Source organism: Aegilops tauschii, chromosome 6 (genome assembly GCF_002575655.3).
Source record: "Aegilops tauschii subsp. strangulata cultivar AL8/78 chromosome 6, Aet v6.0, whole genome shotgun sequence".
NCBI lineage: Eukaryota > Viridiplantae > Streptophyta > Magnoliopsida > Poales > Poaceae > Aegilops > Aegilops tauschii.
In genome coordinates this window covers 226,075,156-226,147,244 of record NC_053040.3, presented here as the reverse complement: position 1 = coordinate 226,147,244, position 72,089 = coordinate 226,075,156, and positions in this window count along the sequence as shown.

Below are 72,089 nucleotides of genomic sequence, written 5' to 3'. Positions count from 1 at the left end.
TCCGATAAACCCATAGGCATGACTAACCACTCATACAAACCAAACTTACTTTTGAAAGCGGTTTTCCATTCATCACCCTCTTGTATGCGGATTTGATAGTAACCACTTTTGAGATCAATTTTGGAAAAGATAGTGGCACCGCTAAGCTCATCAAGCATATCATCAAGGCGTGGAATGGGGTACCTATAGCGAACGGTGATAGCATTGATGGGTCTACAATCGAAACACATGTGAAAGCTACCGTCTCTTTTTGGCACAAGAATGACTGGTACGCCACAAGAACTCAAACTTTCACGCACATGTCCATGATCTTTGAGATGCTTTACTTGCCTTTGTATTTCTTTGGTTTCTTCGGGGTTGACTCGGTAGGGAGCCTTGCTTGGAAGTGGCGCTCCGGGGATGAGGTCGATGCGGTGCTCGATGCCTCGTAGTGGAGGTAGACCCGGAGGTAGCTCGTCGGGGGAAACATCTTGGAATTCCTGTAATAGAGAAGATAACACTAAAGGTAGATCGTGAGAGGTGTTAGCTTTTGGTGCTTCGTGCTTGCACAAAAGGACATAGTGCATAACACTTGATGGGTTCTCACACACTTCTCTCATATCACGTTTGTTGGCAAATAGGACTAAGTTATTCTTGTCGCTCATCGTGGAGGCACTCAGTTTGGGCTTGTGGCGCTCACTCTCTTTTTGGTGGCTCGCTCTCTCACTATACTCTCCACGATGGGTGGCTTGCTTGTCGGCGATCACTTGGCTTGGAGACATAGGTCGTAGCACATACTCCTTTCCTTTCATCTTGAAGCTATAATGATTTGTACGCCCATTGTGGATGACACCTCGGTCAAATTTCCATGGCCGTCCAAGAAGGAGGTGGCAAACAGTCATTGGGATGACATCGCACTCCAAAGTGTCTTCATAAGCTCCAATCTTGAAAGAGACTTGTACTCTATGCTCGACTTGGATGGTACCGGTGTCGCTTAGCCATTGAACCTTGTATGGGTGCGGGTGGTTCATCTTGACCAATTGAAGCTTGGAGCATAGTTCTTCACTTGCTAAGTTATGGCAACTCCGTCCATCGATGATGACCTTGACGGACCTTCCATTGATGTCGGCCTTGGTGTGGAAGATGTGGCATCGTTGGTCTTCGTCTTATTGATGTTGAAGAGTCAAGACCTTGGAGACAACAAGAGCGGGGCTTGAATCTTCGTCACAAAAGACTTGATCATCTTCATCTTTGTTGTTTACTTGCCGGTGCATGGCCACTTGCTCAAGGGCTTCCATTTCTCCTTCACTCATTGAATCATAGGTTCCGTCATCGTTGAGGATCATGGTGCGCTTGTTTGTGCACTCAAAGGACTTGTGGCCACGGCCGCCGCATGTCAAGCATTTGAAGGAACTTGTCTTGATGGTCTCATCGGTTGGGGTAGATGATGATGAAGCTTTCGGCTTGAAGTTGCTTGAAGTAGGAGGACAACTTGAGCTTGTCGAAGTTTTCTTGTAACTTGACTTGTCGCCGTTGCTTGTAGAAGGCTTGGTTGAGGTAGAAGGTCTCGGAGTCGTTGACGCTTGAGAGTTGGAGAAGCCACATGACTTGGATGAGAACTTGGCATATTTGAGGTCATCTTGCACTTGCTGTTCCGCTTTGGTAGCTTGGTGCACTAGCTCGATGAGGTTCGAGTATGGTTGGAAGTCGGCTATCTTCTTGACAGGATGATTGAGTCCATTCAAGAAACATGCCATAGTTTTCTCATCATCTTCCGTGACATTGGCTCTTATCATGTCAATCTCCATTTCCTTGTAGTACTCTTCAACACTCTTGCTTCCTTGCTTGAGTAGTTGGAGTTTCTTGAAGAGGTCGCGGTTGTAGTAGTTTTGCACAAAACGTGCTCTCATGACATCCTTCATGTGCGCCCAAGTAGTGATGGGTGGTTCACCTCTTGCTTCTCATCGCTCAATGATTTGTTCCCACCAAATGAGGCCGTAGTCTTGGAATTCAAGGGATGCCATTGCTATCTTCTTCTCTTCTTCGTAGTTGTGCAATCGGAAGATTTTTTCAACCTTCAATGCCCATGATATGTACTCTTCGGGGTCATTGCTTCTGGTGAACTTGGGCATGGTGAACTTTAGCTTGCCGTATCGTTGCTCTTCATTGTGTTGGGGTCGGGGGTGATGACGCCCATGTCATTGAGGATTGACAATCTCATGTTGCTCTTGGCGAGGAGGGTTGTCGAATTCATGTTGCTCTTATCTTGGAGGATTTCCATTGTGATCCTGCTCTCGTTGAACGGGATGTTCTTGGCGAGCTTGTGGAGGAGCTTGTCGAGCTTGTTGAGGAGCTTGCAGATGCACGTGTGCTTGGAAAATCCTCTCTTGAGCTTCGTCGCGAAGTGCTTCTTGATGTAGACGAGCTTGTCGGCCTTGGTTGGCTACGGCTCGACTTGAATCTCGAAGGGCACGTTGCGCCTCAAGTGCTTGAGCTTCACGAAGTTGTTGTTCTTGACGTTGTGCCTTGGCGTCTTGTGCATCTTGATGTTGTCGCGCTCGTTCCTCTTGTTCTTGTTGTCGTTGGTGTTGCCGTTCTTGTGCTTGCGCGAATGTAGCTTGATTTTGACGGTGTCGATGTTCTTGCGCGCGAGCTTGCTCTTGAGAGTCGTCGTCGTGTAGAGGATTGCAGCTTGCTTGACGATCTTGACGCGCGGCACGACGAAGAGTGTTCGATGTCGGGGTACTTGAGCCGGAGATAGTGTCGTCGGAGTGTCGACTCGAGCGGCTCCGTCTTGAGTAGGCCGAAGTGGTAGAAGAGCGGTTGATCAACAAGGCACGAATCTCGTCCATTCTTGCGTCATTCTCATGCTTGTGTTCGTCGAGCTTGTTGTCGAAGTAGTCTCTTGTGTGTTGCTCAGAGAGTCGCAAGTCGGTGGCGAGGTTGTCGATGCGGTCACTCATTGCTAGTTGCTCTTCATGCAAAGCTTGTTGTGTACCAAAGAGGTGTAGTTTGGTGACATAGTTGTTCGGGTCGTCGTCTTGCTCAAGGAAGAGTGGGTTGGTAGAAGTACTTGTCCTATCCATCATTTGAAACAAGATATGTGAGTGGGAGAAAGAGAAGAACTTATACCAAATGTACCTTGACCGATGTTGAAAATGGATCAATGATCACTCCAATGTGGAACAAGGAAATAGCACAATTGGTACCAATTCTTGTCGGTTTCTCACACCTACACAAGTAAAAGCCTATGGTGGAGCTTGGTTAGGATGGTGGCACAAAATTTGATGCAATTGTAAGTGAGACTAAATAATGTTGGAAAAGATTCGCAAATTTGCAAAATGCAACTAGTAGACCAATAGCAAGATAGATACCGGAAACACACACGCAAATACATAAATGGGTTCGTGCAACCAAGGTGGTGAGCCAAAATGTGGAGTCCACGAAAATGCTCTTGTTGCACAACACTAGAGAGACGCTAGCACGATTGCACAATAGGCGGATACAAACTTGTGCATAACCTACTAAGCAAAAATGTAACGACTTCTATCCCAAGTATGATATATGTATGGTATACCGATGATATGATCCAAGATGATCGAGTGTGACAATCTTAATGTTGTATGATGCTATGGTTCTTGCTTATAAGCTCTTTGCTTATCTTTCCCTTTTTCTTAAAAGCTTGTTTGGCTCTTTGTATTTGAGCTCTTTTCTCAAGCAATGCTTCACGAACCAAGATAGCAATTGTGTACGCGATGACAACTTTGTGACATGAGAGATGATACCAAGATATGCAACACGATGATATGGTATGTATGCTATGTAAGTATGATCACTAATGTGCACAAGTCACGTTGCCGGCAATACTCAAAGGCTAGTCTCGATGGGTAAGTGACGCGAAAGTAAGGCTATGGGGTTATCAATGCAACTGCAAGAAAGTATGATGATATCACGATACCAAGATGAGGTTGATACCAAAATGTAGCAGTTCGTAGTAGTCCTTGGCGAAGATGAGCGGTGGTGATGTTGATGTTGAAACGTACCTAAATAGCCGAAACACAATAGGACACGGAAACCACAGTTCAAATTCTCAAAGCAAAACAGGTCAAAATTGACGGAGTTGGCAGCAGTAAAGCTATGGTGGTGCTATGTGGAAGTGGTGGTGGTATGCGGAAGTGTATGTGGGCACCGGAACAAAATTGGACGAAAGTTAGGCGGAATTGGAGTGGTGGACGGAAGTGTTGCTGTCAGGGGCCGGATGTCCGAGCTGGACGCTGGATGTCTGAGGCGCCGGTTGTCCGAGCTGTGGATCCATGGACGCACTCGATAAACAACGCGTGGAGAGGTCAAATCCGGGGCAAAAGTCGGAAGATTTTGTGGATGCAAATTGGGGAAAAGATGGGGGAAAAGCTAGATCTACCCGCAACACACGAATCCGCTGATCAAATCCAACAACACTTCATCACACCAACAAATCACAAAAAAATTGGGGGCTATTTTTTTGGTGGGGATTTCTGAAATTGGGGAAGAAATCAACAAAACTTGGCTAGAAAACAAAGAGGGGAGGCTCCAAATTCGTGATAAATCTAAGCTCTGATCCAAGATGATGTAAGGTGGAACCCTATATGGCCGATCTTTCACGAATGGAGCGGATCCCAACTAAGAATACGAAGAACACGAGGGGAAAACGAGGGAAAACACAAGAGGAACTCTCAAAACCAACAAGATATAGTCACACATATGCTAGATCCTCGAAACACAAGGGGGAATACAAGATCCGAAGTCAACAACGGACGATACAAAGGGTAACCGGTTCTTCTCCGTGAGGAGGTCTTGATGGGGCCACCCAAGAAGGGGGTCTTGAATCCAACGTGGATCGTCTCCATAGAGGGGCCGCTAAACCAATGCTAAACCTAGAAAGATGGAGGAGAAAGAGTATATATAGTGTAGAAGGCGAAGGGGTACATTGGCTTCGGCCCTTTACTGTACGTAGACAGACGGGCCGGATGTCCGGGCTAGGAGGCCGGATGTGCGGGCTGGTGGAGGTAGCTTCTGTAGGTTCCGGTGCGTGGCGCCGGATGTCTGGGCTTCTGGCCGGATTTCTGGGCTGGGGCCGGATGTCCGGGCTGGGGCCGGATGTTCGAGGCCTGTAGATATTGGGCGGCTGGGAGGCTGCTGAGGAGGATGCTCCAGGGGCCGGATGTCCGGGGCCTGGGAGGTGTTCTTGACTCTTTCCATTGGTTCTCTTCATCCATGGACTTGGCGACTTGTCTGTCTTCATGTACATCTTCGGGAGGGTCCTCTTGACACCTAATCATGCATAGCATATCGGACTTAGGTAGTAGCCATGTCTCGAGTGGATCATATGTGATATCACTAAGGAAAGAATTCACCTCGTTCTCGAGAGCTCTAGCTCGTGTTCGTGTCATAGGTTCTCTTGGCTCTTGATGAGACGATTGTAGGTCCATGGGGATGACTGCAGGATGCTCCACATCTCCCAAGCCGAGGGCTCAGGAGGAAGAGGCGAGGAGCGGCGCCGCCCACGCTGCGGCCGTGGTCGCCGTGCCATGGTGGTGCACGTCGTCGCCCCAGGGGCCCACGCCGTGGACTCCTCGCGCAAACTCGTGTTGTGGGTGGCGATGCCTCCGCGCTCCTGGATCCACTTCCCCCAGTTCTTCTGTGCAGAGATGCCGCCGAGGGGGCCCCTCGAGCTATGGCTGCAGCACGCCGACTGCGACGCCCCGGCGACCGGAGCGGAAGTGGAAGCCGTCTCCCCGGGCAAGATCTTCATGACCTGCGGCTGGGGCGAGGTCGCCTGGGTTTGCCGCTTAGAAGGCGCCCTTGTGATCGACTTCAGGTATGAAGGCGCCTCCACCATGTTCTTCAAGGTCTTCGACGCGGAAGGGCGTCGCCTGGAGTGCTGCCCCGGAGAGGGCCGCCTGAATAGTGCCACGGCAGTAGCTGGGCCTGCCACCCACCTCGCCAGCGACTCATCTAGCAGCAGTGGCGCCGCTTGGGAGTCCAGCGATTCTCCCAAGCCCTACAAGACTCTGGAAACGAGCGACGACAGCTACGTGCCCCCGAGCTCTCGTCGGTCTCGGAGCAAGGCCGCAGCATCCGGCCGCCGCCGTCGCTGATCTGGATGGGGTTGGCGCCGGCCTCCCGTGGCCCACTATTGATGATGGCATCGGCTTCCCTGGCGTGTGTAGATAGGGCTCCTTGAATTTCCTTTCTTTTGTTCCCTGCAAGGAATCGAAACGAACCCCGTGGGGGCGTGTAAAGAACCTGTAATGTATTTTGTTGGCATTAATCTTCTTATGAAATTGTGCGAGCACGTGTCCTGCTTTGGCTCAGTCTCCCCTTTCTATCCTCGCGACGGCTTGGTGCTCTACACTGACAGGTCCCGGTCCCCAGGCAGGCTGCAGCCATCGCTGGTATGCCAAGTCGCGATGCCGTGGTCAAGGCCAGGAGGTGAGCGACCCGAGGTCCAGTAAGAGCTCCTGAGACGCGATGCTCAGGAGGTCCGCTTTAGCGCGCAAGCAGCCACCGAGAGGTAAGAAAGGGAGGCGATGTTGCCGTGGCAGGGCTGCAGCAAGTGAGAATCCCGTGTCGTGGCGATTGGTTGGTCCGAGCGCGAAACTTATCTTGGCAGTATGGAGTCGTGTCCTTGTGTTGCGCCAGGCCCGTGCGTTGGCGGTCGTGGTGCAGCTAGGTTAGGACCGTGCGTGCTTCCCCTTCCTTCCCATGCTCTCCTTCGTGCTCTATGTCCTCAGGTCCCGGCCTCGAGCGAGCTCAGCCGCCGCTGGTATGCCAGGTCGCGATGCCGTGGTCAAGGCCAGGGGTGAGGGCTGGAGAACCAGTAGAAGCTCCTGAGTCGTGATGCTCCGGAGCCCCCCTTTTAACGCGCAAGCGAATCGCATGGGAGAAGAAGGAGCATGTGGTACTGCCCGCTGTTGTCCTCGGGAGGTTCCTGCAAGTCAGTGCGAGGAGGGGCACAAATTGCCATTATGATTGCCGGCCGGCCACTGGTCGCTCCGTAAAAGAATGAAGGCACTGTGGGCCTGGTGAGGTGACACGTGCGGTGCGTGCCCGGGGCCAGAGCTCGACCGCTCAGATGTATCGACGTTGCAGGGACGGACCCAAGCACAAGCGCTGTGCTAGTGTGAACAGTTCCCGTGGTAGGTGACAATCAAGCAGGTGATAACCATAGATAGATTATGCATGAGAAGCAAACTAGCTCAGGTAAATTCAAGAATGAAACACGCCACTGGGTCAGACCCGAGCGGTTTGGGGATGATGCAGCCCGAGGGGCGCCCACAGCAAGCTAAGCTAAAGACATAAAAAAGGGATACACGCCACAGGGACGGACCCACGCGGCCTGGGAATGATGCGGCCCGAGGGGCGCTCCCAGCTGAGTAAGCTAAAGATGTAAAGGGAAACATGCCACAGGGACGGACCCACGCGGCCTAGGAATGATGCAGCCCGAGGGGCGCTCCCAGCTAAATAAACTTAGAAGATGCCACCTGGTTCTGTTGGGAAGGGGTGTTGAGGCAGCTGAGCCGCCAGGATGCTCCGCAGGTTGCGATGGAAGGCGGACGCCACGCTCGGCAGGCCAAAAGGCATGCGAACGTAGCTGTGAGGCGGGCCCTCGCAGCGTCCCACACGCGAAGGCCAGAAAAGCTCCTGAGATGTGGCCATGTTGAGCCCTGGGATGTCGATGCAGACGCGCAGCCCGTCATCCTCGCCTGGATGGGGAGCCGCGCCAGGTGAGTGGCGGTCGCCGCGCATGGCTCTTGCATCCTACAGTTCCTGAGTTGTCTTGGCAATGAACTCCTGAGCGTCGGGCGCTCCTCGTCCGGTGTCCTCCTGAGGGAAACGTGCTGCGAAGCACGCCTCCATGTGGTGCCCGAGCGCCTCCCTCGTGATGTTGGCAAGGTCGGAGGCCCTCCAGAAGAGAGCCCCGAGCCCTGCCCGAGGAGGGCACCGGGCGCGCCATCCTATGTGAGGGAGGGAGGCGCCCCAGGCGCGGGCGCTGATCCTGACGTGGCTCCACTTGCGGCGCCGCTCTCCTGAGGCCCTGAGCGGAGTAGCTGCTTCTTCTTCTTGGGGACGACCTCAGGAGGGTACTGTGCTGCATTGCTGTCGGGGTCTTCGATTGATATTGCTTGGAAGGCGCGCTCAAGGGAGCAAACCGCATTTCTTTCTTCACAGGGGACTGTGATGATTCCGCCGCTCCCTGGCATCTTGAGGACGATGTAGCCGTGGTGTGTCACTGCCATGAACTTGGCCAGGGCTGGATACCCGAGCATGGCGTTGTATGGCAGACGGATGTGGGCGACGTCGAAGACAGTGAGCTCGGTACGGTAGTTGTCGCGCTGTCCGAAGGTGACAGGGAGGCGGACGTGCCCTATCAGCGTGGTGGGACCGTCGGTCACTCCTGAGAAGGGCTTGGTAGGCTGAAGCTGATCGTAGGGCACTTGAAGGCTATCGAACATCTCGACGGACAGGACGTTAAGCCCTGCGCCGCCGTCGATGAGGGTCTTGGTGACTTGTACGTTGCTGATGACGGGTGAGCAAAGCATCGGGAGAGCGCCAGCGGTGGCTGCACACTTGAGCTGATCTGCAGAACTGAAGGTGATGGCGCACTTGGACCACCTAAGCAGGCGTGTGGCCTCGAGCCTGGGGAGGACTGCGTTCACCTCGCGAGCAAACTGATTGAAGATTCGCTGAGAGGCTGGGGCTTGAGCTCCGCCCAGGATGCAGGCGATAGCCCGCGGCTCCTGGAAGCCCCCAGCCCCCTCGTCCTGATGGTGGTCGTCGTTCCTTCTTGGTGGTGGTGGCAGCGGAGGAAGAACAGCGTTGCCCTGGGGGCGATCCTCGCGAGGTTGATCCCTTCAGGCGCCTTCGCGAGGCTGATCTTACCAGCAGTCCTCACGAGGCCAGTCACACCACTGCTGGCGAGGGCCACAATCGTCCCAGCGTCCTCCGCCACGTCCTCCTCCTCGGCCGTAGCCCCGGTCATTGCGCTCGGGGCGTCGACCGAGGCGTCCATTTCGAATGGCCCTGAGCTCTTGACAGTCGTTTGTTGTGGATGTGAATGTTGTGGAAGGCGCAGAATGGTCGGCTGCTCTTGGATGACTCGGGCTGGTCGAGGCCACTCTTCGTGTCCGGCTCTGCCGCGAGTACGGCCACTCCCTTGCGCTTCACGTCCTTGGCCTTGGCTTTCTTCTCCTCCAGGTCGGCAGCTGGGAGCTCGAGGAGGGAAAGGCGCCCTTCCTCAGCCCTTGCGCACTTGGTCGCCAGGTTGAACAACTCCAAGGACGTGCACAACTCCTCGTGGATGGCAAGCTCCTCCTTCATCTTGACATCGCGGACGCCATCAGAAAACGTGGAGATGATGGCCTCGTCCGTCACCTTGGGGATCTTGAGGCAAACGTTGTTGAAGCACTGGATGTACTTCTGGAGGGTCTCCCCTAGCTGCTGCTTGACACGGCGCAGGTCACCCGCGGCCGGAGGGCGGTCGCGAGTGCCCTGGAAGTTGGCGACGAAGCGGTCGCGCATCTCGTTCCAGGAGGAGATGGAGCCTAGAGGCAGGTTAAGGAGCCATGAGCGAGCGCCATCCTTGAGAGCCATGGGGAACCAGTTCGCCATGACTTTTTCGTCGCCGTTGGCCGCCTCAATGCTCAGCTCGTAGAGTTGCAGGAAGTCCGCGGGGTCGGGGGTGCCGTCGTAGCATGGAGGCAGGTCTGGCTTGAACTTGCCTGGCCATGCGATGCTACGCAGCTCAGGAGTGAAGGCGCGGCTGCCCGCGGTGGCCACCGTGACCCTTTCCTGATGGGGAGCCTGCCCTTGATTGATGTCCGCGCACCGCCACTACAGGCGGCGCGTGGTCTTGTCGTAGTGGTGCCGGGAGCGCGGGAGCATTTTCTTGCGGACGAGGAACTTCTTGGGAGCTTCCTCCTTCGTGCACGGGCGCCCGACGCAGTGGGTCGCGCCGGGGGGCTGCACGCCTTGGCGCCAGGGCGCCGTCTTGGTGCGGAGGTGGTGGTGGTGGCGCTCCATGAGCCACGTCGCCCGCAGCTGGCGGAAGGCGAGGCAGCTAGATGGATGGCGCAAGGGAGCCCCCTGCGGCGCTGACGAGCTCAGCGATGCGGTCCAGCCAGTCCTCATAGAGGTCGTCGGCGGGGCGGTAGCGCAGGAGTTCGCGTGCCATGCACAACGCGGCCTGCGCGTCCGTGGGAGCGCGACGGGCGTGAGACGACGAGCCGGCCAGGGTCAGCGACGGAGTGGCGGTGCGGCCATCCTGCCGCACTAAGGGGTGCAGCGAGGACGCTTGCTTCTAGTTTCCCGCCGGGCCAGTGGCGGCGTTGGCAGCAGGCGACGGAGAATGACGGGGTGGCCCGCTGATAGGAGCCGTCTGAGCAACGCGGGCGGCCCGGTGCTCAGCACGAGCTCGGCGAGCATCCGCCATGGAGGCGACGAAGCGACAGGACGCGGATCAATGGAAGGAAAGCTTTGGCGCACCCCTACCTGGAGCGCCAAATGTCGGATTTCGGGTTCCCGCAAAACCCTTGAGGTTCAAACACTGGGGTGCGCACGAAGATTTCCCCGTACCTAATCACGCCCTCAGCCTCACCGCGATCTCAAAGCCTAGCTCGACGAACCCGTAACACAAGTGACACGAGATGTATACTAGTTCGGGCCACCATTGTGGTGTAATACCCTACTCCAGTGTGGTGTGGTGGATTGCTTCTTGGGCTGAGGATGAACAGTACAAGGGGAAGAACAGCCTCCTGAGGAGAGGTGTTCTTGTGCTTGCTGAACTTGTGTGTGTGAGGATGATCTGAATCTGTTTTCTCCTACTGTGGTGGCTAGTCCTGTTTATAGAGGCCCTGGTCCTCTCCCCAAATATTGAGCGGGAAGGGAGCCAACAACAGCCAATTTGAAGGGGGACATCTAGTACAAGCTATACTGACTAAAGGTGGTCTTCGCCTGCCAAAGGCTCTGGCGGTGACGCCGTCTTGGGCTCCACAGTGACCTTCGTCCTGTCGTCCTGCTGGTCTTGGTCTCGTTGCACTGATATGGAAACCTTTGTCTGATGCCTCGGTACTCCTCGCCTGCGCTTGCCTCCTTAGCACCAAAGAGGAAACAAGGACACTGTGCGCGCTGGCGCCCGCCTGGTCTTGGTCGTCATGGCTTACGTCACTGGAACCTCGCGAGGCTCACCTTGCCTTGATCTCTCCGCCCCTCGCGAGCCAACCTGGTGAGGCCACTCCCGAGGAGGTCTTGTGCCGTCCGCCTCGCGAGGGTCTTGGGCATTTGCTGGTGAAGACGGGCCATACTGGGCCGCGAGTGGAGCCACGCCGTGAGCCGCAGGTAGGCAAGTCTGGGGACCCCCGTTCCCAGATCACCGACTAAATTGAGCCTACCGCGCCGTGTTAGCGGACCTGCCAGCGGTCGTACTCCATGGCCGCGAGCTCGGCCGCGTGGAAGCTACTGAGCCACCTGCGGGTGTGGGTCTCCCGATCTGTAATCTCGGTGACCCACGTCCTCTACCACTGCTGCCGGACCCCGAGGTAGGACCTCGTCGGCTGCCGGGTTCGAGGGAGGACGGGCAAGTCCTCGAACCGGCATAGGGGTGCGGCGGTGGGCGGATCAGGGGACCGGCGATGGCGGATTGATAAAGTGCACACGGAGGACGACGGGGACACCTCGGCGGCCACCTCGCCGGCGTCGGGCGAAGAGGCCGCGATAAACCTCTTTTTTGCCATTGGCTCCTCGAGCTCCCCGACACACAAGCAGATGTTGAGGATGGAGGCGGCGGCGATGGCGGCGACCTATCAATGGTTTCGGGGGTGGTGTGTGTTTGTGTGAGCGGAGGTTTGGGGAGTGTGTGGTGTGTGTGGAGGGGGGGCAAGGTGGTATTTGAGGAAAGACCGCGGGAACTAAAAAATTTACTAGGCGGGAGTAACAAGGCGGGGCTACTGAAAATTTACATCAAGGGCGAGCAGACATTTTTGAGATTGCGAGGTATGCAGAGGCGGGAGTAAAATGCCGGGGCTACTTAAAATTTGAATCAAGGGACTGAAGAAGAGCGGGAGTAACAGACATCGCACACAGTCCACACATTCTAATCATGTGCTATCAAACATTAAAACCTTCCAAATGGTAGATATTTTCAAGATTATGAGGCAGTAGAAATTTTTGAGACAGGGGCGCAAGCCTCGTGGAACCCAATCTACTGTGCTGATGTGAGGGACCGCAGGGCACGGGCGTGGCACACGGGTAGTCTGACCGAACCGTGTCTGTTGCATACTCAATGGTAGACGGTTTCTACATCCAACTCATGTGTTGTTTATAAATCTGGCAAAAAGAATAACGCGGGAGAGGGTCAGAACACGAACACACTTGCATGTGGACCAAATATATGTATGAAAAGGTGGTCTGATGTTAGAATACCCAATGCACAACTTTGATGTGGCAGCTGTCGCACAAAAGCACAGTATTGCTAGTCAGCCACCCCCTACGAACCACACTTCGTGTCGGCGGTAAGGGAATCCTAGCTACCAATGCATGCCCCCAAATAGCTTGGTCTGAAATCTCGCCCTACCGTAACACAAAACCTATAGGAGTTCATCTATATATATATATATATGGTCAAACTTCCCCTTTCGCTTCTCGACAAAGGTGGACTGTGTGCCGACCCACAAGTGTGTGCTTGTGGCGCGAGATGGGTGAGACCACATACGAACCACATGCGGGTGGCCCTACTATATGTATGAAAAGGGTGTGGTGTGTGATATTTAACAACCATTCACATCTTTTGATGTGGCACGTGTGCCTCGCAAATTAACCGGACTTCCCTGACCCCATGGAGGTTGTAGGTAGCGTAAAGTAGCCCCCCCCCCACACACATGCGCATCGAGGGGAGGGCATCTCACCAGGACGTACTGTAACACGGACCAAGCAGAATCCAACCTTGTCGTACAACCTCTCCCCACGCATTGTTGGTCAAAGTGATGGACGTCCACACGGCCCAGCAAAATGGTCTAGCCTGTCGCCGATAACCTCGCGAGGGAGTATTGTATGAATACAAACCCACTCTGTGCATGTGGCCCAAGTATATATATGGACGTGGTGTGTGTGGTGGTTAAATAACCAATGTGCAAATCTGATGTGGCACCATGCTTTGGAATGGTAAAATCCCCACACTGAGTGAGGGTTCACGACGTGTAGCATGTGCTCAAACTTAATTAGGCTTGGAATGGGTCGACCTACTATACGGTAACTTGAAGCAAACAAGAAGAATATATCCACCCTGGTAACCTTTCTCGTCATTGGTCGAAATGATGGACGTCCACGCGGGCCCACAAATATATATAGGCTTGTCGCCCATAACCAAGCGAGTGAGAGTGTGTCCAAAGACAACCATTATTGCATGCGTGTGTCCCGAACATATTTATGGAGGTGTATGATGCATGCATATGTGTTGAATAACCGACCCAAGGCACAACACTGATGCGGTGCATGTGTTGAAAATCGCAGAGGTCCCCACACAGAGCAAGAGGTCGTTCACGACGTGTCATGTGCTCTCCCCCCCTTCGATCTAGCGGGATGGATTCATGTGTACAGATGCGCTATTATATTTATGTAATCTCACATCATGATCTATATCAAGAGAAAACAAAACAATAATCCCCTTGTAAGTCAAATTAGTTAACCTCTCTCGCGCTGTCGGTGAAAGTGATGGACCAAGCTGGTCACCCCCCTCGACACGTACTATATATACACCTAGTAACATGGCCCTAAAAGAATTAATCCTCCTTGTTCATCAAATGCGTACCTCTCTCTTGCTGGGTCAAAGTGATGGACGATGAACTCGCGGGCCCAACACAGAAGTGAAGTGTGCATCGCACGCGAGTGATCATCCTATATAGGACTACGTACCACCGTCTGCATGTGGCCCAAAGAGCTGTTTGTGTGATGTTTGAATACACAATGCACAACTTTGATGTGGCACCACGTATATAGGAAACCAAAGAGTCCCCACAGAGAGCGCAAGGTTCATGGCGCGTGGTATGTGCTATATGTACGCCCCCATTCGACGGGTGGTATATATGTACTTCTACTGTATAGCACAAACCAAAAAAGAATCATTCCTTGATGATCAAATTAACCTCTCGCTCATTCGGTCAAAGTGATGGAGGACAACCTCGCATGCCCACGGATGGAAGCGCCACACGTGAGTGAGTTCCTATATATAGGGCAACCACCGCCTGCATGGTATTGTGTGATGTTTGAATACCAATATAATGTACAACTTTGATGTGGAACCTGCCTCGGGAACCAAAAAGTTCCCACATGGAGTGAGGTTATGACATGCATATATATAGAGTATTCATGTTGCCCCCTCTTTGACATGTACATACTCCTATACCGTGCATATACGTAACACAAACCAAAAAAGAACCATACTTGTTGGTCAAATTAACCTCTCTCTCGTTGTACGTTCAGACGATGACCTCATGTGCCCACAGAGAGAGGCACACGCGGGTGTCATAGGACAAAACCACCATGTGCATGCACCCGTGTTTTATGTGATGTTTGAATACCCAATGCACTACTTTGACTTGGCACATGCCTCGCAAACCGGAAACGCACTACACCACGATGCGTGTAGCCCCCTCACTTCAAACCGGTGGGAGTGTGTACGCACATGCTCGAACTTTGTTATGGAATCCCACCGTGATCCACACCACATACATGCCAAGATGAATCCACCTTTTGGTCAAATGCCTCTCGTTGTCGGTGGAAACTGAAAACCTTTGCGGGCTAACGAATGGGCACGTCGCTGAAAACCGTACGAGGGAGAATGTCCAAGAGGACCACCAATGCATGCATGTGGCCCGAACATTATGTATGAAAGGGTTGTGTAATTCTTTAAATAACCAATTCACGACTTTGATGTGGCATATATGACTCACAAAATGATCACCCCACATGGAGGTTCACGACTCATAGTGTACTGCCGGACCCCTCCCCTCACCCCCCACACAAAGACACACACATCCCGCAGCACCATAGCCAGTCTGAGGCATGTCAAACTTTTTCTGCGGTGAACATGTGACGAAAGGCGGAGTGTCATGTTAATTTAAAAAAATAGACATCATTCGACCGGTTTTATACATTGATTGATTTCCTAGGGATTTAATGTGCAAAAATCAAATTTGAGCTACATGTGCACCAAAATGGGTTGCAAAATCATATGCGTCCCTGGGTGCATGTTTCCCTGTGCAAGAGATTTCAAAATATTGAGAATATATAGTTTTTAAATTCAGTATATCCAAAACTTAGTTGAAATTCATGAAACTTATCGTGGTGTCATATATGGACACCAGTAGACTGTCATACTGTATTTTTTCATCAATGAGACCCATTTTGATATGATCTTCTTACAAATGGGAGATTATTAAAAACTGGCAACCAATATCTCATACGGATTATTTATTTGGACCGTGTGCATTAGACCGTGCCATGCTTCAGCTAAGCAGTAAAGCGGCAGAATGAATAATCAATAAACCAAAAAATATACGTGCTGCCACACACCCCGTGTGCTGCGCGAGCAGGCGTGAGTTGACGGGACACATGCTAGCAGTCCACCGTGCAGGCATAACGGGAGGCGTGCAGGTGTGCGTATTGATGGGAGGCGTGCGAGTAGCTGTCTGAAATGATTGTAGGAATGGCAGAAGTCCGCCGTGTAGGCTCACCGAGAGGCGAGACAGCTTTTGACCGTAGCCTGCTTGCTCCCACTGGTTCGTATTAATTGCGCACCCGAGCCGCCGGCCATAATAGGAGGCCGCACCCCCGATCTAGGGTGGTCACCAACGTCTAGACTCTGGAGTGTATGAGGATGCCGCCGAAGCGCACCATCGGAGGGAGTGGCGACGCCGGGGCTGGTGAAGCACCCGCGCAACACGTGAAGCTGGGCACAGAGGTTGCCGTCGCCGCCGACGATGTCTCGCGTGGGCAGCAGCAGAACCTTGATTTCGTCGGCTTTGTCGTGCCCCCCTCCCCCAGCCAGAGGTCAACAGTAACTCCGGCAACGACCGCGACTCCGACGGAAAACCGGTTAGTCATCTATATACCCACTTGTGCGACACTCCCCCCCTCTATAATTTTTCTGGAATACAAATCCTATGGTTATGTTCTTTCAGTCCATGAAATCAGAGTAATCAAGATTCGTTAGATGCACGCAGTGTATTGATTGTCTGAATGTTATCCGTATAGAGTTAGTGATTAATTGTTTGTTCTATACAAATGATTTTTGCTAATAATCCGACTAGGGTAAGCTTGCGTGCTAATAATTCGTGGCCAGATCTTGAGAATTGATTTTGAATGTCCTACAGATATGTTTGTGCCTTTTTTCTTCCAGATCATGAGAATTGATTTTGAATGTCCTACATGTATGTTTATGCCAATTTTTTCTTTTAGATTGGTATGTACACAGATGAGGCTCCGGCCAGTGTCGCCACCAGATGTAGATCTTGAACCCGGATGTGCGGCCAGAAGCGCCCCCCTGGACCTAAGGAACCAGTAGAATCTCCGGCGGACCGCATCAGCGATCTCCCGGACGGCATCCTTGGGGAGACCATCTCCCTTCTCCCCACCATGGATGGCTGCCGCACACAAGTCCTCGCATCTCGGTGGCACACTCTATGGCGTGTCACGCCTCTTAATCTCGACTGTCGTCAGCTATCCGTCAATGATGAATCTGAACTCCCCGGAGCCTTCATCTCCTCCCACCAGGGCTTCGTTCAATGCATCTGCATCCCGTCATGCTACCTGCTGAACATACCCTGCATGGTGGCCGCCTGGCTGACATCCCGTCAATTCGATAAACTCCAGCAGCTTGAGTTCTACCATGACTATGTACGTAACATACCACGAACCGATGTATCTGTGCCCTCACCACCGATGTCCATCTCGTGGTTTTCCTCCTCTCTCCACACCGCCACCTTAGCCCGGTGCCATCTAGCACACAATCTGGTACAAATTCTTCGACTCCCACTGCTAAAAAAACTTGCGCTTATGGTGGTTGATCTGTTAGAGGTCGCACTGCACAGCATCATCCAATCCAGCTGCCCTGCCCTGGAGCGCTTGCTGCTTGTTTTTGGAATAGAAATTCATATCCATTGTCTCAAAATAAAGTCGCCCCACCCTGTAAGCATGGGGATTTGTTTTTTTGGACATGATCTCATCATCGAAGATGCCCCTTCACTTCAGAGGTTGCTCCTTGATTCTATTATAGTACCTTCGCAAATAACTGTAGTCTCTGCGCCTAAACTAGAGACCTTGGGTGCAATTCGTGATCCTTTTAGATGGTTCAATATGGTGTTTGGCTCCACACCTATTGAGGTAATGTATATTATTCACGTAAAATTTTGTAATCTCCTTTTTCATTTGTGCGCATAAGTATCATCTTGGAGTACACTTTTGGTTCTAATATTACGTTCTATGATCAATGAAGAGCTTGTCCATCCTATCAGTGGTGGTGGGTTCTGTCAAGATCTTACGTATCAGTATGTGGTGTTTTGATCTGAACATGATTATTGGCTTGCTGCAATGCTTTCCATGTATGGAGAATTTGTATATAAAGGTGATGATTTCACGCACATTGAAAGCCAATATATAATGTACTATAATTAATCGTTCAGCTATCACTCTTTCAACATAATCTTTTTTAGACATTAAGTGTTTTCAATCTTCATCTCTATTTTGGCACTAACACATGGAGAAAAAAGTATAACCAATCAATGGTTCAAGAAGCACCAGGATTTTCTCATATCTCATGACATTCGTTTGAAGACAGTAACGCTGGAAGGATATGCATCCAACAATGCAAACACTAGCTTTGTCACATTCTTCATGTTGAATGCGAGGGCACTATTGTCCGTGTGGATTAAGTTTTTCGACAAGAAATTTCTTACGGCTGCATGTGTTGAACAACATAAAAAGATGTTTCAGGTGGACCTAAGGGCTTCTGATCGTGCTCGGCTTCTATTTACAATAGATTGTCATCATGGGCCAGTAGAATTTCTGGCCCGGGATCTTGATTTTATGGATCAGACCAATCCATTTGATTGTGACTGCCGAAAACTTTGGTTGAGTTAGATGTCATTGTCATGTTCAATCTGGATTTTGTCTAAACCTGATGAGCAATTAATCCTCATGCTTTTGTACTGTTTGTACACTGGAGTTAGATATTGTTGCCCTTTTCAACTCGGCTTTGACCCATATTTTCTTTCATCCTGGGCCAATGGCTTGCCATTTCTTTAATTAAGACATAAATATTATAAGCATTCACAACATAGGGAAAGAACCTCACTCTCGCCGGATCCTTGAGATCTTCGTTCATTACAGAACCGCAAGTTCTTCGCGCCCACCAGCATCCACAAACTTATTTTCAGCTAGCACACCAAATGGGATGTAATTCTTAATAGGAAAAGTTGCATGGTAGTGACAGATTTGGATTTGTCATTCGGGACCCACGAGGAAAAAGCCTATCCAGGGAAGTGCAGACTTGACAGTAAACATTGAGAAACCTGGTTTTAAAATTATTGTAAATGCAAAACTCGCCTCAAAATCATGAAACTTGGCATGGTGTTATGACATAGCACCAACATGTTCTGGTAAAAAATTAGTCCAATTTGGGACAAGTTTTGGTACAAACTTCTTACAAACCGGAGCTTCTCTCAAAAAGGATCATGGTTCCGAGAGGGACCTTGTCACCTATGTGTGCGAAACGACATACACTGTCTTTTCCTGCCTTGATTTATTTTACAGAGGCAACATGCAACTATAGTATTATGAAATTATTCATGGTTCGTTTTGCCTTTTTCTGCATTATTTGAGTTTTCTAGGCATTTTGGAACATACTTTGGTATGTGCAAAGGTCATGTGTGTACTAGCCACATATGTAATTGGATGTTCAATCTGTTTATGGAATCAAGTCCTTATAAGTTATAAGTACACAGGTTGTTGTTCTGTGTGCAATGACATCGCACACGGACCATGCCGGGGAACCTGTCGGTGATGATTTCATCAATCACTGACAATTATATACCACCAAGCATTTGCCCCGAACACACACGGCTTATTAGCAGCAATCGTCTGTATTATTATCGGTCTTCGCACACATTTCTGATTACAGACCTGTTTGTCGCGTATCACACACATCCTGTTAAATTGAACTATTTCTGTTCTCTTGGCTCAGAGCAAACAGTTCATCCAAGTGAATCATATGTTGTGTATTGCACACACCTTGATCTGCCTCACCATTTCTTTTGTGTTGCCTCAATAGAAACAGTTCATCTGAGTGAACCGTATGCTGTATATCGCACACACCTTCATCTGGCTGCCCGTTTCTTTTGTTCCTCCTCATCACAAATAGTTAATTGAACTGAACCATATGCCATGCATCGCACACGCAACTAAAATCTGAACCATGTTTGATGCATCCGTCATCGCAAACGTTTTGCACCTTTTTGACGGTTTTTTACACCACCGTTTGTGATTAATGCATCGCGCACAGTTTCGTTGAAGGATCTCTGATCGTAGTGTTTCGTTAGCAGCATCCTGCAGTAGTGGTTGAGTTGATTGAAAATTTGGATAAAAAGATTCATAATCAGATTACTCAATATGGATCTAAGGAAGGAGTTACTTTAAAGAATCTTAGAGAAAAGGAACCAATAGTTAATGAAAAGATAGACAAAGGTTCTACTAGAATTGGCAAACTAGAAGATATTATTACCAACTTGGGTTCTGCCTTTTCCTCTGTTAAAACTACTCAAAATCTTCCTACTACTAAGACTACCAAGTTTATTTACGTTCCTAAGAATAAGGGTGAATATTCTAGTAAAGAAAATGAAGATCTCAAAACAATAAGTGTTCACCCCGATTGATATTATTAAGGAACCTATTGCCACAAGTGAATTTCTTGATTTCTTGCCTAGGAGTTTGATCATTGATAAAACCAAAGAATCTCCTAAGGATTATAAGTGTGCAATTGAAGAATTGCATACCAAAGATGACAATATCTAGATCTATTCGTGTTTTAATGCCTAGCTAAGGGCGTTAAACAATAGCCCTTGTTGGGAGGCAACCCAATTTTATTTTTGTTGTTTGCTTTTTGGTTCTGTTTTTCCATAAATAATTCAGCTAGCCTCTGGTTAGATTTTTTGTGTGTTTTACTTAGTGTTTGTGCCAAGTAAGACCGTTGGGATGGCTTACAGTCATAGTTGTTTTGATCTTGCTGAAAAACAGAAACTTTTGCGCCGAGGAAAGCAATTTTCATTTCTTACAGAAGCGTTATTTTGATCTTATTATTTTTTACAAGATTGCTACACAAATTGCCCAGGTTGTCCTAATTTTTCAGAATTTTTGGAGTTACAGAAGTATTCAAGAGTTATAGATTACTATAGACTGTTCTGTTTTTGACAGATTCTGTTTTCTATGTTGTTTGCTTATTTTGATGAATCTATGGGTAGTATCGGGGGGTATGAACCATGGAAAAGTTGGAATACAGTAGATATTATACCAATATAAATAAAGAATGAGTTCACAACAGTACCAAAAGTGGTGATTTATTTTCTTATACTAACGAAGCTTATGAGATTTTCTGTTGAGTTTTGTGTTGTGAAGTTTTCAAGTTTTGGGTAAGGATTTGATGGAATATGGAATAAGGAGTGGCAAGAGCCTAAGCTTGGGGATGCCCAAGGAACCCCAAGGTAATATTCTAGGACAACCAAGAGCCTAAGATTGGGGATGCCTCAGAAGGCATCCCCTCTTTCGTCTTCGTCTATCGGTAACTTTACTTGAGGCTATATTTTTTGACAGAATGGCAGTAGGGGAAAACCCCTACTATTTTTTCATATATCTATATAAACGGTAGGTTTACATAGACATATCAGCTACTTTACATCTTTGCAAGAACCACACACATGGTGTGGTTGTACAACCAATCCAAGAGTAGAGAGAAGGCTATATAATAGAGGTACAGAAAGTGATCAGAGCAGCTCTATGCACTGCCTTAACACTATGTTGGAGCAAAATCAGATCTTCTTTGAAGCATTTTAGACAAGAGGCCACACTAGGAGCCAGTCCTCTGAAGTGCTTGTTGTTTCTCTTCTTCCGTATGCCCCAAGCCGCGGTCAAGAATGTTTCCTAGAAGAAGGGGTTCGGCCAGGTGTCTTTTGTGGCTTGAAGGAGAGTGAGGCGGCATTGAAAGGATGGCCAGTCAATTTGTAGCCTAGCCCAACAGCTCTGACTGAAAGGACAGGTAAAGATCATGTGGTCCACTGTCTCCTCAATGTGCTGGCCGCAGAGGATGCAATTGAAGTTGTTTCCATTATTGTAGTGTCTCCGCTTCAGCATGTTGCGCGTGTTGAGCCTGTCATGAAACAAGAGCCAACTGAACACTTTGATTTTCATAGTGCACTTGGACTTCCAGAGTTGACTGAATGTAGGATGTGTCTCCCCGTCTCTAAAGTAGTTATTGTAATAGTCCTTTGGTTTGTAAAGAGTTGATCCCCAAGAATAGTGCCAGACATCATGTATTGATGTCGAGGGGGAAATGCACGTTGGTTGTGACTGAATATCATAGATCTCAGCAAGGGCCTGGGGTGAGACTGGTCGGTGAAAGGTTGCATGCAGGTCCGTGGTGGTCATTGCCTCTGCTACAGACAGATCCTCTTGCATGGCAAACGAGAAAGCACGGGGGTGCGAGATCCGCAAAACCTCCTCCCTCCAAACATCTTTCCAAAAGAGGGTCGACGTTCCATCTACCAGCTGAACTCAAGAGATTCCTCAATAGATGGGAGTCAACTTTAGCATATCTTTCCACCAGAACGAACCAACCAGCTCAACAGCGTGTGGAATCTTGCCAACATAATGATCGTCCCAGATAAGGTTAACCCAAGGCACATCTTGTCTGTTAAAGAACTTGTGTAATAATTTTAGCAACATGGCTTCATTGTGGATTTTCAAGTTGATCACCCATAATCCTCCTTTTTTCGTGGGTCTACAGACCATATCCCAAGCAGCCAAGGAGTTGCATTTGTCTCCCTGTTCAGTTTTCTTGGTCCAGAGATATCTACGTCTAATCTTATCAAGGATCTCGATGAGTTTGGGTGGGAATTTGAGGGTGCACATGGCAAACACCAGTAGAGACGTGACCGAGGCATTCTACCAAGAGAGCCTGCCACCGTACGACATCATTGGAATGGTGGGTGTAAGTTGCCTTTCCAATCTGCAAACCAGAGGCATAAACTCTTGGATTGAGGGCCGGGTAGTGCCCAGCGGGAGGCCAAGGTAGGTGAACAACATCATACCAACTGAACATCCAAAGACTCTAGCAAGATTGGTCGTGGCAGTCGCTTGAAGGTTGATCGGGATCATCATGGATTTGTGGAAGTTAATCTTGAGACCAATGGAGGAAGCATAGTCAGATAGGATCTGCTTAACTAGAGTGGCTTGTCGTGTGCATGCAGGGAGGACAATGAGCATGTCATTCGTGTATTGAAGGACCGAATATTCATTCTGTCCATGGCAAGGGAAAGGGAGGTCAAGTTTGCCTTGATGAATATAGTGGTAGCCCCATGCAAGGCAGTCCTGGATGATTCTCCCCTTGAGAAAACCATATTGGTTACGGTGCACTAGCTGTAATATGATGCGTTGTAGTCTATTGGCTAGTAACTTCATTAGCAGTTTCAGACAACAATTAAGCAGGGTGATTGGTCTGTAGGCATTGACTGATTCATGCGAGTTTACCTTGGGGATCAGGGTAATGAGACCATCATTGATGCTGGTGATGTCAAGATTCCCTTCATAGAATTGCGAGCAAAGAGAGTAGAAATCATGCTTGATAATCGGCCAACAGGCTTTGAGAAAAGCCCCACTAAAACCATCTGGTCCAGGGGCATGATCAGGGGGCATTTCCTTGACAACTCCATCAATTTCTTCCGGAGTGAACGACTCAGTGAGAATGTCAAGGTTGCTTGCACACTGGATTATAGAAGGTAAGTCAAACTTCATATCACACTGTGCAGTGGTCCCCAATCTGGTTTTGTATGTGGAGTGTAAGAGTGCTTCTTTACCAGGGTGATCATCAACCAATTGATCATCATCAGTGCGGAATGAGGCAATGTTGTTCTTACAAAATCTTTCTGTGCCAATAGCTTGAAAGAACTTGGTGTTCTCATCTCCGAACTTGATCCAACGAATGGTGCAATGCTTTTTCTAGTAGAGCTTTTGGTATTTGAGCAGCCTAATAAGATGTGCTTTGAGGATGTTTCTGAAATTTGTTTCAAGAGTTGTAAGACATCGTTTGTTTTCTAATTCATCTAACTCAGCAAGAACTTCATTACAATTGGTGATCGCAATAGATAGCCGTGGTATGTGTTTACTCCAAATGTTCAAAGCATGTCGGAGGGCTTTAAACTTACGACAAAGTGTAGTTGCAGCATTTTTATTATAGACTGGCTTGTCCCAAACTTGTTGCACCACGTCCATAAACCCAGGATGTAAAATCCAATATGATTCAAAATGGAAAAGCTTGCTACGAGGGATTTTGGTTTCAATGGTGACCACGCAGGGTATATGGTATGAAACTGGTTTGCCGAGAGGTTTAACTAGGGATTTTGGGTATGTATTAGTCCAGCGCAGAGAGGTAAGAAACCAGTTAATTTGCCAAAGAAGGGGATCAAGTTGCATGTTACTCCACGTATAGGATCTACCTTGGACCGGAAGCGCGATGAGTTGTTGCTTGCGAATCATGTCATTAAAGGTGATCATGTCATTCAGGTTCCCCCTGGTTTGTTGTGATTGTCAGGTGCACGCATATAATTGAAATCGCCGATCAACAACCAATCTTGATCATTAGGAATCTGGACATCATAAAGCCAGGAGGTAAATGCAATACGATCATCTCCCGCACAAGGGCCATATATATTAGCGAACGTCCAAGACTGAGCGGATTGAGTACTGACGAAACTGACGACTAACACGAAGTATCAAAAAACACAACAATGCCCGCAAATAAAGTGCTTTTCCACATAGTAAGAATACCACCAGACGATCCGCGGGAAGGAACAAAAGCAAAATGATCGAATTGTCTAGGAAAGCAGGTTTTAAGGAAAGCAAAATAAACATCAGACATTTTGGTTTCCTGCAGGCAAACAACCACGCAGCCACTCGCGATGATAGCATTATTATGGGCCAACTGGCGATGAGGCTATATTTTTATTCGCCACATGATATGTGTTTTGCTTGGAGCGTCTTGTATGATATGAGTCTTTACTTTCTAGTTTGCCAAAATCATCCTGGCTGTACAAACCTTTTGAGAGGGACACGCATGAATCATAATTTATTAGAATACTCTATGTGCTTCACTTATATCTTTTGAGCTAGCCAATTTTGCTCTGGTGCTTCACTTATATCTTTTTAGAGCACGGCGGTGGCTTTATTTTATAGAAATTGTTGAACTCTCATGCTTCACTTGTATTATTTTGAGAGTACTTTTAAATAGCATGGTAATTTGGTGTGGTTATGAATTTAGTCCTAATATGAGAGACATCCAAGAGGGGTATAATAAAAACTTTCATATAAAGTGCATTGAATATTATGATAAGTTTGTTTCCTTATGATTGTTTTGAGATATAAAGATGGTGATATTAGAGTCATGCTAGTGAGTAATTGTGGATTGTAGAAATACTTGTGTTAAAGTTTGTGATTCCCGTAGCATGCACGTATGGTGAACCGTTATGTGATGAAGTTGGAGCATGATTTATTTATTGATTGTCTTCCTTAGGAGTGGCGGTCGGGGACGAGCGATGGTCTTTTCCTACCAATCTACCCCCCTAGGAGCATGCGCGTAGTACTTTGTTTCGATGACTAATAGATTTTTTCAATAAGTATGTGATTTCTTTATGACTAATGTTGAGTCCACGGATTATACGCACTCTCACCCTTCCACCATTGCTAGCCTCTCTAGTACCGCACAACTTTCACCGGTACCATACACCCACCATATAGCTTCCTCAAAACAACCACCATACCTACCTATTATGGCATTTCCATAGAAATTCCGAGATATATTGCCATGCAACTTTCCACCGTTCCGTTTATTATGACACGCTTCAGCATTGTCATATGGCTTTGCATGATCATGTAGTTGACATAGTATTTGTGGCAAAGCCACCGTTCATAATTTTTATACATGTCACTCTTGATTCATTGCACATCCCGGTACACCGCCGGAGGCATTTATATAGAGTCATATTTTGTTCTAATTGTCGAGTTGTAATTCTTGAGTTGTAAGTAAATAAAAGTGTGATGATCTTCATTATTAGAGCATTGTCCCATGTGAGGAAAGGATGATGGAAACTATGATTCCCCCACAAGTCGGGATGAGACTCCGGACGAAAAATAATAAATAAAAATAAATAAAAGAGAGAAAATAGAGAGGCCAAAGAGCCCAAATTAAAAATGAGAGAAAAGAGAGAAGGGGCAATGTTACTATCCTTTTACCAAACTTGTGCTTCAAAGTAGCACCATGATCTTCATGATAGAGAGTCTCCGATGTTGTCACTTTCATACACTAGTGGGAATTTTTCATTATAGAACTTGGCTTCTATATTCCAATGATGGGTTCCTCAAATTGCCCTAGGTCTTCATAGGAAAGCGAGTTGGATGCACACCCACTTAGTTTCTTTTTGAGCTTTCATAAACTTATAGCTCTAGTGAATTCGTTGCATGGCAATCCCTACTCACTCACATTGATATCTATTGATGGGCATCTCCATAGCCCGTTGATACGCCTAGTTGATGTGAGACTGTCTCCTTCTTTTTCGTTTTCTCCACAACCACCATATCCAATTCCACCTATAATGCTATGTCCATGGCTCACGCTCATGTATTGCATAAAAGTTGAAAAGGTTAGAGAACATCAAAAGTATGAAACAATTGCTTGGCTTGTCATCGGGGTTGCGCATGATTTGAATATTTTGTATGATGAAGATGGAGCATAGCCAGACTATATGATTTTATAGGGATACGCTTTCTTTGGCCATGTTACTTTGAGAATACATAATTGCCTTGTTAGTATGCTTGAAGTATTATTATTTTTATGTAAATATTAAAATTTTGTTTTGAATCTTATGGATCTGAACATTCATGCCACAATAAAGGAAAATAACATGGATAAATATGTTAGATAGAATTCCACATCAAAAATCATGTTTTTATCATTTACCTACTCGAGGACGGGCAGGAATTAAGCTTGGGGATGCTCGATACGTCTCCAACGTACCTATAATTTTTTATTGTTCCATGCTATTATATTATCTGTTTTGGATGTTTTATATGCATTAATATGCTATTTTATATTATTTTTGGGACTAACCTATTAACCTAGAGCCCAGTGCCTGTTTCTGGTTTTTCCTTGTTTTTGAGCTTCACAGAAAAGGAATACCAAACGGAATAAAACCTTCGTGACGATTTTTCTTGGACCAGAAGACACCCAGGAGACTTGGAGTGCAAGTCAGAAGAGCCACGAGGCGACCAGAAGGGTGGAGGGCGCACCCCCTACCTTGTGGGCGCCTCGATGACCCCCTGACCTAGATCTTCCTCCTATATATTCACATATATTCCCAAACCACCAGAAGCATCCACGAAAACACTTTTCCACCGCCGCAACCTTATGTTCCCGTGAGATTCCATCTTGGGAACTTTTTCGGCATCCTGTCAGAGGGGGATTCAATCATGGAGGGCTTCTACATCAACTCTATTGTCCTTCCAATGAAGCGTGAGTAGTTTACCCCAGACCGTCGATGCAATAAACATTGGGTCCGTTGCCCAGACTGTGCACAGACACGGCAACAAGATTACAGCACCAAGGTCAGGCCAAAGCACAAGAGATCAGATCTTCAAGGAACCAACGTGCAGCCTAGGAAGACCAAGACTAAGCTAGAGAATTAAGGTACGGCAAAGAGGTAAGCCTCCCTTGCCGGGCAGGCGAGCCTGGCAAGGACGGGGTTACCCACGTAAGCAAACCTCCAAGACACCCCGGCAGGGCCTGCCGGGTTTCGCGAGGACAGAACCACCTCACCATGATGCACCTCGTCGATCGGTGTAGTGTCAAGCCGCAAAGTGGCTGAGTGGCAGCCATTTGCCACATGGCGGCCACTTTCTACAAGAAATGCCTACAGGCGACACCCGTCCTATGATGTGTCGAGCGAGCAGATGTGAAGCTGGCAAAACAGCCCGGCAGGGCCTGCCAGACAAGCTGCGATGTGACGTTGAGCGGCGCATTTAATGCGCTCTGTCAGCCTGCAGAGTTAGGCACGATAGCACTATTTGCTATCTTATTAGTGTATAATGACTGATTTGCCACTTTGGTGACCCCTTTGTCTATAAAAGGAGGCCCAAGGCAACCGTAGAAAGGGTTGGACCCTTAGTTGGCGAATCCACCCCCCTCGCATATCCATACGCGCGTAGCCGTTCTGCCCCAAGGCAACCCTACCGGGCAAGCGTGTTGCGCATACCACCATCTTTCCACCATCACACACCAAAGCAGGAGTAGGGTACACCTCACGGCTGCCCGAACCTGGGTAAAACTGCCTGTGTGATCTCTGGCATGCTGTCTCACGCTCCTCTGCTCTTTGTACAATGTGCCATCCCGCCGCCGAACCAGCAAGGGACTCTTGGTCCCATAGGTTGCCGTGGTTTCCCACGACATCTTTGGCGCGCCAGGTAGGGGAATCCCTTGCGCAAACCTGAAAGTGTGAGCAGCGCGTCATCTTCATCGCCATCTTCGTCTTCAACGGTGCCATCGACTATGGCACCCAAGAACAAAACCGGTGCTTCCGCTCACCCGTCCACCAAGAATGCTCCTCTGCCCACGGCCGCCGACGCTGCGGGGGGGCGATGAGGCGCACGAGGATGCGGGCATTGCTGGGGATGTGGTCGGCGCAGGCGGCGTTGTCACCACCTCCCCCGTGGCCAAAGCAGGAGCAGGGGGCACCAGAGGAGAACAACATCAGCAACATCCCGATGGCCATGATCCATGAGGTACGAGCGAAGGGGTTTTTCCATCTGTACCTCTGCCCCTCGCCGAAGGGCACAGCCATACTGGTGACACCCGGACTGGGACTAATCGCCGCCCTCCGGCCGCCCCTGCCATGGGCGCGACCGCAAGGCGTGCGCCACCCCCAGGATGGGTCGACCCAGCCACTGTGCCCAACGGAGCCACTGGCCCCCAAGTGCCTTCGCCGCGGCACCATGCCCTCCAAGTGGCAGGCTCGCAACAGCGAGGATGCGAAACCGTTCGGCTGGCACCGTCGGAAGCCGGGCGACTGTGCGGTCTACATCATTATCATCGACCGAGCACCGCTACGGAGGCCATGGCACGTGCCTAGCTGCTGTTGAGATTTCCCTCGACAACCAATCAGATGGATGAATGGAGAGCCACCATTCAGAGTCTGATTGGCTTCGCCGAACCGGGGGCTCACAGCGGGCTGGTCCGTCACGGCCTCCCCAAGCAACGACAACGGATCGCGCTGCTGGTCGTATGGAAGGAGCTACCCCCACAGTGCAGCCCCCAGCACGGTAACCAGTGCGGGTGAGGGAGTCCTGGATTAGGGGGTCCTCGGGCGTCCGGGCTATGTGACGTGGGCCAGACTGATGGGCCGTGAAGATACAAGATAGAAGGCTTCCCCCCGTGTCCGGAGGGGACTCTCCTTGGCGTGGAAGGCAAGCTTGGCATTCGGATATGAAGATTCCTTTCTCTGTAAACCGACTCTGTGCAACCCTAGCCCCCTCCCGTGTCTATATAAACCAGAGGGTTTAGTCCGTAGAGGCAATCATAATCATACAGGCTAGACATCTAGGGTTTAGCCATTACGATCTCGAGGTAGATCAACTTTTGTAACCCCTATACTCATCAAAGTCAATCAAGCAGGAAGTAGGGTATTACCTCCATCAAGAGGGCCCGAACCTGGGTAAACATCGTGTCCCCTGCCTCTTGTTATCTTCGATTCTTAGACGCACAATTCGGGACCCCCTACTCGAGATCTGCCGGTTTTGACACTGACATTGGTGCTTTCATTGAGAGTTCCTCTGTGCTGTCAGCAGAAGGTTCGATGGCTCCGCCGATCATCTACAACAATGCCGCCATGAAGGAGACTTTTCTCCCTGGGCAGATTTTTGTATTCGGCGGCTTCACGCTGCGTGCCAACTCGATTGGCCACCTCGAGCAGATTGACAGCGACGCCCCTGGTCATCAGATCAGTTTTGGGAACCTAAACTATGTCGCCGGCATCCGAGGAGACTTGATCTTCGAGGGGTTCGCGGCCCCAATTGCCGCTCCGGCCTTAGATCCAGAACGGGTTGTCAGGTCCGAAGAGGGGAGTTTAGAGCCCGCAGGACTCTCTGCAACTATGGAATTTGCTACCGGAGATCCGGAGGGGACAGCGTCAGTGGCAAACCAAAAGACGAACCGAACTCCCCTTGACGCTCAAGCGCCGGACACTCCGCCGGACTCCAAGTCCGTACTCTCGGGGTCCGTGTTAAGTAGGCGCAACCAGGAGGCTCCAACCATGGACAGCCCCGCGGACTCTCTTTCCTCTGCCCAAACCTCGCTTTTGAACGAGGCTCTGGACTTGATGTGATCACTCGCCATTACGGAAGGATCGCTTCCGAATTATGCCCAACCCGGACTAGGGGCTGAGAGCAGGGAATTTTACGTCCCACCCACCACCCACTTCATAGCCACTGTTGAAGATCTAACCGACGTGCTCGATTATGCCTCCGAAGACATCGACGGTATGGCCGACGATGCGGGAGATGAGCAAGGCCAAAACCTGCCGTTCATCGGACGCTGGACGGCCACTTCCTCATACGACGTGTACATGATGGACACACACAAAAAAGACGACGGCGATGGTGAGAAGGATCCAGCCAAGGACGAACCCCCTAAGATACCAGCGAAGCGTCGATGTCAGCGGCGCCGCTCTAAATCGCGTCGCGAAAAAGATAGCAACACCGACACCGGAGAGAATAATACTCCAGAAAACACCGAAGACCCCGAAGCCCCTGTCGAGCAAACATCCGAACAGGATGATTGGGAGGAGGGGCAAGTTGACCCTGATGATCCTGTCGAGAAAGAGGGCTCGGAGGACAATAATTACCTACCGATCTCCAAAGAGGACGTGAGCCTCGGCGACGAAGATTTCATCATGCCGGAGGAACCCCTGGACCAAGAGTACTTCAAGCGCCGGCTAATCGCCACTGCAAGAAGCCTGAAAAAGAAGCAGCAATAGCTTCAAGCTGATCAGGATCTGCTCAATGACAGATGGACTAATGTCCTGACAGCCGAAGAATACGGCCTCGAACGCCCAACTAAGAGTGGCGATTAGGCGCCGGCTAAAGCGCAAGCGCATGCTGCTACCCCAATTCGACGACGAGGCGCTGGATCCTATACCGCCAACGCGCGATGCTGTTGACAGACTGGACCGACCACCAGGTGGCCGGGACAGGGCGGCAACTCAAGCCGAGCACCAGCCCGCACCACCTCGCCACAGAGACAGAGAAACATCGGCTCCAGAATACACCTACGACCTACGACAGGACCTGGAAAATAGAGCCGGTCAGACTAGATCAATCTACGGATCAAGGGGTCGTGCCCCAGCACGAGAAGACGGCCATCAGGCCTGGCGCGACAAGCACAACCTCACCCAGGAAGAAAACAGCATACAGACCTCAGCCGAACTGCGTCGAGATGTTGCCCCGATACAGAGGCGCCAGACACCCCCTATGCTTCACCGATGAGGTAATGGAGCACCAGTTCAAAGAAGGGTTTAAACCCGTGAACAGCAAATCATACGATCGCACAACAGATCCCGCAGTATGGATCGAGGATTTTCTTCTCCACATTCACATGGCTCGCGGTGATGATCTACATGCCATCAAATACCTGCCCCTAAAACTTAAGGGACCAGCTCGGCACTGGTTAAATAGCCTCCCAGAAAACTCTATTGGAAGCTGGGAAGACTTGGAAGACGCTTTTAGAGACAACTTCCAAGGCACGTATATCCGGCCCCCGGACACCGATGACCTTAGTCATATAGTCCAGCAGCCCGGAGAGTCGGCCAGGAAATTCTGGACCAGGTTTCTAATTAAAAAGAACTAGATTGCTGACTCTCCGGACGCAGAAGCCCTAGCGGCCTTTAAACACATCATCCGGGATGAATGGCTCGCCCGACACCTCGGCCAAGAAAAGTCGAAGTCCATGGCAGCCCTTACAGCACTAATGACCCGCGTTTGCACGGGTGAAGGTAGCTGGCTAGCTCGTAACAGCAACAGTACACGCGACCCCGGCACTTCCGAAGCCAGAAACGGCAACGGTAGGCCCCGACGCAACAAACATAAGCGTCGAAGCAACAATGATAATATAGAGGATACGACGGTCAACGCCAGATTCAGTGGCTCCAAATCCGGTCAATGAAAGAAGCCATTCAAAGGAAACAAAGATGGTTCATCAAGCCTGGACCGAATACTTGATCGACCTTGCCAGATCCACGGCACTCCTGACAAGCCTGCCAACCATACCAACAGAAGTTGTTGGGTCTTCAAATAGGCCGGCAAGTTAAATGCCGAACACAAGGAGAAAGGGTCGCCCAGCGAGGATGACGATGAGGAGCCTCGCCCACCGAGCACAGGGTGGCAGAAGAAATTCCCCCCGAGGTCAAAACGGTGAATATGATATACTTACTCACATCCCCAAGCGGGAGTGCAAACGCGTGTTAAGGGACGTCTACGCGATCGAGCCAGTCACCCCAAAATTCAACCCATGGTCATCCTGTCCGATCACTTTCGATCGCAGAGACCATCTGACCAGTATCCGTCACAGAGGCTCGGCCGCGCTAGTCCTCGACCCAATTATTGATGGATTCCACCTCACGTGAGTACTCATGGACGGCGGCAGTAGCCTTAACCTGCTCTCCCAGGACACAGTCCTCAAAATGGGTATTGATTCTTCAAGAATCAAGCCCACAAAAACCACCTTTAAGGGAGTAATACCTGGTGTAGAGGCCCGCTGCACGGGCTCAATCACACTGGAGGTTGTCTTCGGTTCGCCGGACAACTTCCGAAGCGAAGACTTGATCTTCAACATCGCCCTTTCCGCAGTGGCTATCATGCGCTGCTCGGACGAACCACGTTCGCTCGCTTCAACGCGGTCACACAGTATGCCTATCTCAAAATCAAGATGCCCGGGCCGCACGGTGTTATAACAATCAATGGAAACACGAAACGCTCCCTCCGCACTGAGGAGCACACCGCAGCCCTGGCTGCGGAAGTACAGAGCGGCCTTATCATACCAAAAAATGCATCGGCAGTCAAGCCCCCGGACACTATCAAACGAGTCCGGACTACCTCGCAGCACGACAGTGCAGCTCGTCAGGAGCTCGACTAGCAATTCGGCCTCTGGCACAGCCCCAACCAAATTTCGGCACATGTACCACGCGTACATCACAACGCGCTGAAGATACCATGGGTAAAGATGGAGGCATAGTAAAGATAAAGTCTAACATAGGGCTCGACCCTATCTACACCCTCATATATCTTTTCTCTTATTTTTATTTTTTCAGGTTCCTTACAACCCACATCACCTTTCGACGGTACCAAGGGCCCTTTTTCTAAGCCCCTCATGAAAACCCGATCGTTGAATCCTTTTGAAGGACAATACGCCAAGGAGAGAAGCAACATAGACATGTGGCAGAGTATCTAAAGGATCTTTAAAGATCACCGCTTCCTCCTTTAGGACCCGTACACAGCTTTCCCTTGTGCTCGACATGTAAAATAGCCTCGATGCGTCTCGCATTATTTGTAAAAATACGTTTTGACGTTTCAATCAGACTATAATGGAAACAGTTTCTCGCCCAACCTATTCGGTACTGGCTTATTTCTTAATCTGTATTCCCTCTTCTTCGTCTGGTTGCCATGTACACCTCGGCTCGACTTAAATCGCCAGGGGCTCCATTTTGCCACGTACATTTCTTTAAAAAAATAAATAAATATGATAATAAGTCCGAACACTCATAGAGTACAATTCGGCGTCACGAATGTAGCATTATATGCATCGGCTCCGTACCATGTGTTTGGTCAATAGTTGGGTTGCTCGGCTCCTGTGGTTACTACCTTACGTTCTGCTTGTTCGGCTAAGGCAGTAAAGGGAGAACTACTACGATTGTGTTTCCCGTTCATCCGGATAAACACCTCAGTAGAGAAAGCCGAAAACTGACTGTTCTGGTACGACGAGAGTTGGTCAGCTATTCGGAGACCAATCACAAATCTTGTGCGATTTTGTCCGCATTATGCGAGGGACCGGTCTTCACCCAGTCAGGCGTCTACAGCACCCAAGTCTGGGTAATCGAATAATACTAGGGGCTGCGCCTACAACCTCATTGTCAAACTCCTATGGCTAAGTGAGAGCGATAAAGCCACATAGTCCAATTGCCTAGTTCGCCGCACTAACACCTCCTTCAAGGACCAAGCCGTTGGGTCAAGTGTGTTCAGGTGTTATTTCGAACACCCCCGTATAACCTACGTGAGGGCCGAAGCCGACGACTGGCCAACTCTCAGATACTGTAAACGGCCGCACAGGAGGAATTTTTTTGAGGTAAAACAAGCAACATAATATACAAAAAGCCTTGTTTCATAATACAAAGTTCGGACAGCAAGGATACATTCATTCAAAAATAATGTCCTTCGAGCACTGGCCCTCTACAATACGGGATCCTTCGAGGACGTCGTCAAAATACCGTTCCGGAGTGCGGTGTTCCTAGCCGGCGGGCAGTCCCTCAGTTGCAAGCTTGACGGCGTTCATCTTCGCCCACTGCACCTTGACACGGGCGAAGGCCATCTGTGCACCTTAGATGTAGACCGACCGCTTCACGGCATCAAGCCGGGGGCAGGCACTAACCAGCCGCTTCACGAGCCTGAAGTAGCTGCTGGGCATGGGTTCGGCGGGCCAAAGACGGATTATAAAATCCCTCATGACCAATCCGGCTACCCTATGCAGTTCGGTCAACTGCATGCGCTGATTGCTTAGGGGCACAGGATGCTCTGGCGCAAGGTATTGTGACCAGAATAGCTTTTCCGTCGAGCTCCCCTCTTCGGCTCGGAAGAACTCCGCCGCATCAGCAATACTACGAGGCAGGTCCACAAACGCTCCTGGAGAACTCCAAATCCGGGTCAGTAAGATATACTTTCTTCTCACAAATTTGCTCTGCATGATAAAGGCCTTACTCGCCGCAATCTGCTTTGCCTCTTGGATCTCCCGTCAGACGCTTTGGGCTTCGGCCCAGGCCTCCTGTGCACTTTGAAGGGCCTTAGCAAGTTCAGAATTCTGATCCGAAATCTTGCACTCTAAGGACTCACATTTGCTTATAGCATCCTTGAGCTCTTGCTGGACTTCCTCCACCCTTGATTCATGTTTCAGGCAGGCGGCTCGTTCCTCCTCTGCCTCCTTCTTGGCTTCGGCTAGCGTTCTCTTGAGGTTCTCGACCTAAGATGCGTCACCTATGAGAATAATTATAAAACTCATTCAGATAACAAATCAGAGCTGATCTCATTTCAGACGTATTTTGGTATCACATACCTTGCTTTTCCTCTAACTTCCGCCTTAGCTCGGACGCTTCAGCGACATGGGAAGCTGACGCCTGCATTGCAGCCTGTTCGTTCAAATAGATATGTATGTTAATCTCCTGCGTGAGTTATTAGATCCTCTGTTCGGCCTTTCTTTGCGAACACCGAACAGAGTCTCAGTGGCTACTATCTATACACAGACGTTCCTATTATATAGCTAAAAGGCATTGTATCACATACCTCAAAGCATCTCAGAAGGCTAGTGTAGGCCTTGTTCAATCCACTTTTTGCGGCTGATCTTTTCAATCACCGTACCCATAAGCGTATGATGTTCTTCCACAATGGTGGCGCTCTGAAGCACTCCCACCAGAGTGTCCGGCGCCTCCGGATTGACAGAGGTCGCCGGTAGGGTGGGCGCGCCCCCTTCTTTCGAAGGAGGCTACTCATCTGACTCCGGAGCCATGTGGGTCTCCGGAATGACATTTGATTGGGGGCCAAATTGGACATGGCCCACGTCTCCAGTCTCCATGGGGGTCGATTACCCCATGTTCTCGGCAGTAGGCGTATCACCCTTTGGCGCCGTCTTGGTGGCCTCCCGCACCTCTTCCTGTCCCGGAAGGGTCCTTCGGGAAAACACCTTAGTGTTATCCGTAGCAGTGGGCGGGAGGCTGGTGGAGGTGACTCCCTCTCCATCATGTTCGGACCCAGCGAATTCCCAGAAGATAAGGATCGCTGGGGGAGGTCACGAGCTGGACTGCAGCACGCAATTCAATGTGTTACAACCACAAGGCGAAAAGCCGGATATATATACAGTACCTTTGAATACTTATGATCCGGCCGGGGGCTTCGGCCTGGAGTGCCACTCATGGATGTCGTCGGCGTCCGTCTCGGAATCATCCGTAAGGGAGATTCACCCTTTCTTGGATGCCTCCGCATCTAGATCCACGGAGGCCTCCCCCTTCTTCTTTCCCCCCTTAAGGGGGGAATTTCTTTCTCCCTCCTCCTCTTCATCTTCGTCATGAGAGGAGAGAGTTTCGGTGTCTTCGGACACTATGTCCGAAGCGCCTTTACGGGGAGGCCACCCTTGGCCTCCTTACTCTTCTTCTTGACCTTCTTTTCCAGCGTCAGGACCAGCATCCTCGTCAATAGAGGAATAGCTGGGTCTTCGGGCAGCGGAACCGGACAGTGAATCCGCTCAGCCTTCTTCGTCCAGAGTTTAGTATGCTCCTTGGACTTACAAAATAAGGTTATCAGAAAACTTACGGGAGTCGCTGCGTGAGTGCAGTCATGGCCAAGATCTTTGGTTGTCTTCGGCCACGTCTTTTGGGTCTTGAAACGAAGCTTCCACATGTCTTCGTGCTTCATGCCGAAGAACCGCTGCAGGGCTCGAGGACCGGCCGGGTCGAACTCCCACATATACTCTTGATGCGCCTGGCAGGGGAGAATCCAGCGTAAGAGCATCACCTGGATCACACTGGCAAGACTAGTATTCTTGTCTACCATGCTCTTGACGCGCCTCTACAGCGTCGTCACCTCGTCGGACGACGCCCTGTCCAGGCCCTTGTTGAGCCAGGATGTTAGCCGCATTGGAGGCCTGGACTTGAACTCGGAAGGAGCGGCCCATCTGGAGTCGCGGGGTTCCGTGCCATAGAACCACTCCTGCTGCCATCCCTTCATGGTCTCCATGAAGATGCCCTTGGTCCAGGTGACGTTGGGAAGCTTGCTCACCATGGCGCCACCGCACTCCGCGTGTTGGCCATCCACCACTTTCGGCTTCACGTTGAAGGCCTTGAGCCATAGGCCGAAGTGGAGGGGATGCGGAGGAATGCCTCGCACACGATGATGAATGCTGAAATGTTAAGGAAGGAATTCGGGGCTAGATCATGGAAATCTAGCCCATAGTAAAACATGAGACCACAGACGAACGGGTGAAGGGGAAATCCTAGTCCGCGAAGGAAATGGGGGATGAATACTACCCTATCATTGGGCTCCGGAGTGGGGACGATTTGCTTTTTGGCAGGAAGCCGATGGGCGATTTCCTTGGCTAGGTACCCTGCTTCCCGGAGCTCCTGGATGTTCCCCTCCATAACAGAGGAGGCCATCCGTTTGCCCTGCGCTCCAGATCTGGACATGGCTGGAATGTTTGCGGGGGACGAAAAAGGTTGAGACTTGGGCGCAGGAGCTCGAGGGTGGATAGGCTGAGGATGAAGAAGGCGTGGAATAAAAAAGGTAGATCCTTATCTCCTTACAAAGGCAGTGAATATCAAGCGTCCTCCCACGAGCCTTAAAACTCACCTATTCCCAAGGGGTCGTGCGAATGGCACGGTTGGATTTCCCATGTCCGTATTGATGAGAATCCCGTAATAAAGGGACACGGTCTCTGCTTTGACAAGCCGTATCTCCGGAGGCTGCGTCTCGAAACATGAAATAGGAGGTCGAAAAACGATTCGAAATAATGAAGTGGCTGGACGTAACATCCCACCAGTAAAGTTGTCAGAAGACAGAACTTATTATTGCTTAAGTATTTTGCCCTTGTGATTCAGGGTTGTGACTGTTGTACAGAACCGGATATAGTTCTTTTGATCAACTACTTTGGAGTATTCGGAGGAGGAACCCGCCTTGCAATGCTAAAGACAATCTGCGCACCGGATACATCGTCATTGAAGCCTGGTTCAGGGGCTACTGAGGGAGTCCTGGATTAGGGGGTCCCCGGGCGTCCGGGCTATGTGACGTGGGCTGGACTAATGGGCCGTGAAGATACAAGATAGAAGGCTTCCCCCCTTGTCCGGTGGGGACTCTCCTTGGCGTGGAAGGCAAGCTTGGCGTTCAGATATGAAGATTCCTTTCTCTATAAACCGACTCTGTACAACCCTAGCCCCCTCCGGTGTCTATATAAACCAGAGGGTTTAGTCCGTAGAGGCAATCATAATCATATAGGCTAGACATCTAGGGTTTAGCCATTACGATCTCGAGGTAGATCAACTCTTGTAACCCCTATACTCATCAAAGTCAATCAAGCAGGAAGTAGGGTATTACCTCCATCAAGAGGGCCCGAACCTGGGTAAACATCTTGTTCCCTGCCTCCTGTTACCTTCGATCCTTAGACGCACAGTTCGGGACCCCCTACCCGAGATCTGCCGGTTTTGACACCGACAGCGGGCGCGGTAGAATAAAGACCACGACGATGTCTCGATGGACTCTTCCGACCCTCTAACATGTCTAGGCCAACGGCGAGCCCCGGAGGACAGGCGGAGGGGAGACGCGCGCATTGTCATTGAGCAGCGCCGCGACGACCACCACCAGGCTAATGGGTGCAATGGTCCCAACGTTGGCGAGCCTGCGCTTGAGGAAGATGGGTACCTGCCTTTCGAGGTTGGGTGCCCTACCTTTACTCGTGAGCTGCGGTAAGTACGTTGGCCATCCACTCGTACGTTCAAGCCAGAGATACCAGAGAAGTATGACGGAAGGCTGAACCCGACAGAGTTCCTGAGATCTACACCATCGCTATTCAAGCTACTGGGGGAAGAGATGAAAAGGTGTTTGCCAACTACTTCCCTTTGGCACTAAAGTCCAATGTGAGGTCTTGGCTGATGCACCTGCCGGAGAACTCCATCCCGTCATGGGCTGACCTGTGCCAAGAGCTCATTGGCGCCTTCACCGATAGCCATCAAGAACCAGGACAGCCCATCGATTTGCAGCTTCTCCAACAGAGAGCAGGAGAAACCCTCTGCAAGTATTTGTAGAGACTCAACAGAGTCCACAGGAATATCCCGAATATCCATCCAGTGGCTGTGATAGCTGCCTTCCAATCCAACATGCGCAACCACATGATTCGTTCCGAGATGAATGTGCGGTTGCCCAAGACTGTGAAGGAGCTTTACACTTTGGTGGACAAGTGTGCTCGGATGGAGGAAGGAAGGAAACTCCCTGGAGAAGAAGATTGCATCAACCTTGACTTAGAGGATGATGATGAATCCACCAGTCAGAAGAAGAGCAAGAAGCACAACAAGAGGCGCAAGGACAAGGCAGTGATGACCGTCGAAGGATCGAGCACGCTTAGTATCAACAAGAAGGCTAAAGCCGAAGCCCCCAGCAAGGAAGCTGTTGCGTGCGCTGACTGCCAGGAGGCTGCGGCTGCCGAGAAGGCTGGGAAAGGTGATGGGCCGTACTGCAAGATACATCAGACCAAAGGCCACGATCTCCAAGAGTGTCATCAGGTTGAGCAGCTTGTCAAGAGACAGAGACTGAGTATGAGAAACATGACAAGGAAAAAGGTCAGAATGGCGTAGGCGGTAACGGCCGGGGCGGTGAAGCAAATCGTCCCGGCAAGGCTTTTCGGAACCAAGGAAAAACCGCCAGGGGTAGAGAGAAGGAAGTTTCCAAGGATGAGAGTGATGGAGGGGATGAAGAGGAAACCAGTGAGCAGGAGTTCCAGAAGGCCACTGACGCCCTATGAATTGGCGGGGGTGCATCTTTGCACTTATCTCACCGCCAACTTAAATAGTGGGCACGTGAGCTCAATGCCGTGGAGCCGGCAGCAGAGTCTCGAAAGCCGGTCAAATAGTCACGCACGCCCATCATCTTTGACGAAGAGGAGCATCCTGACCGCTCCACTGCGGTAGGATGTTTGCCATTGTTGGTCTCTCCAAGAATTCAACCTCAAGGTCACCAAGATGTTGGTTGACGGCGGGGCCGGGTTGAATCTGATTTGCCCAAAGGTTATCAGCAAACTTCAGATAGCAGACGAAGAGCTAAAGGTCACATGCACATTTCAAGTAGTTAATCCCGATAGGAGTCATCCTAAGGGAAAGATCACGTTGCAGTGACATTTGGGGGAGAACTGAACTATCGGACTGAGAAGGTTTTGTTTGATATGGTCAACCTCCCCCTGCCGTACAATGGGATTCTTGGACGACCAGCTCTAGCAAAATTCGTGGCGGCAACCCATTATGCCTACAACACCATGAAGATGCCTGGGCCGGTAGGAGTCATTTCCATCCCGTCGGACAAGAAGGACGCAATCATTTGCATGGACAAGATGTACCGGGACACAGTCGCGGCAGAGGCCGCGGCAGCTATAGTTCTAGCCAAGGAAAGCAAAGGAAAGCAGAAGGATAGCAGGGAAACTAGCAAGAAATCCGGGAAGCATACCTCTTCGGAGTACGCTGCACCTGTCGATGACTTGCCGGAAAGTTCCAACAGCAAGAGATCCAACGTTGCTGCGCCACATGTGAAGAAGGTCCCAGCAGGGCTGGCTGGCGTTGATGGTACCTTGACCATCATCGCCACCCTCGATGACAAATAGGAAAGTGCGCTTGTGCCTTCCCGCGGGCCAATATCGATGTGTTTGCCTGGCAACCATCTGATATCCCCGGTGTTCCCAGGGAGGTAATCGAGCACCACATTGATGTCTGCCCGCATTCCTGACCAGTCAAGCAGAAGGTCTGAAAGTAGGACTTGGAGAGGCAGCAGTTCATTGCAGAGGAGATCAAGAAGCTTGAGGCAGCTGGTCTGGTCATAGGATGCATCCGACATGGTTAGAAAACCCAGTGGTAGTGCGCAAGGATAACGAGAAGTGAAGCCATTGCATAGATTTCACAGATCTTAATAAGCCTTGCCCGAAGGACCCATTTCCCTTGCCGCACATCGACCAGATTGTGGACTCCACTTCTGGTTGTGATTTACTCTCCTTTTTGGATCCGTACTCTGGGTATCATCAAATCTTCATGTCCAAAGAAGATGAGGAGAAGACTTCGTTCATCACCCCATGTGGTATGTACTGCTTTGTGCGCATGCCTTTCAAGTTAAAAAGTGCTGGGGTTAGTGCAGCCTTAGTGGTGCAGCGGGAAGTGGAAGAAGCAGAAAGTGAGCAGGGCCCGGCAGAACCAGATAAGGATCAGAACAAAGAAGAGCACGGCAGCGAGGGCAACCCCAAAGACGCGGCAAGGAAGAAAGTGGTGCAGCGCCCAGTGTACTTCGTCAGTTCCCTGCTACAGGGGGCTAGATCGAGGTACTCTGGCGTGCAAAAATTGATTTTTTTGCCTCATCATGGCCTCAAGGAAACTGCACCACTACTTCCAAGCCCTTGAGATCACGGTTTTCACCCGTTTTCCGTTGCAAAGGATACTCCGAAACCCTAAGGCTACTAGCAGAATAGTGGAGTGGGCTTTGGAGTTATCCAGCTTTGACCTGAAATTTGAGAGCACATCAACAATTCAGAGCAGGGCGTTGGCAGAGTTTATTGCAGAATGGACACCGACCCCTAATGAGGAAGTGCCGGAAACAGTTATCCCCGGCAAGGAAGCGCCCCGGGAATGGATCATTTATTTTGATGGTGCCTTCTTCCTGCAAGGTGCAGGGACTGGCGTGCTTCCTGTCGCCCCCACTGGGGAGCACTTGAAGTACGTCGTCCAGATGGACTTTCCCCTGGAGGAGGCAACCAACAATACAGCAGAGTATGAAGGGCTCCTTGCCGGGCTCAGGATTGTAACAGAATTGGGAATCAAGAAGCTGATCATTCGAGGAGATTCACAGCTTGTGGTGAGACAAGTCAACATGGATTACCAAAGTCCATTGATGGATGCATACGTTGAGGAAGTGAGAAGATTGGAGGAGCACTTTGACGGATTGCAAACAAAGCACGTACCCCGTGCGGAAAATAGCATAGCTGATCATCTGTCAAAGTGTGCTGCGTAGAAGCTTCCTGTGGAACCTGGGACTTTTGTTCTCCACCTTACTCAGCCCTTTGTATCCCCAGCTACCATGGCCCGGAAAAAGGAGGAAGATGGACTCCGGTAAGCCTCTCCCGGTAGAGCCTCCAGGGGCTCCTGGCAGGGATCCTGCCGAAAACAACTCCCCATCACCTGCCGGACTGCACCCTCCAGCTGGGCCAATGGACCCCACAAACGAGGAGCATGCCCCCGCAGTTGAGGAGGTGCCGCTAGTCCTTGTTGCCGAGCCTCAGGCTCCAACTTGGGCAAGGCACATAGTCCATTTCCTCCAAACCGGAGAACTTCCCGATGAGCAAGATGAAGCTGAAAGAGTAGCCCGGAGGGCCAGTATGTATCAGTTTGTCAATGACACTCTATATAGAAGAAGGCCCAACAGTGTGAAATTGAAGTGCATCTGCCGGGGAGAAGGAAAGGAACTGCTGGCTGAAATACACAAAGGCATGTATGGCTCCCACATTGGATCAAGGGCATTAGTTGGGAAAGCATTCGGGCAAGGATTCTATTGGCCCACTGCCCTCCCAGATGCGGTCGAGCTAGTCACCAAGTGTGAATCCTGCCAGTTTCCTTCCAAGAGCATCCACCTGTCTGCACAAGCTCTTTATACAATTCCTTTGTCATGGCCGTTTTTGGTCTGGGGGCTCGATATCCTTGGTCCTTTCCCCCGAGCTGTCGGGGGCCTTGAATTCTTGTTCGTTGCAATCGACAAGTTTACAAAGTGGCCGGAAGTAGCTGCCATGAGAAAGGTGACTGCTCAGTCAGCTATCAAGTTCTTGAACGAATTGGTGTGGCGTTTTGGAGTCCCGGCAAGGATTATTACCGACAATGACACCCAGTTCACGAGCCGCACCTTCATGCAATATGTTCATGCCCTCAGAAGCAAGATCTCATGTGCCTCTGTTGCACATCCCAAAAGCAATGGACAAGCTGAGAGGGTGAACGCTGAAGTGTTGCGAGGACTCAAGACAAGAACCTTTGATACGCCGCAGAAGCACGACATGCGGTGGATCGATGAGCTGCTGGTAGTTCTCTGGTCCCTCAGAAAGACACCAAATCGAGCTACCGGGCAGACTCCCTTCTCCCTCGTTTACAGGGAAGAAGCAGTTATCCCCACGGAACTCATTTATGGGTCACCTTGAGTGCTTGTCTATGATGAAGTAGTGGAAGATCAGCACCGGCATGACAACGCTGTGCTACTCGAGGAGAACCGTCTCCGGGCTGCTATGCGTGCTGCACGCTATCAGCAAGCCCTCCATTGCTATGACAGCCGCAGGGTTCATGCCCGGTGTTTTGAGGAAGGCGACCTTGTCCTTAGGCATGTTCAGTCCGCCAAGGGTACAAACAAGTTGACGCCAAAGTGGGAAGGCCCTTACCGGGTAGTTCGAGTCATCGCACCTGGCGCAGTCCGTCTGGAGACCAGAGATGGCATTAAATTGCAAAACTCATGGAATATTGAGCATCTTCGCAAGTTCTACCCGTAAGGCGCGGCTGCCGGGCAGGCCCTTTTGTATAGGCCTTTCCTCAATTGCATGTAACCCCTTGTACAAAGCCAGGCACAGACCCTGAGCAACAGAAAAATAAATGAAGCGCTGGGGGCCCCCGTAAAGTTGCATGCATGCATAAGCCTATCCTCAGCATTGCATAATCATATCATATGCATTGCATAAGCATTGCATATGCATATAGATAAGATCGCATCTTGCATCATTTCCATCTGCATAAAACTGCAGGTTCCTACCGTGAGCTTGGCCTCTACAGGGAGCTGGAAAGATGAACCAACACTGCTATCTCCGGCAAGCCAAATAGATAAGTTCTATCTCTTGTCCATACATGTTCTGTAAGCAAATACTTGTGCATATGAAACCCTTGCTGCTTTTTTGAAACTTAGGTGCTCCCATCCCTTGACACTAATGCTGCTTCGGTCAGGATGGTCGCAGTGGCCTTTGATGAAAAAGAGGTTGGCGGGGGGCTGGTCCCTTTGTTCATGCCCGGTAGGATTGGTTCCCCGGCAACAAAATAAAGGGTACCAGCAGATAGCTTGCCGGGGAAATCTTGATTATTTAAAATATAGAGGCATTCCACCTCTGCACGGACATATACATGCACGAGTTCCCAACAAGGTTTATCTTTTTCATTAAAATGCTGATCAAACAAGTACGAACCTTACAGGACACAAACATTGACTCAAGAGGTTACATTATTTGAACTAAAATTTGGCAAGTGCCTACAGATTTAAGATTGAAAAAAGATAAGTGCCCCGTAATGCCCTTTCTTGTCCCTCTCCTCCTAGGCACGACGGTAGAAGGCGAAGAGGGCAAAAGGATCACCTGGGCAGAAGCTCAGCCTGACCACGTCGGTCTCCAGGAGAGGTAGCCTGGCGGGGACGGGAGGACAACGGCGAATGCATCGATGGAGAGCATGGCGGAGGCGACCCGTCAACCGCCACCACCAGGGCCAGTAGGACGCGGCAGGGCTAACAAAGCTGCAGCTCCAGAGGAAGCCTTCTGGGGTCCAGCTGGAGGACTGCTGCAGGCAGCCGGGAGGCACCACCCCCACCTCTGCATCCAACTCCTGGGCAAATCACCTTGCCAGGAAGGAGATGCAGATGCAGATGATGGTGATGCCGCTTGATGAAGATGGTGCGGGCGACACTCAGCCGGAGTCAGAGTCGTCGCCCTCCCAATCGCTGTTGTCGTCATCGCCGTCACTGTCCTCGTCGCTTTTGCTCGAGGAGGAGCTTTCGTCGTCGGTGGAGCTCTCCATGCAGCATCCTAAGCGAGCGCCCAAAAATCTTGACGGAAAGCAGACCGCTCTCCATTAATTTAAAATAGAGAGCGTGCCCCTCCGGCAAGCTATGGGCTCAAGCAAAGGTCTACCAGCCACGGCTAAGGTACATAACATGAGGGGCAGGGAAGTCAACGTCCACCCACATGCCGCCATTCCCACAGCCCCTCATGTGCAGCCTCAATGCGCGCGGCTGTTCGAGCTCCATCACCCGTGCTGATGGAGTAAGGTGGCAAAGGTGGCCACACGGAGGCTTGTAGATCCTGATGATGAACTCTCGAGGCTGGTCTCCAACGTGGCCTTCCATCGGAGGAGGAACCTCCGGTGGCGGCGTGCCCAAAGCGCCGCCCCCTCTCCCTCGAGCGCCACGGCGACCACGACCTCGCCCCCTTCCTCCTCCTCTCACGACAGGTTCCACCACCGCATGGTCCGGAGGAGGAGGGATGCGCTATCGAGTAGAAGATCTCATTGCCACCGCAGGAGTACCACCGCGCCCTTGCCCTCTCACCATGACAAGCAAAGGAAGATTGAGGAGGAAGAGGGAGAAGTGTGTGTAAGCAAACACACCACTCCCACCCCCTTTTATAGAGGGATGAGGCAGGGGGCAGGCCTCTCACAGGGAGCGGCCGACCCGCTCCTCTAATGCGGCCTCTCTGCACCTCCAACGGCTCGGGGAATCAGGACCGACCCTCTGCTCCAACCAACGTCGCCTAGTTTTTTGCCATTGCACCCGTCCCCGCGCTCTCCGTAGCCACCACCTACCCTACTCAATGCATGGAGTACACGTGGCGGATGCGCTTGAAGTGGGAAGCAAGTGGGATGGCTGTGTCCGCCCCATGATCGTAGAGCGTGGGCAACCCGTAGGCCACGATCCGAGTTTTTCTGTAACATTGCGCACGACGCGCGGGAAAACCGGAAACTGGCCCAGGCTCAAGATTAATTAAGAAGCAAAGAAGATCTCAAGGGGCCAGCCACTTCCACACCCCTGCCTATGCACTTATTAGGGCCTACCCTGACGACGCTTGGCAGCGCGTTCGGGATAGGCCCGGGGGCTTCTGTCGGTGCAACAAACCCTGGGTCCGTTGCCCAGACTGTGCACAGACACGGGAACAAGATTACAGCACCAAGGTCAGGCCAAAGGACAAGAGATTAGATCTTGAAGGAACCAACATGCAGCCCAGGAGGACCAAGACTAAGCCAGAGAAGTAAGATACTGCCAAGAGAGAAGCCACCCTTGCCGGGCAGGTGAGCCTGGCGAGGAGGGGGTTACCCCTGGAAGCAAACCACCAAGACGCCCCGGCAGGGCCTGCCGGGACTCGCGAGGACAAAACCACCTCACCACACCACCGCACCATGACGCACGTCGTCGATCGATGCGGTGTCAAGCGGCAAAGTGGCTGAGTGGCAGCCATTTGTCACATGTCGGCTACTTTCTACAAGAAATGTTTACAGGCGACACCCGTCCTGCGACATGTCGAGCGAGCAGATGTGAAGTTGGCAAAACAACCCGGCAGGGCCTGCCGAGCAAGCTGTGATGTGATTTTGAGCGGCGCATTTAATGCGCTCTGTCACACTACAGAGTTAGGTATGATAGCACTATTTGCTATCTTATCAGTGTATAATGACTTATTTGCAATGGTGGTGACCCATTTGTCTATAAAAGGAGGCCCAAGGAAACCATAGAAAGGGTTGGACCCTTAGTTGGCGAATTCATCCCCTCGCATATCCATACGCGCGTAGTCGTTCTACCCCAAGGCAACCCTGCCGGGCAAGCGTGTTGCGCATACCAACATCTTTCCACCATCAATCCACCAAAGCAGGAGTAGGGTTTTACGCCTCACGGCGGCCCGAACCTGGGTAAAATTGCATGTGTGATCTCTACCATGCTTTCTTGCGCTCCTCTGCTCTTTGTGCAATGTGCCATTCCCCCGTCGAACCAGCAAGGGACTCTTTGTCCCATAGGTGGCCGTGGTTTCCCGCGACACAGACCTACGGGTCCATAGCTAGTAGCTAGATGGCTTCTTCTCTCTCTTTGATTCTCAATACCATATTCTCCTCGATGTTCTTGGAGATCTATCCGATGTAATCTTCTTTTGCGGTGTGTTTGTCGAGATCCGATGAATTGTGGATTTATGATTAGCTTATCGATGAATATTATTTGAATCTTCTCTGAATTCGTTTATGCATGATTTGATTTCTTTGTAATTCTCTTCAAATTACTAGTTTAGTTTGGCCAACTAGATTGATTTTTCTTGCAATGGGAGACGTGCTTAGCTTTGGGTTCTGATGAGGACATCAATACCGTTGTTACACCCACAGCCCCTACTACTATACATACTGGACCGATTACTAGAGCTCGCGCATGCCAATTAAATTACCAGGTACTTTCATTTCTTGGTAATGATTCTAATTTTAATGAGAATATGATGCTGCCTAAATTGGATACATTTGTTTTGCTTACAAATGAAGGGCCTAGCTTGGAGAAGGATGAACACTGGAGCAAGAACAAGCATGGAGTTGATGGCATGTGCAAGGGAGACAAGAACTGAGTTTCAAGTGATGATTTCAGGACTTTGAAGCCACCACAATGAGTGCATGAAGCCTTGGACGAAATATACAATATGCCACTTCATAATTTTCATCCAGAGGCTATTCTAGGTGCTGCGTCACCTTATTTTTGGGCCAGGCCCATGTAATTTTGAAATACTTAATTATAGGTTGTTTTTAGAGTCCGTATGTGTGGGGAAACAGGAGTTAGGGTTGGTTTCGGACCCCTCCTCCAAGGGCCACGAAATTCCCCCCTCTTCCTCCATATATACAGCCCTTAGGGCATCGTTTAGACTTTGGGTTTTGTTTAGATTAAAAGTTCCCCATAGCTGCAACTTCGCGTACTTCGTTTGTGTTCAACGACTAGACCAAGACGTCACAGAACCCCACCTTGATCAATAAAGCTTTCCTCTTATATTCACAATATCCAGATTGCAATCTTAGTTTCTTGCTTGTTCTTCATTTGCCTGCAGGAAATAGACCTTCGTGGTCAAGTTGATCGTGCTTCGGCGTGGTCAATAACCTCTCGGAGTTGGTTTAGCGATTGCTAAGGCGCGACGTCCTCGCATGTTCGTAGTCGGATCGTCAAAGTCGACTTCCTCCAAAACGATAGCCACCATCTCATTGAAAGACGTGACACCCTCGCCTCTATCAGGTTCAATCTTGCGGTGTCATCTTCCAGTGACAGTAGGGGCAGCGAGGCACGTATTGTATTGTTGCCATCGAGGATAAAAAGATGGGGTTTACATCATATTGATTGAGATTATTCCTCTACATCATGTCATCTTACTTAAAGCGTTACTCTATTCTTCATGAACTTAATACTCTAGATGCAGGCAAGAGTCAGTCTATGCGTGGAGTAATAGTAGTAGATGCAGGCAGGAGTCATTCTACTTGACACGGACGTGATGCCTATATTTCATAATCATTGACTTAGATATCGTGATAACTTTGCACTTTTCTATCAATTGCTCGACAGTAAGTTGTTCACCCACCGTATTATTTGCTATCTTTTACTGGTCCCTTGGTCTATTTTCCATCATATAAGTTTCCGATATACTATTTTGCAATGTTTTACTTTCCGATCTATAAACCCAAAAAACCCAAAAATATTTTATGTTTTGTTTAGTTTTATTTATCTATCTCTATCAGATCTGACCTTTCCAAGTGACCGTGAAGGGACTGACAACCCCTTTATCGCATTGGGTGCAAGTGTTTGATTGTTTGTGCAGGTATTGGTGATTTGTGCATTGTCTCCTATTGGATTGATACCTTGGTTCTCTAACTGAGGGAAATACTTATCTCTACTTTGCTGCACCACCCTTTCCTCTTCAAGTGAAAAACCAACGCAAGCTCAAGAAGTAGGACGCGTCGACTCGGTCCGCACTCGATAGGGGCCCGTGGCGCTTCGCCCTTGCCCTTTGGCTTCGCCTTGAAGCCAAGTCCGAATGCGCCTTTGGCCCGGGGCTACTGTCAGCGTCCTGGGAATCGGGGTACCCAGACTTGCCTGCCTGCGGCCCACGCATGGCTCCATCAACGACCTGGTATGGCCCATCTTCAGCACTAGCAAGACAAGACCCTCAAGAAGGGCCAAACCACGCGAGGTGGATGACGCCAAGACCTCCGGAGGGAGGGGCCTCCCCAGGCTGGCTCCCAGGAGTGGAGATTCCTATGCAGGCGCCTTCCTCATGAGGTCGAGGTGACGCCAGCCATGACAACCAAGGCCAGGTGGGCGCCAGTGGGCGCAGAGCAGCAGTTTTCCTCTTTGGTGCCAAGGAGGCAAGCGTAGGCGCGGGGTCCCGAGGAATCAGCCAAAGGTTTCCATTTCCATGCAATGAGACCAAGACCGCCAGGACGGCAGGACGGATGGCATCACCGAGTCCACCACGACGTCACGACCAGAAGCTTTGCAGGCGAAGACCACCTTTCGTGAGGATAGGATGTACTTCTTGTCCCCCTTCAAAATTGGCCACTATGGGATCTGTTCCCGCCTTCGTTTGGAGGAAGAGCACCAAGGCCACTACCGTAGCGGGGGAGATCGATCGATCAAACCCTAAGCTCGCACCCACACAAGAATAGACCTCCTGAGGTTGTTCTCTCCTTGTACTAGTTCATCCTCAGCCCCTTGCGAGGCTAATCCACTACAAAGAAGGAGTAGGGTCTTACACCGTAAGGTGGCCCGAACCTGGGCAAACAGATGTGTCCCTTTCCCTTCTTGTTCATCGAGCTAGGCTGTGGGGGTGATGAACTGGTTGGTTGGAGAGGTTGAATTCTTCGCACACGCCCCAGAATTTGAACCTTTCTTGGGTCTGCGGTGCCCGAAATCCAACAGTCATGGCCGCCTATCCAAGCATGACCCCGTCCGAGAGTGACCACGCTACCCCGTCACTAGTAATACGGACATCCATGCTATCACGGAGTAGGTAATCAATAATGCCCTTTCACATGTAAGGGTAGAGTGGTTGCGCATGTTTGGTTGGGACGGTCAACAAATCTTAAATCTATTCCATTTTCTGGGAACAACACATTCAACTTGCCTCAGTATGCTACTTTTCCATCAAGTAGTGACCTAGCTCATCACCATCTCCCCAGGGCATTAGTGGCGCCCATTGGGGCTTTTCGAAAGATTTCTCTCAAGGTGGTATTCACGGAACTTATGCAAGTTCATGCATCATCAACTATGGTTCAACATCATACCTCTAAGCACAAAATAGAGCTATGAATCATGCAAGTGTTAACGAATCGTGCATCAATGTAACATGCAAAGCAAACTCATCATCACTATCATCATCATCATCATCATCATCATGCATAAGGGATTTATTGGATGAACAAAGAGGGTGAATCATGCTCAAAGGGTAGCTTCCCGGCTCAGCAAAGTCTTCAACTCTTCTGGCCCGTCTCCAAGTTCTCCGTCTACTTCGTCAACTATCGTCGAAAGCACTCACAATAAGCAACATAACAAGGCAAAAATAAAAGTGCTCTAAAATATGAACTTTACTTTTCTATGACTTCTCTAGTTATATGAAAAATAACCAGAGTGGTTTTATTGGAAATGGATCAGTGGATATTTCTGAACATTTTAGTGTGATAAAATCAAGGGATTTAATGGATATGCTAGGAGTCTATAGAATGCCTTTTTATAAAATGAGTAAAAGTACCCATTAAATCACGCATGATTTTTGAAACATTGAGAAATTGGTTTCAATGGATTTGGAGTTCAAATGAATACTCTATGGATTTTTGAAGTTGGTTTAGGAGTATAATGACCTATTTATTAGATCCAGTGGGAACTAGGTATAGTAAAAATGTTCACCATAACGCATTAAATAGATCTTGATTTATGGAGTCACGGGAAATTTGATTCATCAAATTTGGATTTGAAATGGGCTCTATGGAAAAGTTTGAATCTGCTAAAAAAGAACAAAAAGGAAAATACCTAACGAGCCAAAATCCAGCGGCAACAGCGTGCACTGGGAGGTACTTAGCGGCGAGGCACAACTGGGCCAGCCCAGCGGGTCAGCCGCACGCTGGCTATCGACGCAGGAGGTGTACTCGGGTGAATACGCCTTCCCCGAGTGAAGGCGGCGGCGGGCAGAGCCCGTCTCCACTTAAACGAGGCGAGGCCCTTCCGTCCGTGGCTCAGTCCCGCTGGCCGGCCGACAGGCGAGGCCCGCTGGCAGGTTCATACTCAACCTCCCGTGTGGGTGCATCGGGAGATAGAGGAGGCGTTTGACGCCGGCTGCCGGTGCTACAGGGAATCTCCGGTGATGCTCTCCCCACCGGCGTGCTTAGGAGAGAGTGGCTCATCCGACAAGATACTCCAGGGAGGCAGGGTGGTCAGATGTGAGTGAACCGTTGGCCGTGGCGGGCGAGGTTGGCGGTGGAGTTGGGGCCCGACGGAACGGCCACAGGGAGGAAAGAAGGGAGAGCAGGGAAGGCCCGCGGTAATGTTGGGAGTGCTCTGGTGGGATCTAGAGGGGACGAGGAGTCGTGGGTGTGAATTTAGGCAGAGGCCGACGGCAAGGATCCGGTCATAGAGGTGGATGGAGGGCACAGGGAAAGGGTTGGCTTGGTCCAGGGGGTCTCTGGGAGGGAGAGAGAGCAAAGGGGATCCAGAGGGAGGCCTGGGGCGGCCTTATACGGCGAGGCCATGGCTCACCATGGACGTGGCCTATGGGCGCCCGCGGGAATGGCCGTGCTGGCTAAGGGAGGAGGCTTGAGGCTACTTGTGGCGTTCGTGGGGATGGTTTTTGGTGCAGAGAAGGGAGAGAGTGAGCGGGGCGAGCTCGAGGAGGTCGCTGGGCTCATGCGTGCATTGGCTCAGCAGAGCGGCTCCGGGCACGCGCCGCAGGGGCGAGAGAGAGGAAGAGAGGAGGGGGCCGATGGAGCTGCTGTGTTGCGGACGTCAAGGACCTCGACTGGCGCGTGGGGGAGGCCCGAGGTGGTCGGGAGACGCGGTGTCAATGCTTGGATGCTTTGTCACACGCTCCAGAGCATGCCAACGGCCGGCATCCGCGGCTTTCTCGCGTCCTCGCGTGCCCATTTGTGTCTTTAGGCTGCAAGGGGTGTGGGCAAAAGTCGTGGAGAGCCTTGGATGCTGAGCTGAGGGTAGAGAGGGAGGTTGAGAGGGAGGGAGAATCCCACTATCCAAAGGAGAAAAATGGGGCTCTGCCCCCTTCATCATTGTTCCTCGAGCAGGGAAGCATACATGAGGTAGAGGGGGACTAGGAGAGGGTGTGGCAAAAAATTTAGCTCAAGGAGATTAGTGGAAGGGTCCTAAACATGAATTTCGAGTTTCTGCTAGAAGGTGTTTGATGGTGGTTTGATATATCTAGGTTGCTCAACTTTCTTTGAGACTTAACAGGAGAAAGTGGCATCACAAATTAGTAGTGGCCACCAACTGGAGGTTAAATGGAGGAAGTGGCCAATGCAACTTTTGTAAACCCTATAAAATCAAAAGAAATGGGTTTTCCTAGATCTTGCTATGCAAATCTATTCTCCTTGATGCACTACTTGGTGTAGTGTCATCATTTGGGGGTTAGAACATGTCCGCAAAGTTTGAGCTCATTTGGACATGTTTGGCAATGTAGAGGTGCTCAAATTTGGTTTTGGACAAAGATGGTTTTGAGAGGGTTTGGTGGGGTTATCTTGTTCTCAAATATTTTTGATACATAAAAAAATATAACCTATTGAAGACCATTTCTAGCCTAAAGAAAGAGCCTTTAAATGAAATATCAAAATAACTTTTAAAATAATAATTTTATGGTTTTTGGGAGTCCTATGTCTAATAGGATTCAAATATAATTTTGAAAGATTTTTGACATCCTAACTTAGGTACTTGTAGTTCAGGCCTGAAGTCAGGGTTTTGAAAAATCTAACTTAGAAAATACTTTTTGGCGAAATTATTTTTGTAAGAAAATAGATTTATGTCCTATACACATGGCATGACCATTGGGCAAAGTTTCAGATCAAGGGAAAGAAGTATAGGAGTTGGAGGATTTATTTGATTTTTAGAGCACTTGCAAACAACAAACAAAAGACAAGTCAAAGCAGAGACCAAATCAATAGAAATTTTTTTGTTGGATCAAATTTTTATGCCTAATTAATCCTGAATGTTGTGGCATCAGAATCAGGGTGTGACAGACCTACCCCCTTACAAGAATCTCGTCCCCGAGATTCCCAAACTAGGCGCGGAAAGGCATACGGAAACTTGGATCTGGGGTAGTCTTCATGTCCTCATACTACTTCTGCTTCCGTGTGGTGCTCCGTTGAACCTTGAGGTACTTGTTGGTGTGTCTTTGTGTACGTCATTGTGCTACATTAAAAATGTGAATGGGTCTGTCACAGTAGGTCAGATCGGGCTGAAGGTTGATGATTCGGCGATCGATGTCCTTGTAGGGATCGAGCTTGTCAGAAACTTGGAGATACTTCCGGAGCTGTGATACGTGGAAAATGTTGTGCACGTAGAATAGTTCTGGTGGTAACTCCAATTGGTAGGCGACTTCTCCTCATCTTGTGGTGATCTTGAAGGGGCCAATAGATCTTGGTGCAAGCTTCCCTTTTGATGTGGAAACGCTTTGCTCCCTTGAGAGGAGTGACCCGTAGGACACATGGTCTCCTAAGGTGAAGTTTAGTTCCCTACGATGGGTGTTAGTATAACTCTTCTGTCGGGACATGGTGGTCTTCGGTCATTCTCTCACTTGCTGAACTTGCTCTTCGGCTCCACGGAGAACAACTGGACTAAAGACTAGCCCTTGTTCGGTCTTCGACCAATTGAGGGGTGTGCGATACTTGCGTCCACACAACACCTCAAATGGTGCCATTTGGAGGCTTGACTGATAATTGTTGTTACAAGAGAATTTCGCAAAAAGGGAGGCAATCTTCCCACTTAGCTCCATATGCTAGGACACAAGCTCGGAGCATGTCTTCGAATATCTGATTTACTCGCTCTGTCTGACCTCTAGTCTGTAGGTGGAAAGCTATACTGAAGAACAACTTGGTTCCCCTGGCTTCTTGGAATTTCTTCCATAACATCGAGGTAAACTGGGTACCTCGATCTGACACAATCTCCTTGTTCGCCTTCGGAGAATCCTGGGGCCTTGCCTCGCTTCATCCTCCTCTCGACGCCTTCGATGCTTTCATGTCCTTTGTCGGCTTCCTTGATGTCGTTCATCAGGGTAGGCTCGACTTCTAGGTTAGTTGGGTACCCATATGGAGCCAACTCCAAGCCAAATTGTTCCAGCTCCTCAAACAGAGTTGGTTGCCTTCTTTTGATCATGGCATTCATGGAGCAAGCCTTTCTGCTTAAGGCGTCTGCTACCACACTGGCCTTCTCAGGGTGGTACTGAACACCGAGGTCGTAATCCTTAATCAATCCCAGCCATCTTCTTTGCCTCATGTTCAATTCTTTTTGAGTGAGAAATATACTTCAGACTCTTTTGATATGTGTATATCTCACACCGCTTCCCTAGAAGGTAATGTCGCCACGTCTTTAGGGCATGGACCACAACTACTAGCTCAAGATCATGAGTAGCATAGTTTTCCTCATGAGGCCACAACTGCCTTCAAAGGTAGGCTACGACTCTGCCTTCTTGCATCAGAATGCTTCCCAGTATGGCTCGGGAGGCATCAGAGTATATCACAAACTCCTTGTGAATATCAGGTGTTGCTAGAACTGGGGTAGTGGATACTTGTTCTTTGATTGTGACCTTATTAAGGGAACGATAGTCGACACTTAATCGGATGGTACCCTCCATTTTTTCCACAATTAGAACAGGCGATCCCCAAGGTGAGGCACTAGGGCGAATGAATCCTTTCCTCAACTGCTCGGCCAGTGGCTTCTTCAATTCTGCCAATTCCTTTGATCCCATCCTGTAAAGCTTCTTATAGATGGGCCATGTTCTGGGCATGAGCTCAAATGATGAACTCGATGTCACGATCAGGAGGCATCCTTGGCAATTCGTCAGGAAAGACATCGGGGCATTCTCATACCACTGGCACTTGTTCCAATTTCAACTTCGGGCAGACAGTTGACTTGGGAGACTCGAGCAAAGGAGTGGTGGGAACCGAACTTAACTTCGACTCCTTGGTCATTGGTCAGGGTGACAACTTGGCTGGCACAGTCTAGCATGACATGATGCTGGATTAGTAAATCCATTCCTAAGGTCACATCCAACCTCCCGATCTTAAGAAGATTGGGTCTGCTAGGAAATCTGCTCCTTTAATGGTGATCCCGACTCTTCTACACCCTACATTGGTGCTCATCTCCGTTCCCGGTGTTAGTAGTCTCGATGAAGGTTGGAGGTGCATGCTTCTTGAATCCTGCCAGGGTGGGATTTCTGTTGCTGTTTCTTGCCTGTTGTGGGTTGTTGGCAACAACTTGAGCAGTCATCTGGAAGGACTATAGTGCTAGCTTTTCGTTCCTCTCAAAAGGCTTGGGGAAGTTGGGCCATCACTACTGCAGGATGGTCCAGACGCGACAGTCGAATCAGAGACCCTTCTACGCAACTGTGTGCGATGCATCAATCACAAACGGTGATGTAATAATACCATAAAAAAGGTGCAAAACGTTTGCGATGGCGGAGACATCAAACACAGTTCATATTAGATTTGCGTGTGCGATGAGTGGAAAACGGTTAATCCAGAAGAACTGTTTGCGATGATGCAGAGCAACAGAAACGGGCAACCAGATGAGGGTGTGTGCGATGTACGACATACAGTTCACTAGGATGGACTGTGTGTGATTAGGCAACACAATAGAAACGGTTCAACTGAACAAGGTGTGTGTGATACGCAGCAAACTGGTCCGTAATCACAAATGTGTGCGAAGACCAATAAAAACACAGACGGTTGCTGCTAATAAGCCATGTGATTTGCTGTGTCTACATAAGAATAATATGTGTGTATATATATATATAACTAAAATAAACATCCAATTACATAGGTGACTATATAGATCATTCGCACACACCTCAAAAAACAATTGCATGCATTCTAAGGTAGGAGAAACGATCGTCTAGTCATCAACTTCTTGTGACGCTCCCGCCACTACTCTGTGGCTCGATCCCTCGTCTGGGGCAGGAAGAAGACACTTCCTCATGTCAACGATCCGACTGTACATCTTGTAGCTTGTGTACGCATCCTTGGCCGCGTACTTGACGTGTTGTTCATCCAGTCTCACATGCCAAACACTATGCCAGGCGTTCTTGTCCTTCTTGCTCTCATCCTTCATCTTCATGTAGTAGGGGTCGATGATGGCCGAGGCGAGGTCAGCCAAGGAGTTCAGTTTGTTGTTGTCACTACCCCAGACCTTGTAGTGGTGCTGGATGTTGACAAGATTCGGGCATTTCAAGCCTGAAACCTTGAGCGCTTTTAGATTGTTGGTCGTGTCCAGCGTAGTGAAACTGTAGTCGGAGCTGTTGATAAACCTGGAGAAACGCTTGCAAGGCCTTGTGGCCAGGTGGTAGTGGTAGACGAGGACGTCATGTCGCACACACAACTAGGCGACGAAAACCTTCTGATCGTGCCCGGCACGACCGATGGTGTACTCGAGGTCGAAGCCGACCACTTGGTACTTGTCCACGGCAAGGAACAGCTCCATAGTTTGGATGGAGCTCTCCACCGAGACCGGATCGTTCGTGTACACCATCGAGAGGGCCTTCCCGCTCATGTGGGTGTCCACTACGTGATGCGTGGTGAACTGCCTGCCGTTGTCGTCATCAGCCGCTGGGAGCGCCATTGGAGCCACGGGGAGCGCCATTTGAACCGTTGGATGTCCTCTCTGTATGTGTTGTCGTGTGTGTGCTTATTTTGTCGTGTGACCCAAGAGATGAAGGTAAATGGCCGTAGGAATAAATGGGGACCGGGAAGCCTGGATTGTCGGCGCGTCCGCATGGCCGTTTTTGCAGAGGGTAACTGCATCATCACGCCGCGCCCGACGTAACCGCATGCACACGAACGTGCGTGATCGTGTGCTGGCCCCAAACACTGGCAGCACGCATGGAGGGACGAGGGCAGAGCACCAGGAGGGAGGCGAGAGCAGAGCACGCGCGGTGGGACGCGAGCAGAGCGCGCCGCGGACGCCTCAACCGCAAGCAACCACACACATACAGCAGTTGAACAAGCAGGAAATGGTCGCCTACAAGCCGGCCGACAGTTGCGTCGCTGCGTAGAGCGCGGCCGTGTGCTACTACATCCGTCTTAGTCTCTAGCCCCCTTTATATTTCGTCCCATACTTTGCCCTTAAATTTAACCAACAAAAGGTTAATGCATGTTATGCAAATTATATAATTGGAAACTATGTTCAAATACGAATCCAACTATATAATCTTTGGCGCATGCATTCATATTTTATTAGTTAAATCCTACTTATAAACAAGTACGGGGGTATAGTAGGTAATTAAATCGCAAACGTTTTTTTATTAACCGTATGTGTACGTGGCCTTTCGTCCTCCTCTCGCACGTCTTGTCACCATGCTGCCGCAGACGGCCTACAGCGCAAGCTTGCGCAGTGCGCGGGGGCGTTCTTTTGGCCAAACGATGGCTCGAAGTGGGGCCACTGAATCATCGGTGAGCCCATTCCCGTGCAACCTCACAGGTTCCTGTGCAAGCTTCCCGCCCGACTCTGTGAAATCCCCCAAAATCCCAATGCTTACCGACCTGCTATATAAACCCTCACGGCCGGCGAGTCCTACGTCGCATTTCCCCTCTCTCCCTGTAGCTTATCTAGTCTACTTCTCCCACAATCGTCAATGGCACCGGTCCATCGTTGTCGCTCAGCCACTCCGCCGTCATCAGAGGAGAGCTCCAACTGGGAGGCATCACCGCGGCGGTGGCGCAGTCCTCGGCGTAGTGTAGTGCACGTGGCGTCCCTGTTGGGTGTGCACGGAACACCCACCACACGCTCTGCCGTCGCTGCCCATCGGCAGCTGTTATCATCCGCCATTGCCGCCACACCACCGTCGTAAGCAAGGGCCATTGCCCGCTCCATCTCCGCGGCCCGAAGGCGGGAGGTGGCCGTCGTGGCCGCCACCCCACTGCCGGCCATCATGGCCATCACCCGCTCCGCAACCGCGGCCCGAAGGCAGGAGGCGGAGGTGGAGGCCCGCATGTGAGTCAATGACCTTGCTTGCTACACCGAGTTCCTGCGGGAGGAGGAGGAGCGCCTCGTCGAGCAAGCAAAGAGCCTTACCGCCGCAGTGGCCGTGACACACGCCGCCTCAGAGGCGAGGAATCAGGAGATCTACAAGGAGAACCACCACTTCGAGAGGGGTCGTTTGGAGCGGCAGAGGGCGTTCGAGGTGAGCGTCGCTGAAGGTGCAGCAGCGGCAGGCACTTTATTGCAGTTGTCCAACTCGTCGGTAGGATCCTCCTCCTCTCCCTCTTACTGAGTGTGCTCGGCAGAGGAGAGGCTACCGGAAGTAGTACAAAGTCCCTCCGTAGTAGTAGTATTTAGGGGCTATTTTGTTTTGTTCATCTGACTATAGATGTGGTGGAAGTGTGCAACGTACTCAAAATTAGCTAGTATATATAGTTGAACTAGCTATTTCACTACGTGGTTGGCAACAATTGGGGAAAAGTTTGGCCGGTTTAGCAGTCGAGTTGAACTGTTTGTACAAAGAACGACTGCTTAATCTTTGAATGAAATCTATGCTTAATTTCTGAATTTTAGTTGCAAAAATTAGATAGTGCTAGTGATTTTTAGCTGCATATTTTGACAAATCGCAGTGTTACAAGGTTGACAAATGGCAATGTTACTAGATCAACAAATGTCAATCTTTCCAGTTTGACAAATGGCAACATACCCAATATGACATATGCAAATCTTACCAAATTGTTTGTACGTGGTTGCACACGGGTCATCCAAAACAACCGTTTGCGTTGAAGGGATGCACAAATCCTGCTCAACACATTTTCTCTTGGCTTAGCGCCGAAGTCTGGATTTGCATACCGTATTCAATCTGAACCGTTTGCCTTGAAGAGATGCACAAATCACGCGCTGCAAATTTTCCCTTGACATAAGGGGGAAGACCATAGCTCTCACTTTGCATACGGGTGTTCTATCTAAAACGTTTGCGATCAAGAGCTGCACAAATCCTGCTCGGCACATTTTCCCTTGGCTTCCCGGGGAAGCTGTCGGTTTGCATACGGGTGTTCTAACTAAAACGTTTGCGATGAGTGTTTTATATTTAAAAACCATTGATGCTTTTTTCAAAAGGAAATCGTTTGATAAGTCTGTACATTAAGAGATAAAAACACAAGTTCGTTCAAACCATATATTTCATTCAGTCACACTATGAATTTATATTCATATGATCGAGATACGGTATTAAACCCCAAAAAAACTATTTCTGGAGGCGGCGTGCCGCGCCGTTGTTGTCTTTGTCGTCCTCTGGGACGCCGTTGTTGAAGTCTTCAAGGCAGCACAGAATGTTCTTCACTTTTAATCAAACATCATGTCGTCGCGCGATCGATGGGTGGGGCACGGGAGGATGACAACTGGCAGCGCTGAGAGGTAGCGATTGTCGGCGGCGTCCCATGCCACTGAGGGGGAGCGCGCACAGGCACGGGCGCGGCGGGTGCAGCCAAACGCACGGGGACCGGCGCGCATAGGCACACGCACGGGCACAGGCGCTGGCTTGTACACGAGCTCGTGCGGGTCCGCGAAGACCTCGCTGACGCCCGTGGCTTCCAGCTCTGTGATAGTGCTCGGCGACCAGCCCGTCAATGCTACGGGGATGGTCGCTGGCGCGGGCGCGGGGATGGGAGCTGGGACAGGAGCGCGGCCAGCTCGTTCAGGGCCATGTCCATGAGGCCCACTCCTCCTTATTTTCTATCTCCTCCGGCTCGGAGTCGACTTCACCAAACTTGAAGACTAGTGGCAGATGATCCTTCTGCGCCATGGAGTTGGTGGAGGTCTGCGGGACGGAGGGGAATGAGAGGCGAACAGTAAGGCTGCCCATATTAAACAGCGGCTCAGGCACCATTAATGGAGAGGAAGGCGGGCGGCCATGGAAGTCAAAGGGCTCGCTTCCCAGTGAGCCTGCCCAGCATACAGCTCGCATGCTCCCCGGTGAGCCTGCGCATTGGAGGACAGCTTGCACGCCTCTCGGTCAGCCTGCGCACCGGACTGCGCTCGCACGCCTCCTGTTCAGTCAAGAAGCTATCCGCACGGCACCTCCTATAGCCATTAAAACCAAGACAGGTGGTGTCACGTGAATGGTTAACAGAACGCACACGATTTCAATTATACAAATGTTTGAGATATTAAAGTGGCAGCTATTTTTTTCAAAATGCCTTTGTTGGCTGTTATTCGAGTGCGCCTTCTCTCAAAATGGACACGAAAAAATACCACAGCATGTCGGGTGCCATTTCATGATAGCATACCAAGTTTCATGAATTTCAGACGAGTTTTGGATTTTCAAGAATTTAAAACAAAGTATCTCAACGTTTTGCCGGCAATCAATAGTGCCCTGGTGTTTGAAATTCATTCCCATTTCTTGCATGGGACCTAAGCATGCAACCAAGGACACATATTTGATTTTTCAACCAATTTATATGCATTGGAGCATGTGCATGTAGTTCAAATTTGAATTATGCACATAAAATGCCTAGAAAACCCAGTTAATGTATAAAAATGTCCAAACGAACCTCGAAAATTCCAAAATTTAACACAACACTCCTGCTGTTTTATGTTGACACTAGAAATTTTTCGAAAGCAATAAGAGGCAACGGATAACGTTTCGTCCCCAAAGGTGGGACGTTCCCTACCGAAACCTTCAGGCTTGTTGTGAGAAGCTCTGGTTTGTGAGAAGCTTATATCCAAGCCTACCCCAAATGGGACAAATTTTTTACGACGGCATGTTGATGCTGCTCCATGATAGCATGCCAAGTTTCATGAATTTCAGACGAGTTTTGAATTTACTAGAATTTAAAAACCAGGTATCTCAATGTTTGCGGCCGAGTGACGATGGCGGGGTGTTTGAGATTCATTCTCATTTCTTGCAAGGGACCTAAGCATGCAACTAACACTACTAGGGAAAAGCCTAGCAATAGCGCGGGTATTAGGTATACCAGTAGCTCGGGCACCCGCGCTACTGATACGGCGCTACAGCTAACCTGTAGCAGTAGCGCATGTTGGCCCGCGCTACTGCTCTGCATGCGTAATAGCAGCGAGCTCTACAACAGCGCGCTACTGCTAATAGATGTAGCGCTCTGTATTATGCCGCGTTACTGGTAAGGATACGTTGCTGCTTACTTTACTTCTCTCGCTACTGCTAATTTTATCAGTTTCTAATTTTTTCTGCATATTTGTTTTGTATTTGAACATGCTTTATACAATAATCTTTAGCACATAAAAATGTCATCATCATACACATACAAATGGCTGCGAGACCACAAATGTAATCATAGCATATACATACAAATAGTCTCTTCAAATCATGTCATCATCATAATCATCATCCAACACAAAGTGGTCTCTCGTCATCATCTCGAAAATAGCGATACAAGTCTCAAATACTTGCAACTACATCGTCATCCATCTAAACAATGATATACGCGAGAAGAGCTATCACTATGAGTGATAGTGGACCTGAAGTAACTAGCTTCTACTTCTTGTCTGCTTTTGAAGCCTTTATGGCTGGCGCCTGAGACCCCCTCCACTTGCACCTAACACTCAGGCCACTCGTCGTACACTCCCAGAACCTTCCATTTGAACACAACATAGCACCGCTTCATCGCCATCAAGAATCTAGGTACCTGTTAGAGATGCATCTTCACCAAGAGAATGTACAATCATATGCAACAAAATATACTTGAGCAACACGAAAAAGAAAGGGTCAGTAACTAGATGCAACATATAGTACGCAAACTAATTAACTAGAGGTACATAGGTCATCCTACCCAAACTTACAAAGTAGCGTTACACAAGTTCGGCAGGGACCATGGACATCACAAAGTTTCATCGCTACAGAAACTATACAAGTTCAACCGACACATATCATCATCATAGGCATTGTAAATCACTAGAAGTTCCATCCTTCCATATCGTCGAGGATTGACCCTAGCTTTTTGAATGACGTGAGGTCCGGACGTTGCATGCCTATGCATTCAGACGTCAGCTCGCGATATAGGGCCGTGGTGGAACATCCCCTTCTCTTCGACGAATTCTTTCATGATGATCGTCACAATGTCCCTCTAGATGTGAAAGAAGTCATCTCTAAGTTTATAATCCGCTTCTCCATGAGATTCTACCCACTTGCGGATATGATCATCATTTTTGCTTGTCATGTGAAGCTTTTGGTGATCCATTCTGAACTCCATCATGAGATGGAGGAGGTAGAATCCATCGTTCTTGCTAGGTTTTGGGACATGGATGCAGCAGAAGTTAGTTTTATGCGAGAAACCTGATGTAGGGTGGAAACCCTAGGGGCCGATCTTTCACGATTGGAGTGGATCCTAACGAAGAACACAAGGGGGGAAACATGAGGGAAAGAGAGGAATCGCTCAAATCAATAAGAAACAATCACACATGTGCTAGATCCAAGTACCCATAGAGATCACACGGTCCAAATCCAACAAAGGACGATACAAACAGTAACTAGTTCATCCTCGTGAGGAGGTCTTGAGGGGTCATCCCCTGAAGGGGTCTTGAATCCAAGGTGGATCTTCTCCGAAGAGGGAGCGGTCTCTCTTGATGGAGTAGATCCGGATGGATGAGCAAAGCTCTATCTCAAATGAGCTAAACCTATGCTAACCCTAACTAGGAGGAGGTGGAGGAGTATATATAGTCTAGGGCCAAGAAGGGTAAGTGAGGGATACATGGCCCTCGGCCCGATACTCTGCACACAGATAGGCGTCGGTCGTCTGACAGGTACTGGACATCCGGTGGCTCGCGAGGGTCCGGTCGTTCGGTACTTGTCGAACGTCCGGCGTTTTGGCTCGGGATAGGTGGCACCGGATTTCCGAAGACAGTCGGACATCCGATGGCTGACGAGTGTCGGACGTCCGACGTCTGGCGGTCGTCCAGTCGTTGTACACTTGGCCTTTGGCTGTAGTTGTCCTGGCTGGCTGAACCTCCAAGCATCGGACGCCCAGAATGGACCGGTCGTCCGGTGGCTGCGTCTTTCTGTCAGCCCTTTCTCTTGTTCCTCGCACTTGGTGTCCTCGTCATCTTGTCCAATGCTCCTAGTTGTACCATGGCCTTCCTCTTTGTTCCTGGTCATGCATAGCACATGTTTGAGGTAGTAGCCATGTCTCACGTGGGGAAAGTGATGGTTCGGAGAGGAGCGAGTTCAACTTGTATCCAATGGCGTATATTTGAGGTCTCGTCTTATGTTCTCTTGGGTCTTGGGGAGTCATTATAGTGTACATGGGGATGAACGTAGGATGCTCCACATCATCTCCCCCCCCCTTGGGAAATATCCGCCCTTGGATCGTGATCCTCATCACCATGGAAATGGTTGTCGTGAACGAACTTGTATTTGGACGAAGTTGAAGACATGGCGCATACTCTAAGGTGTCTCCGGAGTGATAGACATGCAAAAAGAGCAAACACAAGCGACACTCGAAAATACAATGGTTAGCGCACACAAAGTGTCCATCAAGTAAGTATGAGTCCGTTCGGCAAGACTGTGCGTGGCAAGACACATGATGGTTATCCAAAATATGTAAAATGATATGTAAAGCATTCATGAGAGCAAATACATTTGTTGTGCACACAAAGTTGTGGTAGTTGTCATGGTGCACAAAGCTACAAATTCTACCATTGTGCAAAATGATGTCTTAGTGTGATGGTTTATCAAGAGCATGAACATGGAAATGGATGCTCAATATGTGTATGTTATCATGTAATTGATGGTGGACAATATGATCATGATGTATGAATATGCCATCAAGGAAGATCACAACAAATTTGCTAAGGAAATTCAAAAGCTCATATATCATGGATGACATGGAAATAGATGCAACAAAACAAGCATAATGTGAGTCAATCCATGCATAGGATGCAAACTTGTGGTGAGTATGATAGGTCCATCGAGCATGACATGTGTGAGCACAATCAACAAATATGGAGGTGTTGGTGCAATGTGTCAAAGGAGTGTTGATGTACCAATGCTCAATGTCGTGGCATGAGTGGAGGTTCGAAGGTGCATCCAATAAGTCTGAGCGCTCCTCAATGTGAAGGTCCATAGAGCCAATCTCCAATGTCGCTCCTCCATTCGCGAGATGTATCATGTAGACAACAAGAAGGAAACAACAATGAAAGAATGACCCATCCAATATGCATATTTGAGGTTGGCTAAAATGGAAGGAGTTCACCTTAGGAATGTTCACGAAGATGTTGGTGTCGCACATCATATACACCTTGACATGACCAAGTTGTCTCATGACAGTACCGCCTTGCGCATCCTTCAAAATGAAAGTACATGACAAACACTCGGAAAAACAAATGAGGTTAGCTGAAATGCAAAACCTATCATTCGCGTGGTAAGAGATCCAACAAGTGTATGCATCATGCTCATCATAAGAAAGGACAAGGGAGCATTTCATAGTATGGAGGCATATGATGCGAGAACAACCAAATACAATAGGCTCAATCAAACAAGCATGCATCACAAGTAATATTTCCAAGTCTCCACGATCAATAAGCATAGCAAGTTGGCACTCAAAACAAGGGGATATGAAAGATGCCACTAATGAAGGCAAGCGACAATGAACAAGATATATCATGTGAAAGGCATGAACATATATGTCATCAACCCAAGAAAGCGAGTAATAATGGAACATGGGTGATGCGACAAAGCAAGCAATCATAGTGATCAAGTCAAACAAGCTAGTAGTGCGAAGATGCAACGTACTAGTAGGAATCATGGAAATCATGTCATGTGTGCAAATAGTGAGCATACTTAATGCACACGACATATCACAAGTATGGAAGCAAGATATGAGCAAAATATCATTAATGTATTGGCGAGAGGCCATATGTAAATAGCAATGGGACATCATGACTCTCCCAACACAACAAGCATCAATATCATGGGGCATAAAGAAATCATGGCAATAGATACAAGGATCTCCACCAAGCATGCAAATACACATAAGAGTAACATAATGGTGAATCACGGATAGATGCACGCAAGGGTCACAATTGCATAGCAAAATCATGTAAAGAGGCATAGCATGCAAAGTGAACACGATAATATGGGCATAAAGTAACAAGTGATATATAGCCCATAGCCGTGTGAGAGCCAAGTAAAAGAGATGCGCGTAGTCCTTGCATGAAGGGAATGGTGGGAATGATAATCCACGGGATCCCAAATCATCATTGCTCTCAAGAGATCGTTTCGTCAACTCTGGGGATTGAGAGATTGACGAGTATACGTGAGTACCTACACAAAACAAAGACAAATGGAAAATTGTGTGTGCATGGTATATGTACACATCATCCATCATGATGCGCACGTGCTTGTGTTGGTTAGCACAAAATATCCAATGCTCAAATAAATGAGATGTGTGATATAGAAACATGTCATCCATCATGATAGGTTTGTGGTTATGTATAGCATAATGGAGACTCAAATTATGTAATGCATCATGGGAAATATGTAGAGCATTGTATTCATGGAATGCATATGGTGCAAGCAATTATGAAATCATGCAAAGTATGGAATGCATCAAAATCTCCTAATATGTATGAGGAAACTATGGGGGTCTCCTCATGAGTATTAATGGAAACATCACATGGAGAATACTGACAACATCCAAAACAAAGCATATTTGGTTCTATGTGATCACGACATGGTATATTAGATGAATTGCGCAAATCATGTAAAGTAAGCATGGCAATATCATCGCATGAAAAAAAGCCAATGACCATCATCTCGTCATCTATGCCATAAGTGCAAATGGGATTTATTTTAATGGGGCATGCATAGTTACTATGTTGAGATTGTAATGATGCGATATGGGAGATCTCACTCATAGCATATGGCAAGTTCAATGGATTGTCAAACATGAAGTGACCAATAGAATTTTCACATGATATCCTATGGAGCATAGCATCACAACTAGGAAACTCAACATGCTCATCATCAGGTTCATCATAAATTGGTAAATCATGACATGAGGAAGTCGCACTAGCATGAAGCATGGTAATAGGTGTGTCAACATCATGCAAGCAATCATTGGTAATATAGTCCACTAGTGGGACAAGAGAAGCACCATCACCTATGTTACCTTTGGAGCATCGCTCATGTGTTGTAGGTGAGGTGTTGAAGACCAAGTCGTTCTCATCTTCATCTTGATGGAACCATGTGGGGGTGCATCATCATCCACCATGGCCATCTTTGTCTCCATTGGAGGTATGGACTCGTCGAGGATAGGCATGTCGTCATGTAGGAGACCTAGCACCAAACAAGAAAACATACTCGGAGTAGAGGTTAAGTCGTTAGAAATCATAGTGGCCTCACATGCCGTGTCAACTACCTCACTCACTAAGTATTGTGGTTCACTCACTCCCTCTTGGATGCTCTCACTCATATGGTTGGTGGAGTCACTCAAATGGCTCTCAACCTCACATAGGATGTGTGGCATGCTCTCAAGTGTGGGGCTAGTGGTGGTCATACTCATCCTGTCATAGGAAATGCTCTCAGTGTCACATATGGTGGAGTCACACATCTCACTGATGTGGTAGTGGCTCTCCTCACATGGCAATTGGGGTATCTCGTCATATGTGGGTGTCGGAGAGATGTAGGTGCAAATGTCTCCAAACTCAAGTCCTATCGCCGCCTTGGTTGAAGGGATAGTCCCATGCTCAACCTCCTCACCAATAACGCCTCCAAAGATGAATGCCGTAGGATGTGGCAAATCTTCACTCTCCTTCGAGACCAAAGATAATGTCTCATGTGTGGTCTCGTAGCTTGACTCGGAGTATGAGTCCAATATGGGCGCCGTCTTCATGTTGTTGAAGAGGTTCGCGCTCGTCGCCGTGGTCGAAGGGGATGGCCCTTGCTCGACCTTCTTGTCACCGTCTTGTTGTAGGAGGCCCATATGATGTGGCACCTCGTAGTTCGTCTCCATGACCGAAGGGAATTTCCCATGCTTGGCCATCTTCCTTGAGGGGCTTCCGAAGATGGAAGTGTCGCCCTCGCTCGTAGGTGGTCGCCTTGTTCTTGAAGATGTCGATGTAGGCGAACTTATGGGAAGTAGGTGAAGATGCCGTACGTCCAAAGGCGAAGATGCCTTGAGAACACTTGGCGAACATGCCGAAGTTGTTGGTGTAGCCGTAGCTCCGTCTTGGTGGTGCTCGTCTCGCGGTCTTCTCTTTTGCTCACGAAGCTTGGCCTTGGCATGAAGTAGGGCTTGTTCGGACTTGTGCAATTGCGCTTGGCAAGCTTCTTCATGATGATGGTGTCATTGTCGTGCTTGAGCTCGATGGCGTTCGTCGTCGTCGTGCACATGATGCTTGGATGTGACTTGCCCTTCATGACGATGTGGATCATGAACGTGATGGTGGTCGCCATGGAGATGTGGACGTGGACGACTTGCGCTTGTATCATTTTTGCGCTCCGAAGATGATTGACATGCTCACCGTCGCCTTGAGGATGATGAAGGGGAAGAACCGTTGATCAACAAGGTCTGAATCTCCTCCACCCTTGCATCTTCCTCCTACTTTTGTGCAGAAAGCTTGTTGTCGAAGTAATATATTGTATGTGCTTCAGAGTGTCGTATGTCGATGGCGAGGTTTTCGATGCGCTCTCTCAATCTTGATTGTGCGCCGTGCATTTGTCGTTGTAGATCGAAGATAGACGCTTTGGTGATGTAATTGCTCGCGCCGTCGTATTCGTGGAAGACCGGAGATGAAATGCCTTGCCTATCCATCACAAGACTCAAGCAAATATGAGTGGAAGAAAGGAGAGAACTATACCAAATGTACCTTGACCGATGTTGAGAATGGATGAATGATCACTAAATGATGTAACAAGGAAATAGCACAATTGGTACCGATCTCGTCCATTCTCACACCTACACAAGTAAGGCTTATGGTGGGGCTTGATGAGGATAGTGGCACAAAAATTTGATGCAAAATGTTAGCAAGAGTCAATAATGTTGAAAGAGATTCACAAATTCGCAAGTGAAACAGGTAGACCAATAGCAATATGTGGCACACGGAAACACACACACACAGATAGATAAATGGGGATGAGCTCAAAATTTGGAATCCACGGAAAATGCTCTTGTTGCATAACTCTAGAGAGACAGTAGCACGATTGCTCAATAGGCAAATACGACACTTGTGCACTACCTATATGAGACAAAATGGAGCGACTTCCTATCACAAGTATGCTATGTATGTATGGTGTTCCCGGTGTTTCTCAAGATGATTGAATATGACAATCTTATGCAATGTGGTAAGATGCTATGGCTATTGCTCACAAGCTCTTTTGTTTCACTCTTTTGCTTAAAAGCTTATTTTTTTGTATATGGCCACAATGCGAAATGCACAAACCAAGATAGCAGTTGTGTATATGCGGGAACAATCGTTGTGACACAAGAGATGATATGATACCAAGAGGATATGGTATGTATGCAATGTAAGGTGTATCGATGATCACTAATGTGCACAAGTAACGTTGCCGGCAATACTCAAATGGCTAGTCTCGATAGGCAAGTGACGCAAAATAGGCTAAGGGTTATCAATGTAATGGCACGGGAATATACAATGGTGTCGTCGTGGTTACCGTCAATGATTTGGCATGTGTACATAAGGACGGATGATGTAGAGTGGTCAATGTCGATGACGACCTCATGGCGATGATGAGTGACGGTGTTCTCGATGTCAAAACGTTTCTAATTAGCCGAAACACCTTAGGAAACGGAAAAACCGCGAACTCAAAATCTTAAAGGCAAATGTCAAATGGTGGTAGCGGAATGCGGTGGTGGTGTTGCGGAAGCTCAATGGGATTGCGGAAATGCAATGATGGGTTATGCGAGTAGGCAATGTGGAAGTGGACAGTTATTGGGTTATGTGAGTCGGAGTTTAAGGTCACCGTCCCTAAGTAGCCGAAACACCTTAGGAAACACAACTCACAACTCGAACAAAATTGGGTTAAGTTGGGGTGGTGGAAGTGTATGGTGGGCAAGTTTATGCGAAAGTGGTGGTGGTGGTTGATGAAGAAGCAACCGTCCCTAAGTAGCCAAGACACCTTAGGAGACTTGAATCACTACTCAAACAACCACTAATGCTATATGGAGTAAAATGGGTTAGGTTGCGGAAGGCTATGGTGGTTATGCGGATAATGTGGTGGAAGCCCTAGGCAAAGATGCCAAAGTTTCAAACTTTTGATGGAGTCAAATGATGTTGGAAGTATTTTTGTGGGATGGGGGATGTCAATAGCTTAAAAACAAGCTAAAGAACGTCAAAATTGGAGTTCGGATGAATTAGTTATGGTAAAACAAAAATCAGCCGAAGTATGAAACTACACGTATCGGACGTCCGGTAATGGATGGATGTCCGGTCGTCGGATGTCCGGTCGGGTTGGAAATCCGTTGTTTCAGCTTGGGTTTGGGGTTCCGGTCGTCCGGTAAAGGTCGGACGTCCGGTGGGTCGGGGTCAACGCGGGATTTGAGCTCCAGGACGCGATTTTGGGCGGTAATTGGGGATTTTGGGGTCAAAATTGAGGAGATTTCGTGGATGAAAGATGGGGAAACTTGGGGAAATGCTAAATCCACTTGAGACCAAGAAAATCCATGGATCAAAATCAACAAAACATCATGAAACCAACAAATCACAAAAAAAATTGGGGCTATTTTTGGTGGGGAATTTTCGAATTTGGGGAATAACACAACAAAACAAGGCTAGAAAAAGAGGGGTAGGGGCTCCAAATTCGTGATCAACCTTGCTCTGATCCAAGATGATGTAGGGTGGAAACCCTAGGGGCCGATCTTTCACGATTGGAGCGGATCCTACAAAGAATACAAAGAACACGAGGGGGAAAACACGAGGCGAAAGAGAGGAATCACTCAAATCAACAAGAAGCAATCACACATGTGCTAGATCCAAGTACCCATAGAGATCACTCGGTCCAAATCCAACAAAGGACGATACAAACGGTAACTAGTTCATCTCCGTGAGGAGGTCTTGAGGGGTCATCCCATGAAGGGGTCTTGAATCCAAGGTGGATCTTCTCGGAAGAGGGAGCGGTCTCTCTCGATGGAGTAGATCCGGATGGATGAGAAAAGCTCTATCTCAAATGAGCTAAATCTATGCTAACCCTAACTAGGAGGAGGTGGAGGAGTATATATATTCTAGGGCGAAGAAGGGGTAAGTGAGGGATACACGGGCCTCGGCCTGATACTCTGCGCACAAACAGGCGTCGATCGTCCAACAGGTACCGGACGTTCGGTGGCTCGCGAGGGTCCGGTCATCCGGTACTTGTCGGACGTCCGGCGTCTGGCGGTCGTCCGGTCTCTTTACACTTGGCCTTCGGCTGTAGTTGTCCTGGCTGGCTGAACTTCTAGGCATCGGACGCCCTGTATAGACCGATCGTCCGGTGGCTATGACTTTCTGTCAGCCCTTTCTCTTGTTCCTCGCACTTGGTGTCCTCGCCGTCTTGTCCAACGCTCCTAGTTGTACCATGACCTTCCTCTTGGTTTCTGGTCATGCATAGCACATATGTTTGAGGTAGTAGCCATGTCTCACGTGTGGAAAGTGACGGTTCGGAGAGGAGCGAGTTCACCTTGTGTCCAATGGTGTATACTTGACGTCTCGTCTTATGTTCTCTTGGGTCTTGGGGAGTCATTATAGTGTACATGGGGATGAACGTAGGATGCTCCACATAAAAACCCATCTTCTTGTTCCTTTGTTTCCTGATCTCCAGGTGGCCACCCCTAATGCTGAAGCCTTGGAGAGTATCATCTAGAATATTCATTACGTGGGTGTAGTCCTTCTTCTCGTAGTTTCTGGTAGGGTCAAAATACAAGGCGTGGGAGACTCGCATGTAAAGAACGATAAGGATGGCACACCTGTTGCTGCGGGGAAAAAAACACCTCAAATTATTCTCCATATGAGCGAGAAGGAATGATTGACATGTACGAAAGGGTTTTCCGGCATTGACTTACTTTGGATGATAAGGCAGGAGGACAATCTCCTGGTCCTTATTCAGTACCATGAAGTTTTTGAGGTACTCCCTAGCAGTTTTATGCTCAAAGTCACCGAGACTCAAGAAGGACTCGTGCATTTAGTATGGATCTGCCACACAAATTTGCGAGACTTGTTCTCTCTTCATGAGAGAGCTCATATGTAGCGCAAAAAGGCGGACGGTTGTAAAATCCAGCTGCCTTGTCAGAAACATCTCGAAGATATGGTCAAACCGCAGGAAGAACACCTCCGTGGGCCGTGTGTCCACGTAGCACTTCCCCTCAGGCACACGAGTCACGTATGTCGGATATCCTGGATCCTTCGAGGCTAGTAGGCTTTTCTCAGCCGACAGCACATGGTAGTGCAGTCTCCTGAGATCCCTTGATATTGCCTCCAGCGGTTTCGGTGGTACCATCGGCTCGCCCGTGACATGGAACATGGCCGCACCTTTGACAGGTACACGCTCTTCAAAATCCGCCGTCTGGCTGCTATGTGCTCTGGCTTGTTTGTAGGCCGCTGAGCCTATCTTCCCCAGTCTCTTCCTCTCCTTTTTCTTGGGTTGACCTTACAGACCCTTCCTTAACCCCTGCCCCAGTGTTGTCGGGCTAAGCACTATACGACCCCCGGCTAGTTGAGCCTGTGTTGAGGCAGCATCTTAAGGCGTGTCTTGTGAGGATTGCATGAATAGGGACTTCTTGCAATCCCTGCTAGGACGTTCCTGCCCGGGCAGATCATCCATATCCTCATCAGCATGCTGATAGCCTGAGTCATCATATGGCTGACTCATCATATCTAAGTCACTGTCATACGCGCGCGTATTGAGGAACCAAAGAGGGTCCTCCTCCATCTCATCATCCATTATTTGTTCTACGGGGGCGATTGCATCAGCCACTATTGGACCCCCTTCATCTCGTCGTCCGCCGCTCTCACCCGGCACTACAGGCACTGGTAATTGCGTAGGCGGGGTGGTGGTGTCTATACCTGCTTGTTAATGTGTGGTTATCGGTGTGCTCTCAGCCGGCTCTAGATGAAGAAGATTCTTCGGGCATAGCAACACCCAACCCTGGCAGCTTCCAATCCGCAGCGGGGTCTCGTCGTCTTCTCCCCCTAGTCGTACTAGAGGAGGCAAATCCTCGTGCCCCGATTTCACAGTTGACAAGGTAACCCTGAAGTGCCCAGCGGGCATCGGCTGGCCGTGGAACGTGCCGCCCTCCTAGAGGTGACGGAAAGGAACGCGCGGGAGGTGCGGGAGGAGCAGGAAGCGCGGGAGGCGGAGGCACGGAGGGCAGCCGCCGCCCAGGCAGCTCGGGACGAGGAGGCGGCGAAGGCGCTCGCCGAGGCTGCAGCCAAGGCCCAGGCAAAGGCCGAGGCCGAAGCGGCGGCAGGGGAGGCCTTGATGGTCACCCCCCTGCGCACCATGGCGCCCGGGGACGCGGATCCCTCGCCAGGGGGAGCCAGCGGTTCCCAGCCGGGTCTGGGCGGGAGCGGCGACGACGTCATCTTCATGAGGGAGGCGCCGGGGCCGACTCCTCCGACTGGGGCGGCCCAAGGCGGCCAGACTAAGCCTGCGCCCGCACAGTCGGCGGAAGGCGAGCCGGCCGCGGAAGCTGCGGTGGCGGTCCGGGTTCTGCCAAGCCGGCGCGCAGGGAAGGCCGCGTCGGAGCCGCAGAAAGCGGCGTCGGAGCCACGGCCGGCCGTGGGCTCCA